Source organism: Protopterus annectens, chromosome 1.part0 (genome assembly GCF_019279795.1).
Source record: "Protopterus annectens isolate FY-2018-M chromosome 1.part0, PAN1.0, whole genome shotgun sequence".
Taxonomy (NCBI): domain Eukaryota; kingdom Metazoa; phylum Chordata; order Ceratodontiformes; family Protopteridae; genus Protopterus; species Protopterus annectens.
In genome coordinates, this window is record NC_056725.1 from 1,898,488,260 (window position 1) to 1,898,560,348 (window position 72,089).

Genomic DNA, 72,089 nt, shown 5'->3' on the forward strand with positions numbered 1-72,089 from the left:
AAACTCAAAATGAGGTCAGCACCAAAGAGTGAGATAGATACTGTATATTTAATGCAGAAAGGCAAAAACCATAAAATCAGACCGGTTTCGGCCCCAAGGCCTTCTTCATTGATACACTACTGACATTCAAAGAATACTTAAATAGTATTCTAAATGAATCGATTAAGCAGATCAGCCAGTATTTAAAGGCACAGTATAATAACAGGAGGTATAGTCAATCTATATACAATAAAAATCCCCCCAAATTCGAAGTTCAAAACTCAGCGAATCTGCTGTCCGATTTACTGAGTTTCAAAATGTAGAGATGTTTGTCAATCTGGATTCGGCTTTGTGGTTCATCCAACTGGCTGTTCATAAAGCTGATTTTCTCTGTTTCAAAGGTAAAGCCAATTTTGCACTTATTAGTGTTTAACTTTCCAGAAATTGGTTCTGATTAACAGAGCAAATTTTATTAATTGTTCATGTTAATTTACACTGTACAGCTTGTACGTGTTCAGTATACTATTACAAAACTCAAAATGAGGCCAGCACCAAAGAGTGAGCTAGATACTGTATATTTAATGCAGAAAGGCAAAACCCATAAAATCAGACCGGTTTCGGCCCCAAGGCCTTCTTCAGTAATTTGGGGGGATAGATCCAGGAAAATGGGATGACACAGTATATTAAATAATAAGGAGAGGGCTTGGATTATTAAATTAGGAGGTTTGTTTTCCCCTGGCTTAAATGACCATCTTTGAATTTTTTTTTGTATATAGATTGAGTATACCTCCTGTTATTATACTGTGCCTTTAAATACTGGTTGATCTGCTTAACTGATACATTTAGAATACTATTTAAGTATTCTTTGAATGTCAGTAGTGTATCACTGAAGAAGGCCTTGGGGCTGAAACCGGTCTGATTTTATGGTTTTTGCCTTTCTGCATTAAATATACAGTACCTATCTCACTCTTTGGTGCTGGCCTCATTTTGAGTTTTGTATTTGTTTTTTTGGCCTTTGCACCTGCCTTACATGTGAGTATGTTGTGTGGGGAATTCAAAACATTTAACCCTAGGTCCTTGATGTGTACCTGGACTAGTGGCTTCCCCTACTACTGGCAGATTCTGTTGGGCAGTCTGGGTTGCCACCATGGGTTCCTTTAGACCATGAGCAGTACTGGGGGGGTCCCGTTCCTGTGCAGGGATGCCCTGCATGCTAGGCATAGGTCTCCCTTCTTTCCCAACTCATCTGAAGTAGCACATTGTCTATCTGATAACCAGATCGTCATATCCTCAGGCAAAGTGCTAAGGGCTTATTCCCTCAACAAAAGGTCTGCCAGTCCTTCAAAAGTGGTTTCCTGACATCCACTCACCCCCCTATGAAAATAAGTGCTTGGTTCACAACATATTCACACACACCTTCATCTGCCTTGCGTCTGTGCTCACAAAACTTTTTCCTATAAGTGTCAGGTGTTAGTTTAAAAAATTCTAAAAGACAATTCTTAACAGCAATATAATCAAAAAATTCATGATCAGAAATTTTAGACAACACAGTTACAGTTTTACCATGGAGCAAGGGGGTCAGGAACTGCACCCAGAGTTTTTGGTCAACATCATACTGTTTACATACCCTTCAAACATATGAATGAAACTATCAAAATTATCCCCCTCTGTAAACTGCGGAAGAAATGTACTGACCTTTTGTGCTTCTGGGGTCTGGTTACTCCCTTTCCCATTACCTCCATGACTCTGGTGAAGAGTCAGCTTCTCATTTTTGTGCTGCCTCTGCTTTTCCTTCTCCTCGGCTTCCAGGCATAGCAGTTTCTCATTCTCTTCAGCCTGTAGATGTCTCAGTCACTCTGCTGCTTCTGTTATAAATGCCTGGCCTCCGACTCAAGTCTCTTTAGCTCCAGATGGATTTTCAAGTCCTCTGCAGAAAGGTTGAACTGTCCATTCTCTGAATGTTGTACATCTCCACGGCCATTCTGATCGCCCTCCTGATTGCTGTTTTCTGATGCAGCTGTGACCAAAGCTGCAATCATGTCTGCCTTAGTCAGGTTTCCATGCACCAGTCCCTTAGCCTGGCACATCTCAGCCAATTAGCTCCTTGTCAGCTTGTCATACTCCTCTGCTGACATGCTTGCCTGCCCTCCCTGACTACCAAAGGTAACAAAAGAAATAAAACAATTGTGCTCTGAACTCTGAATATTCACTGTGTGGCTGATTTAGAGTACAAAAACACTTTCAGTGATCACCATACACAAGCTACAGGAACTCACTATCCACACCACTACAAGTCAATTGACAACCAGTTAATATGCGGTGTGGAAATTTCACCACTACCAAACAATTAATATGTGACACCCATGCACTGGCCCTGTAATCAGGGAGCCTCAGTCCTTACCACTAACATCAGTGATGGTCATCCATGTTGAGAAGGATAACAAATACACACACAGTAAAGTACAATTTCCTTTAAGAGCACACAGAGATCACAGTCAGTCTGGGGCTGGTTACTCCCTTTCTCTCCAGATTCCCAATAAGACTCCCCACTGACACAGCTATAGGGTCTAGATCTCAGCCTAGTGGTCAAGCTAAAACTTCCAGCACCCTCTCTGTCCAACCAGTGTGTCCCTGCCCAAGTAGCTCACACACACACACACACACACACACACACACACACACACACACACACACACACACACACACACACACACACACACACACACTTTGAGATAAGAATTATATACAACCACACAGACACTCTTGGGGAAGGCTGGCACAGGTTCTCCAGCTATGCCCCTCCTGCCAGTCTATAAGGTAGCACCAGCTGCTACCAACCACTAATATCAGCTACTAAAAAGGCCCGTACCAAAGGGTGTCCAATTGTTACTCTGCAATATTATTATCCAAATAGTAAGTGTGACCCAGGGCTAAAGCTATTGGAGTGGCTTGGACAGTATCACTATATGCGTGCAATGTACTCTAAAGCTTCAATTACTTCTACACAAAACAGCCACAGTTGAAAGGTTTAAAAATATTTAATAATAAATAAAAAAAAAAAAACAAGACAATACTTCTTACGACACAGTGCTAGTCAAGAGTTCAAAGATCACAGGAAAAATGCTTAAAATAATACAGTAGAATAGTTCTGACATCAATACAAAAAACAGCTAGATTAAACTTACAATTTTCTATCTATATCTAAGAGCAATCACAGTTCTAAATAAACTTACACATAGAGCAAAGCAGAGTACTCGTGAGTTGTTGTCAGCTTCAGACAAAATCCAAAATGCTCTCTCTCTTTCTCTGAGAAAGTCCTTTAAATTGATAATAGATCCTGCTGACTCATTTTAGATTGCATCATTCTTGACACTTCTCTGGTTTTCCCAGGCTAACAGAAACACAGAGTTTAACATAGCTTTGATCTTGCACCTGGCCAGGAAATCACAGTAATTAAAGACATTATATATGTAAAATCTAGCAATTAACTCTGGTCTCAAAACAATAGTAAGAATCTGCTGGTTCGGACACCACGGCAAAGCTATGAAGCGCATTATCATGGACCTGCTTAACAAAGATATAGGCACTCTTTAAACTCTTGACCTCACACAGTTTGGCTTTGTCAAGGGAAGATCCTGCCTGCTGAACCTGGATGACTTCTTCAAGGCAGTCACCAAGGCTGTGGATGAGGGTAAGGCAGTGCATACAGCCTACCTCGACCTGGCCAAGCCCTTTGATACCATTCCCCACTCAGGTATCATTGATAAACTCACCAAACTAGGCATCAATTCTTACATCACTAGGTGGGTTGCAAATTGGCTCAAAGACAGGACACACAGAGTGAAAGTGGCAATTTCCAAGTCAGACTGTCGACCAATCATGATTGCAATCCCACAGGGCTTGGTCCTGGGCCCTCTCCTGTTTGGCATCTACTTCTCAGAGGTCCAGGCCAATACAGAAGCACTTTGGCTGACCAAGTTCGCTGATGACTGCAAGCTAGATGACTAACTTCTCGGCACCCATGCCAATGGAAAATAGCTGCATAACTGCTCAATCATACACCAGTGCACTCTACGAGCATGCACACAAATGCATGGACCCTGCCATACCAAATAGAACTAAGTCGCTCCCTTCAAAAGGAAGCCAATCTGTTGGTCCTCAGCCATCAATAAACTCGACAACAGAAGGAAGAAACTGTTGCAGAAAGAAATTAAGTCACAAGACTGGAACACCTCCCTTATCATTCTCAACAAAAAGTTGAGATCCCTTATCAAATCCTCTAAAGCCAGTTATGAAGGCAGAATTGCAGCTGATACCAAAAACAACCCCAAAATCTTCTATAGCTGTATCAAAAGCCTCAAAGGCAATACCCAGATTTGCTTTGAGTTATTAGAAAATGGCACCTCCTATCCTGAGTCAATAGATATAGCCAACATACTGGCCAACAGATTCAGTGCCCCCAAGGGCCCTATCACAATACCAGAAGAAAGCCTGGTACCCACCATTTCTGCAGCACAGGTAACAGCTGCATTGTCCAAAGCCAAGAACAGCATCCATGGGACCTGATAATATCCCTGGCTGCATCCTACATGAGCTACAAAATGAACTGGTACCACATCTGTGTGCCCTATTCAATCACAGCCTTACCTCAGGCTATGTCCCTAATGAATGGTGCACTGCTATAGTCATCCCGCTCCATAAATTGGGAGCAACTACAAACCCCTGGGAACTATCGCCCCATTAGCCTGATGAGTCTGGTATGCAAAGCTATGAAGCGCATTATCATGGACCTGCTTAACAAAGATATAGGCACTTTTTCATGAACTCTTCCACAACTTCTACTGGCACTTCATTGGATTCACCACACAAGACTTTCTGGGAGATTATGTGCCGCAGTTTAAATTTCTTGAGCCAATCACTTGATGCTCGGAAATCTGCCACCCTGAATTCCTGTGTGAAATTTTCAGCAACTTCTTGGATCGTCGGCCTGGAGATTCGGGCATTAACTGCCCTCCTGTGTTTGAACCAGCTTAATGTTGCTTCACTGATTTCGTCGAGGGACTTTTTCCTCCTTTTCCACTGTACGTCTTTGCTTTTCTTACCATATCTCTCCAAGTACTCATGTTTATGTTTTTGGATGTTGCTCACTGTGGTCTTGCTAACACCAAAATGTTCCGCCGTCTTTCTTTGGGTGCTGCTTTCCAGAAAATGTAGAAGATCAACCATTTCCTTCAATGTCAGCTCTTTCAGTTCTTTCCTTTGGGCCATCATGTCTCGATTAACTGTAAAATATTTCAGTAATTGTAGGATGTACCTACAATTCAGAACAGTCCTTCACATTGACAAAACCTTCAGCAACACATGGTAAACAGTAGGACATTAGGCCTAATCCAACATGTGGTAATAATAAAACATGAAAAGAGAACTTATTCTAAAGAAAAAATAATACAACTAAGGGGTAAAGCCCACACCTTCTACCCCTTGGTGTAGAGTGGACTAAACCTTTCAAGTTGTAGAGGGTAAATTAATATTGTGTGTCACAATCCAAGTGGTCAAGATACAACTTACAGAGGTGGTCAATATAGAGAGGTTGGTCTTCCATTGAATACACGTGGTGCATGTCTGGTCTATGAAAATTAGGTCAACTTAAGGAGGTGGTCAGTGTAGGGAGGTGATCAACTATGGAGGTTCTCTGTATTTGCTACATTTTTACAAACATTAAACTACTTTTGTTTCATTTAAACATCTCTATAATCCCTTTAGAATTTTTATTTGTGCATGTAAACATATATTTAGCAGTATTTACTTTTTATAAACAATACCCAAACTTTTGCTGGTTTCTTGTCAAGCATTGCTGTCACTTTAGCCTTACTTATTTAACTCAGGACTTATTCTAAGAAATTCTTTTAAGCCTGGAGGTATTCTTGCCACAAACTAATGCTGTCTGGACAATTTTGTACTTCCTTCCCTGTTCCCCAGGTGGGGCTTTTATTTCTATGTGTGTGCAATCTATGGCTCTCAACACTTCAAGGAAGTGTGCTGCTGCAAATAATTCCTACATGGTTCTTGTTCTCTCCTGTGGGATTTATGGGAAACAGATACGTTCCCTTGCATATAGTAGCATTGCATTTAAAAACTGATGTAATATTCTAGAAGCTGATGCCTGGGACACCCCTAATATATCTTCACTGTGTGCCTCTGGTAACAACCATTAGATAGAATATGTAATGCTAAAAATACCTATGTTTTCACTGGGATGGGTTCTCCACAATTTCCCTGTTCCTTGTTCATCCTGTATCCTTGTTCATCCTGTATCTCTCAACAAATTTTGTGTCATGCAGTCTATAAGTCAAATGGGATCTAATCACCCTTCTTCTTCTTGCTCGAGGCCTGGCATCAGCAGTAGCAGCACCCTGATTTAAAACCGGTTGCACATACAGCATAATAATAGCAGCAGCAAACCCTAATGTGCTTTTTGCCTAAATGTAATCATGAGGTACATCAACAGAAAAGGTTTCCACTCTATAAACTGTCAGATAGTCTGTAATGCCCAAGAGATCATCTACAATGTTTGCACAGGTAACACAGGTCGTTTGCACTACTCACACACATGGCACACTTGTGAGCTGTACACCAGGGTTGCTAGGGGTGACATTCCTCAAAGTCATCTAGTGGGGGATGCAATTTATGCACTGGAACCTTGCTCATGACACCCATGAGAAACCCACACAACCCCACTGAACAAGGATACAGTGATGCCCACATTCAAACTAGGAATATCATAGAAAGTGTATTTGGATTGCTGAAATCAAGTTTCCATTGTCTAGACACATCAGGAGGTGCACTGCAGTATGACCCAGACACCTCTGCTGAAATACTTACAGTATGAGCCATGTTAGACAAAATAATACTCCAGAAACAGGATAGGAAGGGTCTGGACCACAGTTTTAAGGACCACAGGCAGGGCCAGCAGCAGGTACAGATGAGGAGTCTGACAGAGAACAACCCCCTGCAACTGGTGCTACATACACACACACACACACACGCACACACACACACACACACACACACACACACACACACACACACACACACACACACACACACACACACACTCACCACCTAGCTCAAAGCCTAAGATCCCTCCCACATACAAATACTGAGGCCTTTCAAACAGCACAACCTTAACTTAACCTTGTGATGGCTGTGTTCTGATAGCATCACACAGGGACAACCCTCAAGGACACAATTTGTACCTGCACTAATGGCAAGGTAAGTGTGGATCCTGTAAAGAAAAAAAATATATGTAACTGATTACTCTCATACGGAAATATGTATAAGCCCCTAAGCAGAACATTTGTCGGAGGTGTACAGTTATGTCAGTAATATCTTCTCTGTCTGATTGTTGCTGTATTCACTTACAAATTGCAAACGGGTCTATACTATATAATAGAAACCTTAAATTATCAAACACCTAAAGGTCAATCATGAAATATCAAACCCTTAACAATGAAAATGGCCATTTCCACATAGGGAAACAATGCTGTTGGCCAAATTAAAAAAAGTTTTAAATAGAAATGAAGTGGGTGGCTATGCCCCCCATACCCCCCCTAACTAGATATGCCAACTCCGAGATCAGTCTACAGTGGAGAAAGAACAAAATCCGGGTAATGGCCAAATGACTCGTTTCCCTGTGTGGAAATGGCCAATCACAATTTTCAGACTTTGACATTTAGTGATCGACCTTCAGGTGTTCGATAACCTAAGGTTTCGATCACGTAATAGGGAACTATTACAAACAGTACTGTGCACCAAACATTTCAATTGACCATTATCTATAAAACATGGAACAGGTCAATTATACCCTCATGTGCACAACTATACCAAAAAGCAAGACTGAAGTAACTAAAACTTTCAGTGCTGTAATGATAATATTAATTGAAATACAATGACGCTCTACAATTATAGAAGCAGTCAGTCACAAATTTGTATGAACAAGAAATCAACAACTTTTCTTCTCCAATACATATTGATAAATGGAAACTATCCATTGTGTTCATCAGACATATATGCCCCCCTAAGTCACAAAGACATGTGCAAAGGGTAGGGCACAGCCATCACCATTTGCACAAGGTCAGGGGTAGGCGGTCAAGGCTGACACCAGAGAAGTGAGCATGTGGAAGCAAGAAACACCTGTATCTATCAGAGTATACAATGTTCAGGGCCAGTAACAAGAGAGGTACATCCCTCAACAGTACTGTTTAGATAGGTTGCATGTGTGTGAGGTGGTATGTGCAAGTACATTTTTTTTTACCTGTGTGTGTGTGTCTGCATGAACACAACCGAGCCATGCATGGTACAGTAATTGGTTCAGCATCATCATCCCAACCACAAAAAACAACTCTGACAGGAGTTGCACCACTACTTCCATGGCCCTAGCTAGAAGATGGGGTACCACCTGAATGTGAGTGATGTCTGCTGGAGGAGCTGTCCTCATGACAACAGCCAGGACCACACTTCCATGGCCTACCACATCTATGTGTGGACATCACAATCACTGATGGTGCAGCGGATGTAGTGTGATTATGGGAGCAGGATCTTGTTGACCATGTCTGCTATCACTAGAAGATGTAACGGCTCTCCAACCACATGGATGCCTAACCTCCCCAACAGACATTCTATTACAGATACTGCCCGATTCAGTGTGTCATTCATCCTATCCAAGGAGTTGCCCACATGCTTCAGGGAGTCACACACACATCAGAATACATGATGTTTAGTAGTCACACTGTCTCTTACAAGTCCCTGGTGTAACATGTCTATTCCTCCACTATCACCCTACACATACATTTAAAAAATGCAAAAGATACAATGTAAACTCAGAAATGAAACAAAAGTAGTTCATGCACTCCACTGGGAGCAAACTAGGTTAAGGAACAAACCCAGAAGGTTGAATTATCACATAAAATCCTTTATTTGCTAAAAATAAAAAATCAGGTTAGCACTTTCATTTAAACCATATGTTAAACTTCATCAGACAGTTAGCAATTTTGAAATCACTTCCTATATAAGTTTCCTGTAAATTGATTGGTGAGTCAACTCATTTAAGATTAATACATTTAAAGGGTATAACTACTCAGATGTGAATATTGACATGGAAATGGCAAACCTATTAGCTAGAGGCATGACTTTCGTGCCGAGTAGATCTTTTGATTTCACTACTACTGTCATAGATATGAAATTGTTTTTGAGAACATTGAATTTTTCTCTTTTATACCATGATAATTTGCATAGCAGTAGTGACAATCTATGGAATATAAACTCAGTCCATAACCCCCCTCCACCCCAAACTTGTCTTGTATGAGAAACTATGTGAATTAGACCTTAAGAGCTTGCAGAAACACAGAAATGTACCTCTCACGAATAATTTGAAACAAAGTGAGTTAGCCATTCTAGAATCACTGCAAAGAGAGAAAATAAGGGTCATGAAGCCTGACAAGGGGGGTGGGGTGGTAATTATGAATGTATACATGTACCAGAAAAAGATGCAGGAGATCTTGGATGCTGACACATACAAAAAAGTTTCATTAAATGAATTGAATGGTGCATATAGGAAGATTCACTCACAATTGAGTGACATTTTCATGGAAAGGAAAATTGACATTCACCTGTACAATTATTTAAATATCATTACACCTTGAGTACTTGTGTTCTTCGGCATCCCGAAAATCTAAAAGGGCCTCTCTAACCCTCCCATGAGATCTCTTGTTGATGGTAGAGATTCCATCACTTCATCTTGTGCACAATATTTAGATTACGAGCTAAAGAAAATTATAGAGAAGGAACAACAGATATGCAAGGATTCGTGGAGCTTTTTAGCACATGTTAATGGAATTCCCTATGATGTCAATGATACTCTAGTAATTATTGACATTAAAGATCTTTATAACGTCATCCCACAAGACATTGGCTTGGAGTGGGTGAATGAGATGCTGTTAGAGCACAAGGTAGCTCATGACAGTATCACTTTAATTTTAGAACTTTTAGAATTGGTTCTCGGTAACAACTTTATCTCTTTTGACAGCAACTACTACCTGCGGAGTAGAGGGGTGGCCATGAGGTCACCATGTGGTGGAGCTTTCACCAATATTGTTATGGCGTATTGGGAGAAAAAGTTTGTGTTCCAGTCTAGGTATTACCCAAACATCAGATTATATCTCCTGTTCCAAGATGATATATGTTTAATTTGAAAAGGTTCAAACAGTGAATTGGAGAATTTTTTGAAACTCATTAATGAAACCACTACCTTCCTTCAATTTCCATGGAAATATAGCACTCAATCTATTGATTATCTGGATGTTTATGTAAAGATCATGCTAACAACAGGTATGTGGCTAGAATTTTTAGGAGGGAAACCTATTCTAATTCCTTCCTTCATTTCAGTAGCTCACATCCTTTTCACCAAAAGAGGTTGGTTATCAAGGGGCGACTGGTTTGAGCAGCCCAGATAACCACCACTTTTGAAGATTTTTTAGATGAGTGCGATTTCTTAAGTTCCATGTTTCTTAGGAGGGCATACCCAGGCCAACTTGTTGATGAATTAGTAGAAGAAGTTAAAACAAAGAGTGAATGGCCATTTCAAACCAATACTGGACAAGCAGCAAACAACTTTATAACTGATTGTTTCCCACAGAGAGGTAGGTGTTGGTGAGGTTAACTCCCAGAATATTTGTCCGAGTGGAACAAAAGAGGTTTCATCGGACTTCTCTAAGGCACTTGTTATTACTTATAGCAAGGAAGCTCATGCCTTAAGATCCATCTTTGAGAAAAATTGGCCTATATTGTTCGAAGATTCTTACATGAGACAATATGTGGGAGATAAACCCATGATTATATATAGGAAAGGACTTAACCTTAAAGATTTACTTAAAATGAAACAAATAACCGAAATACAAAATAGACAGGGAATGACTAAGTGTGGGGCATGTTCATGGTGTCATAAAGTCCAAGTAGCCAACAGATTTACAGTGAGAAATACCACATATTACGTGAACAGTAAATATTCTTGTTCTTCTTAAGCAGTGGTTTACATGGCATTTTGTACTAACTGCCCATGCTTCTACGTTGGTAAAGCGGAGAGAACATTCTGGCAGAGGATTTATGAACACGACTATGCTGTAAAGAAACAAAACTTAAATAATGCTTTGGCTAGGCACATTAATTGCAATGCTGATCACGAATTCAGTTTTATGGCCATAGATTCAGTGTGCATACAAGACAACAAGTCACGGGGGCTCCTTTTAGAAATAAAAGAACTAAAGTGGCAAATCTGTCTACAGGTAGATAGTTGGCCAGGATTGAATGAGTGGAGCTCCATTGCCCCAGTGTTGAAGTTGAAAGCTCTTGAAAGGAAAAAAGTTAAGATAGCAACATCTAAATAAATGAAATTTATTGCCTTTCATTCACATTTTGATATATTTATACATATATATTTTTTAACAAACACATTTTTAACCTACATATTTTACATATACATGATATTTTTTACAGTCTTTACATACTTATTCAATATTTAACCTATTTAATATATATAGTTATATGCATTTATTTTTTACATAAAAAGAGTGCACGTTTGATATTGGTGTAGTGACCTAATTCATATGTTTTTAATCAGATATGAAGCCATTCAGAACTATGTATAGTTTGTTTTTATTGAGCATAGAACATACACTTTTTAGAAGTATGTTATTACATAAAAACGTTCTAGTAGTGGTCTCTCTCTCTCTCTCTATATATATATATATGTATATATATATATATATATATATATATATATATATATATATATATATATATATATATATATATATATATATATATATACATATATATATATTTATATATATATATATATATATATATATATATATATATACATATATATATATATATATATTTATAAGAAGTTAATATGAATTCTATTTACAGTTTACTATTAGCTTGCTAGCAATAGAGTGGCAGGCAGATGCTTTTTAGAATATGTGTTTTATATTCATGAGATGAAGTGTTTACATTTTATTAATATTCATGAGTTGATTCATCAATCAATGTTACAGGAAGCTTATATAGGAAGTGATTTCAAAATTACTAACTGTCTGATGAAGTTTAACATATGGTTTAAACGAAAGCGCAAACCTGATTTTATTATTTTTAGCAAATAAAGGATTTTATGTGACTACACATACATTTGGTGGCACCTAATGGCACACCAGCATTAGGAGGATAATGGACAGCAGGCCTCCTCCAAGCACCCCTAACAACCCTCCTGTGTTGAACCATGCCCTCATGATGACTACCTGGAGAAGTAAATAGCTCTGCAACGTGAGTAACCACACTACCCTGATCAATTGTGTCACCATCAACTTGTCCTATATCAGAGGCCTCAGTGTCATGGGTATGTATAGGCATAGTGATTGTGTCTGAAATATGGGGAGGGGATGAGGGACCCCAAACCTTTGTGTCACACTGACCTTCTGCACACCCAAAATGTGCCTCTTTATTACCACCATCATCATCAGAGGGTACCGATACACCATCATCAGGAGGTAGGAGTTCCTCAGTGCTACTTTCAGGATCACATATAACAAGCAATAAACACAGCAAAAAGAAAAAAAGAGAGAGAATAAACTTGATGACATGTTTTCCTTATACAAAAGGTATGTTAAACTCTAACATATGCTAAAGCAACACAAATTTTGCTGTAATAACCTTATATCTTATGTGCAGTAATAACAATAACCAAATGTGTGCTTACCATGTGTAGGTGGGCTGGCAGCCTGCAATCCAAAAATGTCTGTACGTGAGAACGGGAAAGGACAAAAGTCTGTTAAGCATCACAATGCAAATGAAACAAGAAAAGAGAACAATTCCCTTCACAAGTGCAGATTAAAAAGGTCCTCATACAAAAATGTAGTGAGCAGTTGGATTCCCCACAAAACACCCTCTAGTTTGTCTCTATGACTTTAGTCAGATGGGCAGTTATCATTGTCTCTCTCTCTCTCTCTCTCTATATATATATATATATATATATATATATATATATATAAATATAGATATAGATATATATATATATATATATACAATATCTATCAGACATCTAAGACATATGCATATAAAGATATAACAATGACACTTGCGTTTTGCATACATGGAAGGTCTGCTTGGGTCACTCTGGGTATGTCATCCTCATCTGCACAAACATTAAGGATTCTCTCGTAACTCTCTACCAAGTTATATAAATCAATAACAATGGGCCAGAACTCCTCTGTTTCAGTTAGCGGGTGGTTCTATAGCAGGACCAACCCATAACCACCTGTTCCCGGCAATTGTGGTGGTCCTGTGGCAGGCAGACGTTATCATCTCACTCACCCAGTGTCATATCTGGCAGTAAGTTCTTCCATGCCCTCTGACAGCATTAATGTCATTGTCCACCTGCTGCCATATCCTCTCTTGGGCAGACTGATCACCTCAACCTTTCCCTAAGAGAAAAGTTCCATGGTGATGTAAAGCCTGGACAATTACACTCATTTCTGCATCAGTGTATAGTGCCCTGTGGGGTACAGATTTCCTCTTGAGTGCCATATCCCTGTATGGGATGAAACAGAAAACAGACACACACAATTACATATACAATACACAGACAAGAAGCTGCCAATTTAATTATGTGTGACTGAATGCATCAAACGTGTACAACAATTTAAAAGTTAATGCCCCCTATGACTAGCTACATACAACGTAGGACAGCCCCCCCCCCCCAATTTTGTAAATCAGATATCAAAAATTATCTATAACAGTTCAATAATGTAACCCAGGTTTAACTGTGCAATGCATTGCAGCATTAATAATAAAAATTGAAAATGTAGCATTAGAAATATAAGAGAAAACTATTTTAAGTGTCATCTCTATTGCTATGCAATGCAGTCAGGCAAAAATCCAAAACAGCACATTTTTCTTTTTCTGCTAACACAGGTAAATATGCCAGACCTTCCTACAAAGTTATAACACACTCACATATTTATTTAATTTATTTATTTATTTGTTTGTTTACTGGGAAAGTCTGACTTGGAACAATCCAAATTTTCAACGGAGGCCTGGGGAGAAATGCTACAATACCCGTGAAAGCATCAAATGAAGTACAAACTAAAAAAAATAGGTCATACAGCATTCTGTAGCATACGTTTTATAATACAGACATGGCTATGCCAATGAAAAGGATAAAGAAAAAACAATTAAGATAAAAAATGCTTTTCAACTGTCAATGCAATTCACCTTTTAATGTTAAACTAAAAGCATTACATAAGAAATAGCAACATACTTTGAAAATACAGCAGTGTAGAAAGACAATTCTCCAAATGTTGTGAAAGCTATCCGGATCCAGTGTTAGAAACATGGATGCCAAGAAAAAGCTTCTCAAGGTGAATCTTAGCATCCATGTCAAGAAGACATGATAAATGGTTAGGATCAGTGAGACACGATCATAATTCTTTGTAGTGCATGGAGCTTTATGTGCTCCGTGTACTATTTACAAAAAAAAAAAAGTTGTGTTTTGTCATAAAACACTTTGTAGATGCTGTCAGAGAAGTAGTGTAACACAGTCCATCACATTTACACTTAACCTTTCATGCCTCTTAACTTCCAGATTTTTGCAGAACATCTTGATAATTGCTTTATTTGTTTAGTCAGTACCTCATAAAATTTGTGGTTTTCAGATAAACAACCGAGGACTGAAGTCATTAAATAATGACATACATTTAAGTTTCGGATACTGTACCTTTTGGAAAATACAGACAAGCACACATCCTTTCATTCTAAATACCTTTTATGTTTTTAAGAGGAGGTTTGGAACATTGTATTGGCATAGACAGCAGGCAGAAATAAATCTTTTGTTCTGTTGCTACCTACTGGATAGTACTGGTAGATTCTACTATTGAAGGCTACACTCAAGCTTAACAACACAAGCAGAGGGTGCTTAACACTTAAGGTCGAGTCTCTGCAGTCTTTTTTTAATATTGTGTGAGTACATGGGTATCCTAACTATTTGCAATATCCCAATCATCCAGACATTTACTGTCAAATGAGAAAAGTAGCTTTCATAACTTACTTCTGTTGCACTTTCAATGTGATTTGATACAATGTCACATTGTCAGTGCATTTAAATATTTTTTCAAGTTGCAAATATATGTCTTTGTCTGTGGAAACTATAGGAAATACTCTTAAATGACTGTTCTCACTACCCTTGTTGGGGTGTCCCAATCCCTAGAGGTTCCTGTTGCAAGATAAAATTGTTTAAGCATGTGAAATGGACATTTAAAGTATCTGATCAATGATATATTTTTCACTTTTCTCATTTGCATGCTATTTGGCATTGCACTATGCTGATAGGCAGTGATGAATAGCAGTGAACAGCATTTCACTGCCTAAGGTAACAACTGGCATTTTTTATTTGGACTGACCTCAATAACAATGAAAACTGGCATGGTTATGCTTCTTTCAGCAATCTGGGCAGTAATGAGTGAAGAAATCCAAGTTGTCACACTCCTCTCTCTGTGGCATAATCTGTAAATGTATTGAGCTTAGAAAAACAGCACAGGTTGTGCAGGGTGCAGGGTTCAAACCTGTTTATAGATCTGAGGGAGATCGTACTAAACAGTGAAACTTACTTTGGTGAATGAATGTGCTGACACAGAAAACTAAAGTAAGGTCAGTATTAATTAAAAGTGACAGACAGATAAGTCCTTTGAAATTATCTCACTATTAAGTGTGTGTACTGTTGTGAACAATAAAGCATTTCTGCTGTTCCCCGTGCCCTACTCCAGTCCCATGGCATTGGCTAAAGTCCTGATATTGTCAGGCATACATAATAGTACCGATGCAGCAAGGAGATGTGAAATGGTAGAATGTATCTGTAGTACTGCTGATTGCTAGATATGCACTGTGATTCATTTTGATGTATCTTCAAGCTGTCATTCCCAAAAAGTTATTTGAATGCTTCTTGCCTTCTGCATTTACTCGCCACTTGGTAGTACGAAATTAACCTTCATGGCTTTAGGGAAAAAAGTGAAATATTTAGTTTAGGCTGCCTTGTGTAGCACAAGCCAGCCTGGTGGCATTGCATGGCATTCTAGATAGCACTCACTGAAGAAAATATGCATGACAGGTAGCTTTCACTGTGGTGCAAAGTGTAAGTGCAGTGAGCTTGGAGAGCAGACATAGCTGATGCATGGTTTGAATTCACTTAATTGATAATTTTACAGAGGGTGGTCTGAATACATAATCACATTTTGTAATCCACTATGTTGTTTAAAAAGCAATTGTTGTCACTGTTGTTAACAACATGTGAGCTTTTGTTTGCCTACTTTCACATCATTTGTCATTAACTCATCATTGAGCATTTCTCCCCGGGCCTCCGCTGAAAACAGGCTCTGTGGAACCTAGTCGGACATTCCCGGTCAACAAATGTTAAATAAATAAAATAAAAAAAAAATAAACTACAACTTCAATAATGTGTTCCACGAAGTACATTTCTGATGTTCAATAACAGGTGAGAAGGATGAATGTGTCAGCTTTTTTTCTATCATATATATTTTTTTGAATGCCTTTTCCATTTGCTCCCCACTCAACAGCACACAAACATGGTTCACTAACTATGGAAAAAGGTGAAAAACTTAGTTTAGGCTGCCTTACGTAGAGCAAATATACCTGGTGTTGTTGCATGGCCCTCCAACCCATGGACAGTACTTACTGCAGAGAATGCACCTGACAGATGTCCTATTCTGTGGCTCAAAGTATAACTGAAGTGAATTATACGAAAGAAGACACATGAAGCATTGTTTGAATCCTCTTTAAAGATTACAATTATTTATAACATGCAATTTTTTTTTTTTTTAGTAATTTTAATTTGTGTTTGCTGTCAACTTTATAGCGTGAAAACATGGTTCACTACCTAAGGAAAAAAGTGAAAAATTTACTTTAGGCCACCTTATAGAGCAAATATACCTGGTGTCATTACACACCCAGTCAAAAAGCAGGGTCTAATACCCCAGTGAATAAAGTCAAAAGTACAGCAGTACTAAATCAAAAATAAAAAAGTCTGACTTCGAAAACACCAAACACAGTTTTATTAAAACGCAAATCTTTCGGGTTAAGACCCTTCTTCAGTACATGTACAAAAAGTTAACAAACTCAAACATTTAAACAACAATTTAGACTTAAAACATGTGACATTAGAGATGGTAACAGTAACAGACAGTAATAGGAATGGGAATATGCAAACTATTTAAGATTCATGACTACCTATAATAGAAAGACTAGTGAGGTTAAGAAAATAATTATAAAAAATGGAGTATCTTAGAAGCAATGTCCGAGCTGAAATGTTTTCTAAGTGACTGACCAAGTTATTCCTATAGGAATTGTCAGAGGTTGAAGAATAGGCTTTACTGTAAAGACCTGAGTATGAATGCACCTGGGATGATGGCAAGTAAAAAGAAAGGCACCTACCCTTGTTACAGTTGTGTGTGTGTTGTAAATATATTTGTAGTGACAATATATTTAAATATCCAAGAATGAAAAAAGGATTTATTTTTAACTGTTTGACCACTAGTAATACTACAAGTATAGTAATTTAGCTATCTGTAAGAAATGCTCATCATTTTATGTGGGTAAATGTATCTGGAAACTGAAAGATTGTTATTACTGAACATTGCTCTGATACATGTAGACATATTCCTACTAATGCTTTAGCAAGACATACTGCAGAGCATAATACAGACCACATTTTTAGGTTCAGAGTAATAGAAGTTGTCCACAGAAGCATTGCAGGAGGTGATTGAAATAATGCATTAGATATTAAAGAATATAATTGCATTATATGCCTGCAAGCAGACATTTTACCTTCTATCAACACATCAGTTAGCATTAAACCTATTTTAGTTAAAAAACAAGTACAATATAGATGAGTTTTTATCTTTTAGCTAAGGAATACATGTAGTATGAATTTATTTATGCTATATAATGTTAAACTGTATATGACATTAAAAGTTTTGGAAAGTTTCTTTAATTGTTTAATTGTAACTGAATTTGGATTGAGGGCTGTGACACATGTTTTAAGCCTAAATTGTTATTTAAATGTCCGAGTTTGTTCACTTTTTAAATATACAATGAAGAATAATCTTAACCTGAAAGCTTTGGGTTTTAATAAAACTGTTTGTTTTTTTCAAAGTCAGAGTTTTTTTATTTTTTTCATTACACAAACCTCAGCACCGTGGATATTACTTAATGCAGAGAAAGCATCTGACAGATGTCTAGTTCTATGAAATAAGGTGTAACTATAGTCAATTGAGTGAAAGAATGCACATTAAGGATTGTTTGAATCCTGTTTAGAGATCACATTACAATTATTTAAAATATGCAAGTTTTTAACATTTTTTAATAATTTTAATTTGCAATTTCTCTGCACATGGCAGCATGCAAATATGGTTCACTACCTAAGGAAAAAAGTGAAAAAATTAGTTTAGTCTGCCTTGTATGGCACAATCATGCTAGGCAATGGTGTGTTTTCCTCATCAGTCTGGACAGTACTGAGGGGAGAAATTCCACCTCTCAAATGCCCATTTCTGTGGCAAAAGATGCAAGTACAGTGAGCTTACATAAAGAACACAGCTGAATCCAGCTAAAAGATGCTTTTATAATGGGGTATAAAAATTCCATTTGTCACAACGTTTTGATTATGACTGCAACATTAAACAAAAATAATATTATTAAACATGTTTCTTGCAAGCAACGTCTCAGTAATGCTCGTATAAGTAAACTTTTCTATTTAACATATGTCATTAATGTTTCACATATAACCTCAGGCTAATGTGTGCCCAATTTCTCATACATGACAATGATGACATTTAATATAAAATTCACTTGCATATATATGCTGGGCATAATAATTTTGTTATAATTATCATGACTCATCACATATGCAAGCTATGTTTTAAGAACAGTTGTCTTGTGAAGTATGTATGTAACATATTGCAGCATTTATTAATCAACTAATTCAACGGCATCCATCTGAAATAAATTTGCAAATGTAAATATTGACTTTTATATAGGAATGCATTCCCGGGACTAATTAAAATCACACACATACATGCCTCTGTGAAGTGTATCTCAATTCATTCCTGTAGAATACTGTTTGTATGTTGTATCTTTAAGAAGCATTTCAAGGACAGAACATGCATATAAATAGCAGCCACATGCTAGCTCCAGTGCCATTTTGAGAGTTCAGCCAGAGAGTGAGCATGCATGAGTGTAATAGCTAGTTTGTTTATAAGTTTACCTAAGTTAAAGTTATTAAGCCTCAATCCTGATGTGTTTGTACATAATAAAGCTGCTTGAACAGAACCCACAAATGCTCATCTGTTTCATCCTGACTGGATGAGCAATAATTCCCAAATTACTATAATTCTAATTTATATTCCAAAAAGGTAGTTTCCCTGTGACAATTCACAACCCAAGGACGAAACGCCAACCAGAGCAGTTAATAAATTCTTTATTGGAAAGCCACCACACTTAAAAACAAGCGCTTTCGCTCGGTACAATACAGAGCTTTTTCAAGTTCATTAAAAGTGCAAAATATTCAAGTGTTATATACCAAACCTGTGTCACATAATATGCATAATTAATTAATTAAGTCATTAAATCATTAAGATGTTAAAGGAATATTCATGAATTAAACACCAAAGCATGAAGTTTGAATACTGATTCCTATATAACATAAAGAATAAAATGCAGTGAATATAAAACCTAAAAAACATTAAATAAATACATAAATATGTGTGAACCATAAGTTGTAAAACACTTCTTTGATTAAAAAATGTGTGTTCAACCACAATAACTATTTGAGAAGAAAGACAGTTTGATTTTCACAACAAACAGATGTAAATTAGGCACCTTCAAATGTGGTGCCTGTAAACAAAGTGATGCTATAGTTAATGATTGTAAGTTATACATTCCATCTAGGAAATTTCTTTTTAAATCTAGTTGTTATTCCAACTGTGCATCAAAAGGGGTAGTCTATTTAGGGGTATGCACAGTATGTACAAGTTTCTATGTTGGAAAGACAGAAAGACCCCTTAGAAGGCGCATTTATGAACATCTATACGACATCTCTAAACAAAAAGAAACTAATGCCTTTTTCAAACACACAATTTCCTGTCCCAATATGAGCATTACATTTATGGTGCTAGAACAAGTTTTGCCTGAGGCTAGAGGTGGTGACTGGGAGACTACACTTGAGTACCAAGAACTTTTGTGGCAATTAAGACTGGATGCAGGTAAACCACCAGGGCTCAATGATAGCATAAACATCAGTAGTGTCCTGAAGCTAAGGACTGCCCGACTATAGCCTTTAAGTCAACCTGGTCTATTTTAGTTTCGTTTAATTGCATTTTACATGATGAGACCAATGTACATCTTTGTGCAACATATTACTACATGCACTAGTTATCAAATATATTTTAATTCATCTATTTACATATATATTTATTTATATTTTTTTCACACACATACATCTTTTGTTTAAGCTTTGGCACAAGCCACAATTTAACATTTTACTCTAATATTTATTATTCTCAATATTTATTATTTTTAATAACAACTTAAACTACAAACGTAATTGTGTAATATTTAGTTTTTGAACAGTAAGAGATTGTTTAAGTTGGTTGATGAATTTTTCACCACATTTTAATTGTGGTTGAACACACATTTTTTAATCAAAGAAGTGTTTTATAACTTACGGTTCACACATATTTATGTATTTATTTAATGTTTTTTAGGTTTTATATTCACTGCATTTTATTCTTTATGTTATATAGGAATCAATATTCAAACTTCAAGCTTTGGTGTTTAATTCATGAATATTCCTTTAACATCTTAATGATTTAATGACTTGATTAATTAATTATGCATATTATGTGACACAGGTTTGATATATAACACTTGAATATTTTGCACTTTTAATGAACTTGAAAGAGCTCGGTATTGTACCGAGCGAAAGCGCTTGTTTTTAAGTGTGGTGGCTTTCCAATAAAGGATATATTAACTGCTCTGGTTGGTGTTTCGTCCTTGGGTCGTGAAGTGTTCTTTTTTGGTCTTGATCACATTTTGCTTCTTTGGTTTCCCTGTGACAATATCAATTAATAAGTTAAATTTCAGTTTTTGCATGCTTTATCCCATGAGTTTGATTCTGACCTGGTACAACAATGTTTTAACGCTGTGTAAGCTCCAACATCAAAATATGTCACAATTAATCCTCTTTTCCTTCCAAACTGCAAGAAGTAAACTCCATGCCATTAAGCATTCCACTGTTGAACATTGGAACCTTTGTCAGTAGACTGAACATCACCCATGGCAAAGTTTAGTGTCATGTTTCACACCTTTAGCACTGTGCGATGTAAGAAGTGCCAATGTGTCTGTCAAGGAGTCTGCTTTTAGTTGTGCAAATGCAGTTCACAAGGATATGCAACTTTAAATTTAGAGCACAAAGATGGGGTATCAAGGAGTCCAGGATATTTGTGGCACACCTTGTGAAGCACTACAGCCATAAGCTGCTGGAGAGGGACTGGAGGGGGAATTATACCAGGTCTCAATGTAAGGCAGAGGCTAGGAGGAGCTCAGCCAAGGCTGTCTCCAATGTAACAGGCATTCCACACAGTGGGGAACAATGTCATCATCACTATAGTGACCTTAAGAAGTGCTAGCAGGACCTCCTTGATGTTGAATTTTGGACTTCAAACACCCCCAGTTGTGTAAGTATACTGACCCATAACCTGTCTGTGCTATAGCATTAATGATCTAGCCAGCAATTGCAGGTACTCATTATGCTTTCAGATATGTTTCTTTTCTTTTTGTACTGCACAGCTGCAGAGGAGATAGCTGCAAAGTATGAGGTACACAAGGAGACCTTAACTTCCCTTAGAGAGACATGGGGTAAGTAAGACTCAGGTCCAAATTCAAACCAGAAATTTCTATTCATTCAATCAAGCACAAGCATCTTTAGCAGGAATACCTCAATCTTCATCTCAAGCATGCATGCTTCCCCAGTAACCTGTACTGCTTGCATTAGGCAATGCAAACAGCAGCTTAATTGTGTGTGGGTTCATTATCCAGGAGAAGCAATTGCTTTTTATTACTGCATAAGTATTTATAAAATATAAACAGCAATAATATGCCAAGAAGAATTAAGTTATGGTAATTGTAATTATTAAATTTGAATGCATATTTCCTATTCATGGTAGGAAAATAAAGTCTGTTCTTTGTTATATCATAGCAGTGAGATTTGTTTATTTTATGTTGCATAAATATCTTTCCATCATATATGGATGTGTCAAAGTTGTGCAATAGTAAACTATTATAATTATTTATGTATTGCCAAACAAAGTTTATTAAAAAAATACAGTACTGTGACATGCCATGTATTTGTTTCGCTCACTCTATCTCTTTCTTAATTTTTTTGTTTGGGGGAATTATAACTTATTAACAATCCACTGTTTACATAACTTGCTGTTGAAGAATGAATGATCAACAGCACAAAGAGGTACCTGACCACTGTGGCTCACCTGCCATACCTCTACAGGCGGCAGAACAGACATTCACAACCTGTCAGTGTCACCTGTACAACCCCTGCCCTACCTACCCCACCTGTGTAAATTTGCTCTGCCTCATCTGCTGGTACAGTGGAACCCTCCAGGAGCAGTTGTAGTGGAGGTGGTGATTTTGTCACCCGGCAGGAGTTGACAGACCTGGTGGAGGATATAATGGAGGTAGGTCCTGGTGCATGTTTTGAAAGGGCTGAAAAGGTCCTGAGATAGACTGCAAAGACAATGTCACATCTAGCACTGACCCAGGGAGCTGCAGCGGGAAATAGTGATGACAGTTCTGAGGGTGAGGGCTGGATTCTCACTGCTCTCATGCCCGATATGGGTGTGCCTCAATGTCCCTTACCGATCCCCAATCATGGTGTCCCCCAACCTTTTTTCTCCATTACCATCCCTTTCTGTCTTGCATGACCTGTATGTCTGTGCATGCTTCTTAACCTACCTACTTATCTGACCCTGTCATTCCTTAGCACTTTTCCCAACATTTCTATTTCTCCTCAAAATAAATAAATAAATCAATAATGGCCATTGGTTCCACAAAAAAATTACACACCATATATAGCTGTCCTCTTCACCCGTGTGTCATCCTGACACAATTTATTTGGTCCAGTTGGTCATACAGCTTTATTCTGTTGTTCTCACCCATCAGTGGTGTGGTGACTCTGCAAAGTCATAAAATTGTGTGTACAATTGTACATTTATGTTATGAAGAAGTAGATAGCTATGGTACTATCCCATTATCCTCCTGAAAATTCCTCTATTTTTTCCCCTGTGTCTTACACTCTGCTTACCAACTCCATTTTCCACCCCTTTTCACACATTTAATTTGGTCAAAAAAAAGATTCGCACACAACACACATGGCCAGAAATGGCCCATGAAATGCCTTCACTTTTTATCTTCAGCATTTGTGTGGAGCTTGGCATAGCGCAACAATGTTAAGTGACAGTAAACACTGTTTAACAAATTATTTGAAAAGCTGAAGATTTCAATGAAATCTGCAATGATCCAATTACTGTCATGCAAATATGTTTAAATCCACTGTGCTGAGAGAATACAGAGTAAACACCGACTAAAGACAGTACCATGAAACAGTTAATGTACAAATTCTTAATTTATTTTAGTTTTATTTGTTTTACATTTGTTGACCGGGAAAGTCCAACTGGACACATGTCCATTTTCAGCGGAGGCCCAGGGAGAAAAGCTCCATTTCCATACATGAACAAGTTATTAAGGACATTGGCGTTAAGTTACAAAAACATGAACAAGTTACTAAGGACATTGGCGTTAAGTTACAAAAACATGAACAAGTTATTAAGGACATTGGCATTAAGCTATAAAAACAGGTATCCTAACATTAGTAAATTTAGGCCAGTAAGCACAGGTTCATATATCTTGTTGTTCCCCGCTCCGTTCGCTACGCTCACTCCGCTCCCCTCCCTACCCCCAATTCCCACACACCCCCAGGGGTCCTACCTTTATACTTCCCTAGACACACCCCCTAGTACCCACCAACCTATAACATCTCTCCAATACATCCTCCATTTTATTCCTCACTTCCTTAACCACACCCTCTCTTGAAACCTTCCCTCCTATTTCCCTACTAACCTATTACCTCTAACCTCCTACTCTATATAACTATGCCCTCAACCTTAAAACTCTCTCTCCTCTTCTTCTCCTAAACATTCTACTTTACTACTACACCCTTACCTCCTATGAAAATCTCATGCTACTTCAAACTCCATCTTCAACCAAACATACTACAACTACACTTCCCCTACCCAAACTATCACACATTAACATACTAGCAACCTGTCCCTATCTCCCCCCTCTCTACCATAAAGCCCACCACTACCAACTCACTACCTCCAAGAGACTCATTCTAATACCATTCAAATATACAAAACCCCTACAACCACCCCAAACTCCTTTACTTATATATGGAGATATCCACCCCAACCCTGGCCCCAATACCCCCCAAAAGCTAAGCCCTCTAAAACAAGGTACCACCTACTCTAACCCACACTTTTCCTCAGACTCCCTCTCAATTGCTCATCTTAATATCCGTAGCATTAACAACAAAATCACTCAACTCCATGCCTTAATTGATTTCTATGCCTTTGATATCCTATGTCTCACAGAAACCTGGCTTAAACCTAGTACAAAAGACAATGAATTCACCCCCCCAGGATATAGTACCTTAAGACTAGACCACCCCAATAAAAAAGGTGGAGGAGTGGCCCTCCTGTTTAAATCCCAACTTCAGCTAACTTTAATTAACTCCTTCCCCCCCACACCAGGAAATGCTGAAATGCTATCCACCAAACTCCAAATTAACACAACCAAATCTATAAACATAATATGTTCCTACATCCCCCCAGGCAAGAACATCCACACCCTAGAAAATATCCTTTGCTGGATTTCTAGCACCTTCCCCCAGGAAACCATAATCCTAGGTGATTTTAATATTGACTGGAACTCCTGCATATCCCCCAAACCCACCACACACCTTAACCTCTTTAACTTTCACCAAACCATTAACTCCCCTACTAGAATAAATAAATCCACCCACAAACAAACAATCCTAGATTGGATACTAACCAACAACAATCCCCTCTGCTACAAAACAGGTATACTCCCTGACAATATTAGTGACCACCTCCTTACCTTTATCGCTAAACAAAAATGCAACATCCCTAAACAACCTACTTATCGAACTAAATATAATAAAACAGCATTTAATCTCACATCCTTTCAAACTGAACTCAAAGAATATAACTGGTCTACCCTAAAATACCTCCCAATAGATGAAGCAGTAACGCATTTCAACAATACCTTCTTACAAATTCTAAACCAACATGCACCATCCCGATTAGTTAAAATCAGATCCAAAGCAGCTCCTTGGCTCTCTGCTATTACTAAACAAACTATGAGAGCGAGAAATAAATCATGGTCAAAATGGAGATCCACTAAAAACCCCACTGACCATCAAACCTTCAAACATCTAAGAAACAAAACAAAGAAACTTGTCATCCTAGATAAAAAAACTATAACTTTCAACACCAACAAAACCATAACCAAAACCCGAAAAAATTCTGGTCAGGAATTAATAAACTTCTCCACCCAGGCAATACCAAAACACCTACCCCAGCTAGCTTAGCACAAAAACAACCTAGCATCATAGCCAACACCTTTAACAATTTCTTCTCTCAAACTGTTAACTCACTTGCAAGCACTATGACTCCACCCCCCTCCTCCAAACTACCCCATCCCCAGCAATACCTATACACTAAAACTTGAAACCGTCTCAACTACCTATATACAGAAACTACTGTCTAAACTAAAACCCTGTACACCTCGGCTGACAAACTTCCAGCTGAATACCTTCAATTAGCTGCAAAGAAATAGCATACCCAGTATCCATCTTAATAAACAGAACCATAACAGAATCCAAAATTCCATCCTGCTGGAAAATCTCCCACATTATTCCACTCCACAAAGGTGGAAACTCTAATGAACTATCCAATTTTAGACCTATTGCCCTTCTATCGCCTCTATCAAAAATAATGGAACGCTGTATTCACCATCAACTCCTAAACTATCTCTTAAATAACAACCTGCTTGTAGACTCTCAACATGGCTTCAGACCCTACCACAGCACTACTACTGCCCTTCTTTCCTTCTCTGATACCATAAATAAAAATCGAAATAAAACCTATTCTCTTCCGCACTGTTTCTAGACCTCTCAAAAGCATTTGATATGGTCAACCATCAACTTCTCCTTGATACCTTAAAATCTCTATCACTGGACTCTCTAGCCTTACAGTGGTTCAATTCCTATTTAACTAATAGGAAACAAGCTGTACTGTGGGACAGCCATCTATCCACTCTACTCCCTGTCACTATTGGTGTCCCACAAGGATCTATCCTAGGCCCCTACTTTTCTCCATCTTCATCAACAATCTGCCCAATTCCCTACCAACATCCACATGCATACAATATGCAGATGATTCCACTCTCATCTGCTCCGCCCCACCCCAGCAGAACTCCACTCCACTACCCAAGCAGTCTTTACTGCAGCAGAAAATTGGTTTCAACATATCTGTCTCCTCCTGAATCCCAAAAACCAAACTATTACTATTTACCCTACCTCTAAATCCACCCCTATCTCTTTCTCTATAACATCCTGTAATGGCACTATCATCGAACCTGACAACTGCACTAAACTCCTAGGCGTCACCATAGATAACCAGCTTAACTTCGACTGTCATATTGATTTAACTATCAAAACTGTTAATAAAAAGATTGGTGCCCTATACAGACTAAAGCCCTATCTCACTGCTTCTTCCCGAGTAGCCCTAGCCCAAACTCACCTTATCTCTACACTAACCTCGCCTCCCCCTCCTTTGTCAACTTATCTAAGGGTAATCTTCAGAAACTGAATACTGCCTACCACAGTATAGCCAGATTTGCCACTGGCTCACCTTTCCAAACTCACCACTGTCTTAACTTAAAGAAACTCAACTGGCTTGAACTCCCAAACCTTATACTCCTACAACAAGTAATCATCACCTTCAAAATTCTTCATTACCCTTCCAACATTCCAATACTAAATAATGTCATCACACCTTATAAGAATCTCAAGACACTCAGATCAGCCAACAAGCTATTAGTTACTACCTTGAAATCTCATAATAAATCAGGTGATTCCCTATTTGCAAACACTATCGGTTCATACTGGAATAAACTTCCCACTGAACTGACCTCCCTAACATCATGTCACCTTTTCAAAAAACAGATAAAAAACCACCTACTAATCCACTGGCTTTGCCCCTGCTCTAATCCTGACTGAGCATACTACTGGTCATTACTCTGAACAGTCTGCTACTTTCATTCTTTACTCTCCCATTCTTACCTAGACTAACATTTTAGCCCCTTCTCTGGTCCTTCACCCTTTTCCCTTATCTCATTGCCTATATACCTCACTCTCCTTTTTAACTTTACTTTCTTAACATTTAACTTGATAAAATACCATTACCCTATCTAAACATCCTCTACCCACACTTTTCTTTTCCTCCTATCCCTTTTTCCCTTAACTTTACTACCAATATACCTCCTTACCTTCTAACTTGCTTTTTTAACACTTCTAACTACTAGCTTTCTTTCACTCTGTTAATTACCAATTCTGTCCTCTACCTTCTGACCAATGATTAATTTTATGTACCTACACTTCAGATATCCTTAACTCAACTGTATATTTTGGTGCCTGAGCTTATCTCCTCAGCCACATGATGTGAACTTTGATTATAATCTTACTGTAACCTAGTTAAGTTAGTCAAGACAAACTGTATTTTGTCCTTGTACATTTTTGTTTTGTTTTGTTTTTGTTCTTTTGTTAAAAAAGATTGATCTATTTAGTAAAGTATTCCTCATGTATTGTCTTAGTCTAATAGTGGAGCTTTTCTCCTCGGGCCTCTGCTGAAAATGGACATGTATCCAGCCAGACTAGCCCGGTTAACAAATGTAAAATAAATAAATAAATATATAAGATATACAATCAGAGGTATCGCACTTCATTATGTATACAGTATATTACAGACTCATACACATCTAATACATGCAGTATTTTACAGGCTTATACACATAAAGTATATACAGTTCTTAGCAGGGTCATAGATACATTGTGATGCAGTTAGTGATTATCAGTGCAGACAGCTACATACATGTGATAAAGTCACTATTGGACCAGAAACAGTGAGAGACTAGACTTGACATTTGCCAGTTATAGAGATATAGGGCAGGATTCACAAAGCCTCCGTGTAAGAGTTACAAGGCTTACACGGAGGCTGCAGTTAAACAGTGTGACGTCAGCATGCCATGCATATGCATGAGGGCATGCTGAATCACACCTAAGGTTAACACGGTCCGTGTAAGGCAGTAGGGGGCATGTCCGTAGGGTGAGCCCAGCAAACGGACACATCCCGAGAAGAGTAAAAGTCCAGAAAGTAAACCCCCATGACAGAGTCCGTGTAAATGTGAATAAACACAACACAACACATGCCCCCACAGACTATGAACATAAAATGTAAAAATGAAGATGTTATAGTTTTTATTATAAGTTTTAAAGATGTTTGCCCGTGAGTGCGTTCGTTTGCGCAGGCGTGCCCGTCGCTTAGCCACAGTTAGCAGTCAGTGGAAAAGCATATAAGAACTAAATATGCAAAGTAAGCCAAGAAGCAATAGCGTAGCAGTAGAGATGTCGGCGGAAGAGGAGGCAGTCATGGTTCGAGCCCCCACAACATCAATTTTTATTTTTAGTGAAATAAGCATGAAACAATTCCCTGACATATATGTACATGTATAAAATTTTTTTTATGTAAAATGTAATGAAATGGACCATGTATTGTGAAGAAATGTGTGAAATAAAAAAAGAAGAAATGTCAGATATGCCCATAGCTGAGCTACACTCTAACAAGCTGAGTATATCTGCCCGTAGGTGAGCAGTGTTTTAACAGGTGTAAAATGAGTGCCCATAGGTGAGTAGTGGTTTAACAGGTGTAAAATGAGTGCCCGTAGGGGAGTAGTGGTTTAACAGGTGTAGAAGGAGTGGCCGGGGTTGAGCAGAGTTCCAACATGCTGAAACTGTGTGCCCATAGCTGAGCTGGCGTAATATGCATGCTGACAGCCAAACGGCGTGTAAGCCAGCGTGCCCCATTTGCGCAGAGTTGCGCACCGTGCCAACAAGCTAACCAACGAGCAACATTGAGCAAGCTGTATCAAAATTGCCTTTTCACAGACACACCTCCTGGCCTGTGTAGACAGTCATAAAATATAAAAAGCAATGGCCAGGCTAGCACTCAGGATACCATGCACCATAGTCAAAGTACTGAACCACTAAACCATGACAGTTGCTCTTAGAAATGCAGTAATAGCATATATATATATATATATATATATATATATATATATATATATATATATATATATATATATATATCTAGGAATGAATGGAAAGAGGAGCATGACAAAGCAGGTTTTGTGAAGCTGATACAATTCCAAAATGGCCAATCACAGATAAGTGCGGGAAAAACGGCATATATAAGCCCCATAGGCGGGAATACACAGCATAACCGATTGTGGAACTGAGTTGCAGTCAGGATGGCAGGTGTAGGAGAGGGTAGTTGCTTTCGAGCACAGAGGTGGGGCATTGAGGAGTCCAAATACATGGTTTGGCTCCTCGTCCATGATAATGAGGCCCAACTCATGCAAGGCCAGGTCCTGTGGGGAGCATATAGGCTGAGGCGTGGGACTGGTTGGCACATGATCTCACCAGTGCCACAGGAATACCAAGGACTGCTGAACAGGTCCGTCACCACCATGCGGACCTGAAGAGATGGAAGCAGGACCAACTGAACCGTTGGATCCAGGAGGCCCGACAAATGCCCAACGCCCCACTACTGAGTAAGTTACATGTAATTATTTATGTAAGAAATTAACCTAGGTGATATTATGGAGATGTGTATTCCAATATTACTTAATTTATATTATAGCTGTAGGTGTCTGTTCCATGAACCGTCAAGCCTATGCTGATAGGCTGGTGCGGTTGCACCACCAGGCAGGTCAGTAATTCTCTCCCTGTAACTGTAAAAAAATATAAGTATGACAGCTTGCAAAAGAGTGCAGTGTAGTCACTTATTAATAAAAAGTGCAAGTAACAGTGTAAGAGAGATTTTGCTAGTATTGTTTGATTACATAAGTGTGATGCAGCCTGTAATCTAAAATAATAATGAAACAAGTCTGAAATAAACATGTTCCACCTGTAATATAATAGTACATAACCTGCAGCAGGCTGAAAAGTACAGCTACAGAAGCTGAGTAAAACACATGTGTGAAATATATCCCTGTTTAAATTCTGAAACATGACACAAGTGAGACTGTTGGAAAGGATTGTTATAACTAAGTAAAACATGTCAATAAAGCCTAGAATTAAGTACCATCCTGAATTGTAAAAATAAAACAAGTGAGAGAGTGTGAGAAAGAGGTATGAATCCACCAATAAAGTAGGAATAACTCCTGAATAAAGTTTACTGCAGTCAGTACAGAATGCAATGAATGTGACAGGCACAACCAAATAGCAGTATGTGTTGAAAAAAGTACTGAAGCTGGAATGTGTGTCCCAAAATCTGGATATGTTGCTCTCAGTTTGCAATATGCAGATAGTATGGTTGTATGAAATACCAAACATCCACAGTTGTCTAGAGCCATATAAAGCAAATGTAGCAGGATGATGTAGCTGAACAGAGCCAGATATGAATGTGTATGAATACAAATGAAATGTATACTGATGTAGCAGTAACATTCCTATCACCAACATGCATAAGTTGTCACATAGGAAACTGTAGTCAGACCTGCAGTGTGTATATATCTGCAGCTAGTAGAAATGTACAGCATATGTATAGGTATTTGAAGTTGTTAATGAAGCATTTCTTCACCCTACCCTATAACCACAAATAATCCATTCCACGTGAAATGGGTATGTGTATTCACAATTAACACCCCTGGACAATTGTTCTGTTGGTTCATACATATTTGCATGTATGTTGATGCATGTGCCCTGTTCATACATCCAAACCTGATGGCCTGTTGCCATCACTCAACCCTGCATGTTATTGGAAATTTGTACTGTTGTTCAAATTATGCATGTGTTATGCTTGCTGTTCAACGGCTTGAATTTATGGGTGTTTGGTTAATGGGAATACTAATGCATGCTGTTACAACTAATTGTGAATGGTATTGCACGTTACTAACCCAAACTGTCACTACATAATGCAAAACATAGGACGACAGGGAAGGTGGGTTCCAGTGGACCCACCTCTCCCACCTCAGCTGGCGAGTGCACCTGGCAGTAGTGCCCAGGCCAGACCCTCCTCCAGTGGCCCTGTGCCACCTGCGGGTGGAAGCATTGCAGGGGATGGGGCTCGTCCCCCCTCTGCAAGCGTGGCTGGAGGAGAACATCCACTCACCCTCCGTAGTGTCCGGACTGTGGTGTGTAGGGAGATCCGGCACGCTGTGCTTGGGCCCCTACACCAGCTTGAGGCACGGGTGGCACAACACATGGGCATGCCTGCTGCCCATCCTACACAGCCCCCAGCACAGCCCCATCCTGGGCAGTGAAAGCACAGTGGCAACTGCCCATGGGTGGGGATCTCAGTTCCACTGTTGCCATCTGTGGGCTCATGGGCTCGAGATATCCAAACATTCATCCCCGTCAATTGTGTAACCCCCGCACATGTGTCATACACCACTCCTGTATGCGTCTTGTTTGTCTTGTCTGTTAACCTCCCCTACCTACCTCCCCAGCTATATGACTTCCCGTACCTGACATACCACTCTCACCTGAAAAAAAAAAAAAAAAAAAAGGGCACTCTGTACCCACAAAAAAATTATGCCCCATACATAGCTGCCCACTTTGCACACGTCTGCTGGACATGTAAACTGGCAATTACAATTGGCTGTAAAACAAATATTATTGTTGTCCTCACACCTCTCTCAGGGGTGGAAGGTTTCAAATTTCACACCAAATTACAAACATATGCACAGCTGTTGCTGACAAAGAAATGGGCAGCTATGGGCCTTTCCTACATCCCTCCTGCAAAACCCGAGCTTATTTTCCTACTGTCCTACCCTCTTTGTGCCCCCTTTTTCACCACTTTCCTATCTCCCCATTTTCTTTTCTTTAAAAGAAAACAGCGTGGGTGTGCGCGACAGTAAGCACTTTTAAACAGTAGTAAGCGGGTGTGTGCTTCTGTGTGCTTAGCTAAGTGTGTGTGCGCGAAGCTAAGAGGCAGTGCGCATGCGTGACCTCCACGCAAACCAGCGCTAACCCGCTTACAACTGCTTAAAAGTGCCTTAGTCACTCTGAATGACAAGGCCTGTAGTTTTCTCAGCAGCAAAATAAAATACCTCCCTCAGTCTCGAACCCAGGACCTTGGAAACACTAGTTTGCATGACTTACCACTAAGCCATGACTACTATACAAGAACATTGTGCTGAAAGAAATATATCATAAAATAGTAGGAATTAATGTAAAGGGAATATAGCAAGTCTAGTACACAAAGCATGTCATGTATATTTACTGTCATATCTAGTGGATTCGTAAAATAGTACCGTGTGCTGAGAAACAGTCATGCTAGTTGGTAGCTACTAGGTAATAATGTCACAGTAGCATCTGGCAAGCCACACACATACTCAGAGCAGGATAAACACTGCCATAGTTGAATAGTTAAGAGATCAGACATAGCAACTGTGACTGAGTTACAGGGATGTCCCTGATGTGAAAACAAATGTCAACTGTGCCCCACTGACACCCTGTCAAATGTACTAACAGTAGGCAGAAAGGTGTAACTACACATGCAATGGTAACTATGACTGACTGAAGGTATGCACCACCTGCACGTCACAAATGGTGTACTAATACATATGCTTGAAATAACTCACAGTCACAACTGCAGAATATCAGAATATGTCATTGGAGTATCCCACTGCTATGTACCATTCCATGAGGCTGATAAAAGATGCACCTGAGAGTATTTGAGGCCTGCTCAGCAGCATGATCAAATACCCTTGTAAGTGTCAAGGCCTACACCATGGCCGGACCACACTGCATGCAGTAACACCCTACCACAACAAACACATAGGGAATTGCTGCCCAAACAGATTTAGCAAGCATTACAAGCTGTGAATGTAAATGGAAAATAGGAAAGCCATAGCAACACATTACAGGAAAGACACCTAGCAGGCATACAAGGAGTGACTGTAAAGGCCAAATATTGAAGCCATAGCAACAGATTGCAAGAGCCACTGCTATATACCAGTTACACCACAATCCCCACAGGAAAGCACACACACCCATATACACAGTATTACTAGTCGTAGGTGTCAGTTTACATACACATGGAGAAGAGGACACTGGAGGAAGGAATACTCAGCTTACAGAACAACATGCATTGCAGTGTCTACAACACAGCCTGAAATATGAGAGACATACCAACCCTTACACTCACAGAACAGTGTCCACAGCAAACCAGCATGGTCCCCACCCTGATAATCTGAAAGGGCTACGCCTACCTAACAGACCTTTTATAGCACAGTCCTGTAATCACAGTGAGAACTGCAATCACTACACAACAGGCTGCATGCAATTAGTAAATGTTGGCTAACAATTGGTGCAGAGGCCATCACATGGACATGTGCAGATACCTACAAAAGCATCCTGTACTCCCAGTCCACACATGCAATACTTTCATTGCACCCGCTGGAGGTAGAGAGAGAGAGAGAGAGAAAGAAAGAAAGAAAGAAAGAAAGAAAGAAAGAAAGAAAGAAAGAAAGAAAGAGAAAGAAAATAAAAAAAAAACCTGTAACAACAAAACAAAGAGGCTGACAGCAGGCCAAGTAACTGCAAGCCTACGCAAACAGCTGCAACAAACACAGGTAATGTAAAGTACTACTATAATAGTCTACATACTGTGAACCCTCCAGATGTTTTATTGGTCTGTATCTATGTAAATGAAGATGTGTATAGGGCCAGGGACATACTGCAACTGTCACTGAAGGCTCTACATACATATGTATGTGAAGGTAGCTATGTGCACATAGCAATGTAGGTTGTAGTGCAATGTACAAGTAGGTTGTACAGTAATGGATGTTCAGCAATACGTTACTATGTGTATACATATGTGGAACTAAAAAGGAGTATATATATATATATATATATATATATATATATATATATATATATACATACATATTTCGATATACATACGTATACACATGTTAGAGATATATATATATATATATATATATATGTATATATATATATAATATGCATATGTGTATACATAGATAGAGAGGGATGTAGAAATACATAGACATTTATAGTTTCACAGTGTCATAGTTTAGTACTAGGCTATCTGCAGACAGTGTATAGAATAGATTTATAAAATTGCGCCTCTGTATAGTAGTGACACAGTGAAGACCCCCGTACATAATAGCATTAGTTTACTGTGCCTCTGTCTAGTAGTGACACAGAGATGACCCCTGGTGTAAACTTATGATCACCCACCCACTCGTCAAGAATTCACATGAAGAGTTTCAGTGAGGGTCTCTGCCTAACAAGAACTGGGATCCTGTTCCACAGTATGGGAAGCCTCTTAGTGATGGATCTGTCCCTACAGTATGTCCTATTCATATGTGTGCCGAGGTTTAAATCTGTAGCTGTTGTGGTTCTGATGGATTTGGATTGTATGAGGTGGAACATGTCCATCAATACCTGATTGGACATGGCCTTGTACATCAGGCACAGATCACCCCTGAGTAGGCAGTATGCTATGGAATAGAGCATGAGTTACTTTAGTCTGGCAGCATATGAAAGTTGTTGGAGACCCTTGATCCTCCTGGTGATGTACTTATGGGGTCCCCTAGCTGTTGCAAGTGCCAGGTGAGGTACATACCAAATGGGGCATAGTACACAGTCATGGGCCTGATAAGGGAGGAGTATAGGGGTACAATGACCCCTTTTGATCTGGATGTGAATCCCTTCATGATAAGGTGGGCAAGGTAGGAAGTCTATCCAACCACTTTGGCAACGTGGGTGTCAAATGAGAGGTCAGTATCGATCAGTGTCACCAGGTCTCCGATTACTTTGTCTGTACTCAGTGGGTTACTGTCTATGTGATAATATGTGGGTACCTTGTCCGTCCAAAAGGGTATGACTACACATTACGTGGCATGCAATTTAAGGCCATGACTCTGGCACCAGTTGTCGGTGTCCGTGAGGCCTTTCAGTAGGATGTATGTGTCAGCTGGTGTACCGACTATGGCACCTATTATGCAGTTATCTTTGAACATTGTCAGCCACTACCCTCCCATGTCTGCTTCCACATCTGAGAAATATATGCCGAACTTGAGCGGTCCCAGGACAGAGCCCTGTGGGACACCACTTGTAACTGGCTCTGAGTCTGACATGGCACCAGTGAGTTTGACTATAGGGTTTCTATCCGTTAGCCGGTTTGCAACCCATCTTGTGACATATGGATTTACATTTCAGCTGTTGATCATGTCTATGATGCCAGAGTGTGGTATTGTGTCGAAAGCCATAGGCAAGTCCAGGTAGGCTGTATGGACCGCTGCGCCCTAGTCAATGGCTCTAGTGAATGATTTGAAAAGGTCAACCAGGTTCATAAGGCAGGATCTGCCCTCTACAAAGCCAAACCGGGTGGGATCAAGTGTCTAAGTCCCCAATGTCTCTGTGTATGAGTTCCATAATGATCCTTTCCATAGCGTTGCAGACCAGGCTGGTTAAGCTTATGGGGTGGTAGTTACCAGGGTCTGTAGAGGTGCCTCCTTTGTGGAGTGGGACTACTGTTGCTGTATGCCAGTGTCCAGGTACATATGCTGTAGTAAGGCTACGGTTGAATAGCATTTAATGTGCGTGTGTAGCTCCTCTTGGAGTTCACGTAGCATGCAACCTGCAATACTGTCGGGTCCCATTGATGCTGTGTTTACGGCTTTGCTGAGGGTGGTTCCCAGCTGGACATCTGAGATGACAGGGAGGTTACAGTCAGCTGGGATAAGTAATTCCTCATGTGTGGGTGAGGGAGGGGGAGAAATCTGCACTGAACCTGTCTGCCAGAATGTTGGCATTATCTATGTGTTCAGTGTAGCTTTTGTCACTGTGAACTAACTTTGAACATATCTGAGGGTTTCCACCCAGGTGTGTAACATAGCAGAAGAAGGCCTTGTGGTTATCTGTAGTGTCCATAGCGATGTCCCTCTCATTGTTGGCCTTGCATGTTTGTACGACAAAACATATCTTTCTACTAGTGCTCATCAAAAATGCCTTAGCTCTATGGAATTCTGCTCTGCCGTGCAGTAGCTACTTTCTGTTGCTATACAATTTGTTCAGTGCTGGGGTCCACCAGACAAGACGCCTGCCCTTGGTGGAGAGGGTCTTGGTTTTATTTGGGATTGCATGATCCATGCATTCTTGGAGATGTCCGTAGAAAGCATATGTGAAGGTGTCTGCATTGTGGGATGTGGTTTCCAGTGGGCATAAAGGATACCAACTCAGTTATAAGAAGTGTAAAGTCGGCATGTGAGAGGTTTCCCACTGTAGTCTTTTGTGTTGTGGGGGAGGTGGGATATGTATATCCAGGGGGATTAGTCTGTGGTCAGATGTGACTAGTGAGGGGTATACGTCCGGTGTGCAGCACATTGTCCCCATGTTTGTGATGATCAGGTCTAGTATATTATCTCCCCTTGTGGGAGAGGAGACTAGCTGTTCCATTGCATTTGACTTAGTGAATTTCGAGAACCTTTGGGCTAGAGTGTTTGGGGTAGAATAATGCACCCAGTGTATGTTAAGGTAGTTGAAGTCTCCCAATATGATGGTGTGTGGTGGGACATTCGTATCCTCCAATGCCTTCAGGAAGGCTGACTGTGGTTCCTGAGATTGGGAGGGTGGTCTGTAACATGCTACCAGTTGTATAGCAGGTTTGCCTACGGTTATCTGCACCTGGATGGTCTCTGATGCTTCATGTGTTGCCACTAACCTGGAGGTGTGGGTGTCCTTCATGAATATGGATACACCCCTCCCTTTTTGTTTTGTCCCGAGTCCTGGGGCCAAAAAGCATGATACGGGGTATAGCCTGGTAACGCTGATGTGCTCTCAGGAGCCTTGAACCAGGTTCTCACTTACTGCATAGACATTGAGATTGGTAGAATATGTACGTACAGATATATGTAATACACACATACATATATAGATATATGTAGATACATATACATATACAGATAGATCTGACTGAAACAAGATATGTCTGTATATGACTATCTCTCTCTCTCTGTCCCACCCCCTCTCATTCTCACTCTCCCTCTGTCTCTCTCTCACTCTCTCCCCACATCTATATGTATATATCTACATCTATATATACATATTATATACATATATACAAATATATATATATATATATATATGTATATATATACACAGATATAAATATATCAATATATATATATATATATATATATATATATATATATATATATATATATATATATATATATATACTGTGTGAGGCATATGTGTGCAGATGTCTTGCAACAGGTGCCTGGTGTCAAAGGCATGGAGTGAGCACCAGTGTGGATACTGGAGTACCATACCCCATTCAAAAACACTGACACCAGTAACCACCACATATGTGCATGCCTGCCCACCACTGCATGTGTCAGGCAGGAACAGGGGCAACAAGTGTACAATAGGCTCCCCATTGATATACACAGTGGCACACTAGTCCTGCAATACCTGTACATGGAATGTGTCAACGGACATGGTGTGTCAGCTATGGACATGTAGGTCACTGTACCCCTCCACACCCCACAATGTCCTACACAGTATGTACCTCCCATGACAGCTACAGATATGGAGAAGGACACAGACATATGCAAGTAACTGTGTCAATGCACTCAAACACAATACCTATGCAGAGTGACTGACAAGACCACAGAGCACACACAGACTACCTACATGGAGGTTACCACTGCTGGATATACATAGTTTGGTCACACCCATGACAGTTGTCTAACAACCATGGTAACACCTCCAACATCCACAACACAAATTACCTATGTCTGTCGTCCTTGTCACTGCAGTATAGAGCACATGGTGGAGGTACAGGACCCTACCCACAGATATGACATACCCTGTAGTAGACCACACAGAATTAAGAAGCAAGGCTCCCCATGAGTAGATGTCAGACATACCCCTGCTGAATGTTATGCAGATAGGTAATATGCCATATGAGTCACCCTGTGTAACTGTTTGTAAGGAGCAGGTACGATCATAACACATGTGTCACAAGGGCCTACAGCAGCATAACAGTATGCTGCTGTAGGCCCAGGGCCAAAAGCACACTACCTACCTAAGACACAATGCACACCCATGAACACATTGCAAATGAAATATGTGAGGTGGAATGAGTGTGCCAGTGACTGGGTGCATGCTGTGTACTGGTGTGATTGCTCACCATGACTGTCTGACTGTCATGGTAGTGTGTGTCCTTGGTGTGAGGCCAGAGACAGGTGTGTGAGGTATTGCGATCAACACATACTACATTGCCATATGTTGTGCTGTGTTACCCTGTATGTCACTGTGGTGTAGGTAGGGTTATGGCAAGTAAGAGTAGTGTGCATTACCAGTGAAATATGTAACATGCATTGTGTGCAGTGCATGGGCTGATAATGTTCCCCATAGAGTACCTTGATACAAACCCCCAGTGTGAGGTTGTGTATTGTACCTGAAACAGTGTGTTGACTGCTGCAGTATACTAGTCTGTCGTATGGAGTGTGCCAGGTACTGTTGCACAGTTGTCGGATGAGCACTGATATCTGGTCATTTACGTGTGTATCCCCCAATAGACAGACAGATGCTATATATGGTGCTTAAGTTATATCATTGCAGTCGAGTATTATGTGTATTATGTGTGCTATAGTTTGCTGACAGATATTGCTGACATATTTTCCTTCTCCTTTTCAGGGCCATGGTTCACCAGCGGAACCCTGTCTACTCCGCTGCAGAGGAGGAGGAGATACACCAGAGCCTGGTGCGGGAATTTGCTGTACTCTTTTCCCGCACCAGCCAGAACCAGCAGGAGAGGGCTGCACTGTGGCAAGACCTGGTCTGTTCGGTAAATGACATAGGCACACATAACCGGACATATGAGCAGGTACGCCATCACTGCAGTGATTTAATTAGAAATGTCCATCAGCGTGCGTCAGATATCCACAGGCAGCAGCTTGCCACAGGTGGTGGGGTGTCTAGACATCCCCCCTCACCAGACTGGAGGGACTACTCCTAAGTGTTGTGGCTCCAGACCAACAGCAACAGCAGCAGCATACATGTGTAATGATGGAGGCTGGAGCCACACAGCAGCAGGACACGGAGCGTGCAGGTAACATGCCATGTGTATAGTTGACCGTTCTGTACACTGTTAGGTTATGCATGTGTGAGGTGTGTCCTCGTTTTGTAGCTGTAATCCTGGTAATTATTGTGCAAGAGTGATATCCTCAATATCAGCAGTACACCTGTGGAAGCTAACTGTTGCACTACTGAATTGTATCATGCCCACAGCATCAATGGCACAGTTGTGCCCACTGACACTAAATGTCTCTTTTCTGCAGGTCCCTCTGGTGTAACAGCAAGGCAGCCTATCCATGCTGGTGAGTGTGTAATACCATTACCTTCAATACTCTTGATACTAACAGTAATAATAGGCTGAAGCAGTAGTGCTATGTGTTTGATTGCAGGTGTGTTTGTGTCTGTGGGTTGATATCTCATATACTGAGATGTGTGCATGTGTGCATGTGCCCATGTGTGCATGTGTACATGTGCGCATGTGCGCATGTGCACATGTGTGCATGTGTGCATGTGTGTATCAGTGGTGACCTTGTGTACACATCGTAAACTGTGTTTCCTGTCTTACTCCCACAGGTTCTGGTGCTGCTCTGGTGTTGTGCAGCAGGGAACCTGAATCAGCTGCTGTGGATAGTGATAATGATGATACCTGTGTAATGGCACAGGTAGGTGTGCCAGGGTCCGTCATTGGTCAGCCAATTGACACTACACAGCTGTCGACCCCATCAATGCGCACAGTCATCCTGCCAGTACATCCTTTGTCACCAATGTCCCTAGGTGATGGACAGTGGGCATTGACCAGGGTAATGTGGTATCGGTGGCACATGCATCCCCACACAGCAGCCATGGCCAGGGTCCTGACATGGTACTACACAGGCAGACGTCCAGGGGTTCTCATGGGAGCATCCATGGGCGTACCGCCCCTGTCAGACGTGCCCACAGAGGTCTTTCAACCTCAGCTATGTTTCAGGCTGTAATGCAGGCACAGTCACGTATGGAACAGTACACCAGACATGGCCTGAGGGAGCTGAGAGCATGTCGCACAGCCATGAGTGACAGTATGTGTGATGTTGCGGCTGCCATCCATAACTTCACCGAGGTCATTGACAGATGTTGGGGGGACACATTAGATCTGTTCCACATCTACATGTCCATGAGCCAGGGCAATGGTGGACGGTTGAGGCATCAACGTGGCCGTATGCCAGCAACAGCAGCAGCTGTCAGCCGTTGCGGATGACAACAGGCCCGCGGCCGCTCACAAAGTGCCAGCAGCAGCCCCAGCAATGCTGGGTCTGTGCTGTCATCAGACCGCCCCAGGAGACCATGTGCACGTGGCGCTGGACAGTCCCAACAGGGACCTGTCTCCAGTCACCAACCACCTGCTTCTGATGACAGTACCCAGTCTGGCTTAGTACCTGATACGGTCCGTAGCACCCCTGCCAGGCACAGGTACCATGTCTGTGGCCACAGACAGTGATCTGTATGACCTGGCAGGTACAGTCTGTGGCTGTCCACAAACACCTGTATATGGCAGCCATGAGGTCGGACTGTGTGCATTCATACACACATGCAAAGTGATAACACCTAGGGCTAATGCATAGGCGCACACACTGCATCAACATTGCTCCATCTTGTACTGCTGTCCCTCATCAACACACACACACAGACATGTCAATTGGTTGTATCAGTGGCAGACTCAGGCATACCAGGTACACACCCTGTGCATATGATGAAACTGTGCCACCTCCTGCAATCTGTAAAATCGGTGCAGGAACAGGTTAACATGGTGCTGATGCACAGGGTGACTACATAGATGTGTTGTAATAGTATGATGTTGACAACAGTACAGTGTAATGATATCATTGTGGGTATATACCAGCATGCCTGATGCAGTTACAGTATGAATGTCATTGTATTGTTTTGTACACCCATAGTAATTAACACAGTGTTCTGTCTGCACATCTTTGCATACTGGTGGTGAGGCTGTCAAGGGATGGCCACCTACATAGATAGCACAGGGGATACAACAATGTACATATTGATACTCAATGATGGTCATGTCAACTGCGAGTTGCATGCTGTCCACACACGACTCTGCAATGCGGATGTTTCAGGATGTTGATATCTGTGCAGTATTACACAACAGGTTCAAGGCTCACAAGAGCACACTAGCACTACAAGGTCACACCTCATACCATGCATGACAGCACCAAAACACAGAACTAACTATGACAGGAGGGAGAGTGTCCATATATGCCAAGGATACTGTGGTGCCAGGACAGATAGCATACATCATACTAAGTCTGGAACTGCTGAGTGAGGGCTCAGTGTCTGTTATTTGACATGTGTATTACTACAGGTATGAGCACTTGGGTATCAGGCCAGTTATTCAACATTACGAAGGTATGTGGTCTATACACTTGTGTGGGGTGCGGCTGGACCCAGCCCGTCTGACCTGTGAATGTCTGGGTACTGGCTTATAGTGCCTGCATATATGCACTGTTACCTACTGGAAGTCGTACACCTTGTTTGTTGTAGCATAGTCTACATACAGGCCTGCTGACTGTAGCTTTGTTTGTATGCATGTTTGCCTGTTATGTTCCTGAAACACTGATTCCACCCGCAGTGCAGATTTACAGTGCCTCTGTGGATCCCTAGTGACATCTGTATTGCTTACTGTACTGATGTCCATGTCTCACTTGACAGAACATCACTGTTTGTCCTGTTTGCATGTAGCTTGCCTGTAACACATTGCATATGACTTACTTCGCATTTGTTCAAGACAGCATTCATATATGCCAGCACTAACAAATCAGGAGCACTACACCCTCACATAGTCACCTTGAGTACCTTATTCCCCATTGGCCCTATGTGTCATTACTTAGTATGGGAGTCACAATGCTATGGTAGCATGTGCAAAGGTCACCTGTTGATCTACTCTCTGGTCCAGTTGGTGAATCTGTGAGTCATGTGGCAATGTTGCAGCTGCCTCATGTACACAGACAACCCTCTCCCCTTCCCATAATCGTACAACACATGTGAGAGATGCAACCACATAGCCAAACTGGGGGCTAAGCTCTGTTAATTCAGCATTGGCATTACCTGTCAGGTGGAGTGGTATACTACAGTGAATACAGTACCAGTCTCCCATAGACCTGCCATGACTGCAATCCAAACACAGAAACACACATGTACATTTTTGGACTCTCAGAATAGCATCCTGCCTGAGCAGCTGACACCTGCAAAGCAGACACACAAGCAAACGTTAAGCCAGAGAAGAGCACATGCAACACATATCTCACAAAGCCTGTGTGCCAAACAGTCAAAGGCCATACGGCTTGACAACACACCTGCTACAGTTGTATAAGGTACCTCTATCGTCGGGTACACTGAGGTCCTGCTCACCAGGCTGAACAAGGTGACATTCATGCTGAGCTGCCCGTCGGGCACTATGATTCACTACATAACACAAGCATACTGGTCACTCCAAGGCATGTAGAAGTATGACTCAGTCATTGTCTATGCCAGTGTGTATGACCTCTGACGCACCTCCCTGGACTACATGTTAGGGGACATAGAGGGGTTCTCTGAGCTTGTGGCACAGGCTGCTATGACCCTGGCCTTGAGTAGCATCTCACCCTCACCAAGAATGCTGCCACAATATGTAGACAGGATCATGAGTTTCTGCAATTAAAGTATGTTTCAGTGACATTCAAAGGGGATCCAATGCCTGTCAGGGTGGGATTACATGCTGGACAAGCCACATTGCTTTGCTTGGGACAGCTTGCACCTGTCACCCATGGGCCGTTGTATATTGGCAGAGGCTGTTGCTACACATATAGTGCCTTTGTATGCAAGGCTGACATTACATAGCCACCTACACAGGTATCACATGGGATAGGACACTAATAGAAATGCTACTCAACAGCAGCAGTGTAAACCTCAAGATGCATGCAGTGGAAACTGTCCTTAGCATGGGGTACAGCAATATCCATGCAGTAACAGACTCCTGGCACAAGGCTCCCAGGTGCACACCATCAGTGCCAGGTCATTCCTTATACCATGCTTGTCGTCCTCTACACATGCACCAAACCAGAACAGGGGGGATGTATCCAAAGGCACCTCAGATACACACACCCCCAGGTTGGTGGCACTGCACAAAGCATCAGAGCCTATCTATGTGCATCTAACAGTGGGTTAGACTGCCTTCAGGTTCATAGCCTGGAACACACCACACTCCCATACCCAGGAAACCCACTTGGCCTTCCTGACAACACTGGGAATATGACGGTCTCTACACACACCATTATATGGTTGTACTGCGACTACCCAAACATAGAGTGTGAGCATTACTCTAGCTCCAAGACCCTATCTGAAGGGTTCTTATCATTCATTCCCTGCATTGCTATGGAACAACTTGTTACCACACCCACAAGAGGTGACAACATGCTGCACCTGTTCATCAACAACATGTGGACTATATGCTCCAGACCAGTCATGCATCCCTCGCTGGTGGGATGACACCATCTACAACCCACACTGTCTAGTCACATACCACATGCAGCCCCTGCACAGAACACCACAGTCATACAGTTGTCTGATGCATATTCCATATATTCACATGAGGCAGGCTTCGGACATGGGAACTATTGCAGTTCACAGGTACATATGTGTAGGTGGCACACACATACATCATGTGTGCATTGACATTACTGATATAATGTATGTCGTGCAATATTGGGAACAACACCCCACACACATGGACAAACTGTGTGACAAAACTGCACATGGTGTTTGTAGGATACAAACCCCTACCTAACTATATTAGATCATTTGTGAGAGACACAGTAGCAGAGCACACTATTTGCATTACTGGGAGGATTGCTTTCTCCTGCTGTACTTATAGGGTGCTGATATCATCAGTGTTTAGACAATGGAATATGCAGCATGTGTTGTGTAGTAATAGTTGCCAAAAGGGACATTTCTCTTACACATGGAATTGCACACACTACTCCTCCACACACACACTGTGCACTTGCAGGATTCAAACCCCTACCTAACTATGTTATGACACTTGTGAGAAATGCAGTAGCAGAGTGCGCTATTTGTATTACTGTGGGGATTGTTTTCTCCAGCTGTACTTATAGGGTGCTGATATCATCAATGTTTAGACAGTGGAATATGCAGCATGTGTTGTGTAGTAATAGTTGCCAAAAGGGACATTTCTCTTGCACATGGAATTGCACACACTACTTCCCCACACACACTGTACACTATGCAGGATTCAAACCCCTACCTAACTATGTTATGACACTTGTGAGAGACACAGTAGCAGAGTGCACTATTTGCATTACTGGGGGGATTGCTTTCTCCTGCTGTACATATAGGGTGCTGACATCATCAGTGTTTAGATAGTGGAATATGCAGTATGTGTTGTGTAGTAATAGTTGCCAAGAGGGACATTTCTCTTACACGTGGAATTGCACACACTACTCCCCCACACACATTCACACACACACTGCGCATTTGCAGGATTCAAACCCCTACCTAACTATGTTATGACACTTGTGAGAGACGCAGTAGCAGAGCACGCTATTGGCATTACTGGGGGGATTGCTTTCTCCTGCTGTACTTATAGGGTGCTGACATCATCAGTGTTTAGACAGTGGAATATGCAGCATGTGTTGGAATATGCAGCATGTATTGTGTAGTAATAGTTGCCAAAAGGGACATTTCTCTTACACACAGAATTGCACACACTACTCTCCCACACACATTCACACACACACACTGTGCACGATTCAAACCCCTACCTAACTATGTTATGACACTTGTGAGAGATGCAGTAGCAGAGCGTGCTATTTGTATTACTGGGAGGATTGTTTTCTCCTGCTGTACTTATAGGGTGCTGACATCATCAGTGTTTAGACAGTGAAATATGCAGCATGTGTTGTGTAGTAATAGTTGCCAAAAGGGACATTTCTCTTACACATGGAATTGCACACACTACTCTCCCACACACCACACTGAGCACTTGCAGGATTCAAACCCCTACTTAACTATGTTATGACACTCATTTGAGATGCAGTAGCGGAGCACGCTATTCACATTACGGGGTATACTTTCTGCTCCTGACATATGTATAGTGTGCTGACATCATTATGGATGAAGAGGTATGTACATCTGTTACTATCCATCAGTACAGGGGAGAGCATATCTATGCATTAACTTTGCACAGGCACACTGGCCTACTGTACTGTGGAGGCAGATGCCAAATACACTGTGGATAGCCTTCTGTATTCCCTAGGGACAACAGTCTAGTATTGCACTCTATGGCCATATGTTTACCTGTCAGATACAAGTATATGTTTCTCATATACTGTTTGTGGGTCTTTATTGCCATAGCCTTCCCTATCTCTATAAACAACGTGTGTACTGTGGGAGATGTTTGCATATGAGTGGTATCCAGTACTTTACTTATGTCTCTGTTGTAACTTCACTGTGTGCACTGGGAAGATGTCTGTATTGTGGGAGGTTCCTGTGTTAGCACATAGAAATACCAGATATGTATGTGTAACTGCTGAACAGTGACATGGCCTAAGTGTGTGAGCATGTCCAGTTCGCAGTTTGTATGGCTTCTTGACTGACACATCTCATTTATCTAAGTGTGCGAGCATGCCCAGATTGACCTTTCCTTATGTTGGGATCTGTGGACCACCACATTTCTGTTTGTGTGTGGACACCATCTATATATCACATGTACAGTTGAGTGTTGGACATCAAGTTGTGTTCTTACTGCCCAACTGCTTTGTGTCTGAACCTAACAGGCATTATGCTGTGCCTGCAGGGTCGCCATGGGATAGTTTGCATACAGTTGTCATCATCCTTTCCTGTTGACCAAACAGTTATATTGTCATATAGTGTACTGGTGCAGAACTTTCACTGTGGTGGACAGTATAATTGGTTTCAGTCCTATCACTGCTTGTAATATTTATAGTGAGCACACCAGACTGGTTGCGGGCCAGTTGTGCAGATATGACCATGTTGCATTTTGTTCAGATATGGACATCATAGTACATGATTGTCTGACATTGTTAATGTATTCCACAACTTGTGTGGACAGTGACAAACAATGGCCATGTGCCCTAGTCCATTTGTAATGCTAGTCAGAGAGTGTTTGTCCTTTAACACACATTTACTGGTGTTTGCCATGACATATGTCATGGTTAGTGTGCTGTGCCTCTGTTTACCCATGACATACAGGTGATATCCAGGGTACACCTACCATCTCCCATCCAGTCATCATGATTCCTCTGGATGACAGTCACTAAGGGACTCCCTGGATATCCTGTAGTGGGAGTTTAGTCGTGAGTGGAGTGAGCTTCTGGGTTATGGACCAATCGGTACAGCATGTCCTGTTTATGTCTGTGCTGGGGTTCAGGCCTGTCAGCTGCATAGGTCACCAGCATTCAGATTTTACATGGTGCCAAATGTCCATTGATACCAGCTTGGTCATGGCTTTATACATCAGGCACAGTTCACCTCCAGCCAGGCGGTATGGCACTGTGTGGAGCTGCAGTTTGTTTAATCAGGCAACACATGGCATCTGTTACAGCTCTGCAATCCTCGTGGTGGGGTATTTGTGAGGTCTTTCCTGTTGATGCAGGTGTCTGCTACAGTACATCCCTGAAGGGCCATTGTACACAATTGTGAGGCTGCTGATGGATGACTGGAGAGGCACATTGACCTACCCTAACCAAGCTGTGCTTACCTTCATGATTAGGTGGGTATATGGTATGTTTCTGTAACCACTACAGACACATGGTTGTCACATGCAGGATATCTATCACCTTGTATCCCCAGGTCTCTTATTGCTCCTGATGTACTTACTGGGTTAACACCTATGTGGTAATTTCTGGCCATGTACTGTGTTTCCACAGGGGTTGACTATACACTATTCTGCATTTAGCTTGTTGACATGGCTGTGGCACCACTTGTCTGTTTCTACGTGTGCCTTTTGTAGGGTGCTTGTGTCAGCTGGAGGGTTCAATATGGTGGGCAGTTTGTAGTCCTCTGCGAACCTGTTCAGAGTCTGTCCATGTTGGCCTGTACCTATGTGACATATATAGCATACAAGAGAGGTCCCAGGATCATGCCTTGTGGGATGCCAGTTGTACCTGGTTTGCAGTCTGCCATGGCTGCAGCATGTCTGACCAGGTCAGTTCTGTCCTTGAGCTGGTTTGCAACCCATCTACTTGCATAGGGGTTTATAGTTAGGCTGGTGAGCTTATCTGTACCGCCAACTAGGGTATTGTATGGAAGGGTTTAGCAAGGTCCAGATAGGCTGTGTGATCCACATTCCCCACACCAATGGCCTTGGTGCATGTTTCATGAGTCAGACATGTGTAAGGGGCAGGATCTGCCCTATGACAGCCACACTGGGTAGGGTCCAATGTCTGTAGGTACCCAATCTCGTTATTCATGGGATCCATGATCATCCTCTCCATTACTTTGCCAACCTAGATAGTTGGGGTTGAGGGGTGATAGTTTGCAGTATCCATTCAGGCACCCCCTTTGTGGTGTGGGACCACTGTTGCTGTACACTGCTCTTTGGGTACATATCCTGTGGTAGGACTGATAGTGCGCAGTACTGCTATTTGCTATTCCATTCTTCTTACAGTACTTGTTGGACACAACCCAGGACACCATCTGGTACCATTGATGCTGTGTGCTGTGCTTTGTGGATGCTGGCTGTTACCTCAGCATCTGCAATGTCAGGGGGCCAGCACTCTCCTGGGATAGATATTTGGCAGTTAGGTGCTGGTGGGGAGTTTGGAAGGAATCTGTTTGGTAGGCTGTTGGCAATGTGTGTGGGTTTGGTGTATTGTTTGTGATATTAGAGTGCTGCAGAGCATATCTGTGGATTATCACCATGGTTCCTACCATCAGGTAGGACAGCTGTGTGATAATCCTTTGTGTCCTGCACAATTTGTATCATCATAGGTTCATATGTTCATACTAGGCTATCTGCCCTGGCCTTGTTTGAGCACGGACAGACTGTGTGTGGGTCTCGATACCCCTTGCAATGTGCATATTATGCCCACGTAGTGTTTACTTTACTGGATGTGACACAGGGATGGCCCCCAGTGTACACCTACTATCTCCCATGTACTTCACTAGATTTCTCTTGTTGAGTTTGAGTGTGGATCTCAGCCTATCATGGACTGGGATTCTGTTCCAGAGTGTCAGGAGCCTCTGGTTTATGGATCTGTCCCTCTAGCACATCCTATTAATCTATGTGTGGAGGTTCAGATATCTCACTGTGGTGTGTCTGCTGGATTTGGGGTTTCTGCAGTGGAGCATGTCCATTCATTCTGGATTGGACATGGCCTTGTACATCAGGCATACATCACCTCTGACTGGGCAGTATGCTTCTGAATTGGGCTGTGGTTTCTTCAGCCAGGCTGCAGATATCCAATGTTTGGACCCTTTATCCTGTCGGTGGGGTACATTTGGGGTATTTCTAACTGCTGCAGGTGTAAGGTAAGGTACATCTGAACTGGGGCATTGTTGTCACGTATGGGCCTGATAAGGGAAGAGTATGGGGGCACAGTGATCTCTCTAGCTCTACATGTGCATCCTTTCATATTAAGGTGGGCAATATAGCAGGTCTTCCTGGCCACCTTGGCAATGTGAGTGTCACATGACAGGTTACCGTCCACTTGTGTCCCTAGGTCCCTGATTACTTCTTCCATACATAATGGATTGCCACCTATGTCATACTTTGTGTGTGCCTTGTTTGGTATTTGTTGAGACATTCATACTCTGCAGTATCTTCAGGAAGGCTGGCTGGGGTACCTATGTTTGTGTGTGTGGTCTGTAGCAGGCTTCAAACAGGTACACAGTTTGAGCCAGTGTTACTTGCCCGTGGATAGTCCATGCTGATTCTTGCTGTGGTACCAACCTGGGGGTGTGGTTATCCTTGATAATTACTGGTAGCCACACTCCTATTGTCGTGTGTTCCATGTTTTGGAGCTGTAGAGCATGGTATGAGGCATAACCTGGTAGTATTAGGGTGCTCTTCTGGACCTTGACCCAGGTTTCTGTTACAGAACACATATTACCATTCTCCATGCTGTGGTGGGTTTGGTCTGCATGCACCTTGCAGGTTAGACTTCTGGCGTTGGGTAGCATTACGTCCAGGTTATTATCCCTTGTGCTACCTATGGTGGTGGGTTTGTGTTTCCAGACTTACCTATTCCAGGCACGTGGGGGTGACAACAGCCTTTGCCAGTATCCACACAGCCAGGTGTGCTGAGTGCGTGCCATCCCTAGCAGGTGGGGCATCATGTCCTGCTCAGCATGTCAGCCCAGGCTGTCAGCCATGTGTTCCCCCTTGCTAACAGCAATAACTCAGCCAATTATTGTACTTGATCTTGTTGTCTTCATAGTGTGGCATCATGCTTGGTGAGGGTGAGATGTTAGGTAGGGTCTTCATGTTTGCATATACTAGATGGTGTTACATTGCTTAACACATGGCAATCATGCCTCAGGTGGTGCTGCAGGGCTGCCTCTGTTGGATGCACATACTACACTCCCTGTACATGTTTGAGAGCAGGTTGTGTCATGTTAGGCATCCCTGTTACTATATGAGTGAGTCAGAGAGGGGGTATCATTCCCAGGGTTCCTACTGATCCAGTGTATGTGCTATGCGTTGCCTCTTTGCCAAGGCCAGGGCATACTGGGCATGCCTCCTTCTGCCTACTGGGGCAGGCTCACGTTGTTCCTCCTCCGAGTCACGCTCTGCCTGTGATGGCCTTGGCAATGGTGGGGGGCTGTTTGTCCCGGCCCTATGCTGGTCCTGCTGCAGCTGTTTTCGCAGAATCATATTATGTAGCATAGCACATACCATGACAATTTGGGTACATGTAGTTGGTGAGTACTGCAAGGCTCCACCAGATGTGTCCAGGCACTGGAACCGTGACTTGAGCAGCCCAAACACACGCTCTATTACATTACGCGTTTGTGCGTGTGCCTCATTATGGCATTCCTGTTCGGGTGTGTGTGCATTTCTGATGGGTGTCATCAGCCACGGCTCCAGTGCATATCCTGCATCCCCCACTAGGTGACCATGTGGGATGTCCCCATTGGCAAATGTCTGGTACAGCTGCGTCAAATGCCAGATATGGGAATCATGGTAGCTCCCAGGGCAGCCAGCACACACATTCATTATTATGCCCTGGGCATCACACACGACTTGGCAGTTGATGGAGGGGAAGCCCTTGCGGTTAATGTAGGCCCTACCCTGCTCACTGGCTGGTGCTTTGATGCATATGTGCGTGCAGTCTATTGCACCCACTACCTCAGGGTATTCTGCTATTTGCTGGAAGAGACTCATATTGCTGGCCAATACCTCACAGGCATTGGGGAAATATACATGCTCACCGACATGTGCTGGCATGGCATCCAGGAACTGGTGCAGTACCCTGGAGGCTGATGCCTGTGATATCCCCATCATATCACCAGTTGGCCTCTGGAAGGTACCTGTTGCTAGTATTCTTAGGCCAACACATACCTTGGTTTCCACTGGGATGGGTTCCCCTCTGTTGGTTCTGTGTGTGAGGCGTGGCCTGCACAGCTCAACAATTTGCTGCAGGAGGTCTCTGTCCACTCTATAGCGCTCCACTATCTCCAGCTCATGTAACCCCTGGTAGGTGACCCTGGGCCTGTACACTCTTCTCTGTCTCCTCACTGTGGGTTGTCTGGCAGCATTTGCATTGTCACCACCCTCAGCAAGTCTCCAATGTCTCCTTATAACAGCTATGGCAGCCTCTAGCATGTTTGGTCTGAGTGCAGCTTTTTCAGTTTTCACTTCTACTAGCTTACTTCTGTCTTGCAGTGTCTCTTGAGAGAAACATACTGCAATGCTGTTTGCAGTGTTTTAAGTGCTGGGCTGGGCTTGTATTCTGCCTGTGTAATTGCCTGCTTCTAATTGTTTTCACCTGCTACCTCTACCAGTTTTCCCTGCTAGTTTCCTACTATTTCTTCTGCTTCCTTTTTCCTCTCTGCTTCCTCAGGGGGGAGCAGCGCGCATACCAGTGAAAACACGCTCACAGTGGCTACCACGCATGCACACATGCTTACACGGACTAGAATCTGCTTATTCGGATTAAAACGCGCACACACCAGCGCAAACAGGTTTACAGATCTTTAAACAGGCTCCTACATGCTTACTCTGCCTTACGCGTGCGCACTCTGTCTTACTTGCGGCTCCCAGCGTGCACACGGATGCATGCATGTACAGCAAGAAACTTTGGTGTTGGCCACAGTGTACACCTTCCATTTCTTGACTTTCCCATGCTTATATGTTGACACTCCTCTTTTTATGCTGTGTGATTGACATCTTTCACATACCACTTTGCTCCAATGAGCTTGATTTCTTCCTGACATTCCCCTCTGTTATGTCACCTATCTCCTACTCTGTTACTCCCCCCTTATCTAACTCTTACACTACACAGAATGTGCTCATTTGCTATGTGACAGTGTGATTCACTATCCTACCACTCATTTACATAGGATTGCCTACTAATGCTTAGTTACATGTCTTAAACTCAGCTTCCCCCCTTAGCAACCACTAGATGGTGGCCATGTTGTTTTTGGTCTGCTAGTCCATGCATTGCAAATCCATGCATTACATAAATCCCACATTTGTGGGTTTCAAATCTTTATTTTTCTGTTTTATATAGTGCAGCCTGTTTGCGTGGGGCTGCGCTGAGTTTAAACCTCGCCGATCGCTGAAAAAAAAAATATTTTATTTCATGTTTGCATCTGGTTACCATGCCAATGGCCACATATTTGGCCACTGGCATGCTGACTGCAACATTTGCACACTTTATTTGGAGCTGTCATGGCTCCATTCTGTTATTTGCAGTAACATACTCAGTTGTCACCTGAGTACATTTCTGCACCTAACACGGCTCTTACACGGGCTGGTTTCAGCTTCGTGGATCGCTAATCTAACTCATTTGCATGCCTTTTGGCTGCAAGTGTGGTGATTAGCATATCCACACCCTGCCCGTGTAAGAGTTGTTTTAGCTGGTCTCTTACACTGGATTTCGGGCTGTTCCTGGATCACGATGGCTGCATGGAGTCTTACACAACTCTTAGACTCTGTGCAAGCCATCGTGAATCCTGCCCATAGTTTGTATGTTTGTCTTTACCCAGGGGTGAGACAGGAGCATAGCCAATTGTTCTTAAGGTAGGCTTTTAGTAATGTTTTAAATTGTCCTGTGGAATTATTTGATGTTAGGTGGGCAGGTAGGGAGTTCCAGAGGTTGGAAATGTAGCAGCTAAAGAGAGATTTCCCTGCCTCATTGTTATGTTTGATAACTTCAAGAAGGTTAAGGGTACTTGATCTCAAGGTTCTAGCTGTGGTGTAAGGACATATAAAATTTTGGAGGGCTGGGATTTTGTCTGAGTGGTAGTATAATTTGTGTCCTAGTGATAATTGACTGAGTTGAAGGAGTTGAGGGAACACCAGCCAGTTTAGGTTTTTGAGAGATTCACAGTGATGTGTTCTAAGTGATGATTATGTTGCAAATTTAGCTATCTTATTGTAGCAGGATTCAAGTTTGTGTAGTTCGGATTTACGGAGGTTAGTTAACACTGGGCATGCATAGAGGAGGGTGGATAGTAGATGTGTTCTGGCTATTGTGGTTTTGGATAGTTTGGAAAGAAATTTCTTGTTGCGATAGAGCAGTCCCAGTTTTTTGTGAACTTTCTTTATAGTTTGGGCAATATGCAAGTCGAATCTTAGTTGATTGTCTATCTCCATGCCTAAAAGTTTGGTGTGGGTAGCTGGGGTAATAGCAGTTTTCTTATTAGAGGTGATAATAAAGTTAACTGTTTGGAGGAAGGTTCAATAAGGGGTGAACAGGAGTAATTTAGTTTTAGCTAGGTTAAAAATGAGCTGGTGGTTGGTGAACCAGGTCTCAGCTAGTGAGAAGCATTCTTGAGTTTGGGATTGGAGCTGTTCAAGTGTTGTGGTGGCACATATGATTGTGGTGTCATCTGCATATTGGATTATTGTGGCCTTTGCTGTGGAGAATGAGAACCGATTGGTGAATAGAGTGAAGAGTAATGGGCCTAGGATGGACCCTTGATGGGCTCCTACTGATACTGGTAGTAGAGAGCATATTTGGTTCTGTCATTTCACTGCTTGTGGCTGACCTGATAGGTAGCTCTTAAACCATGTGATGGAGGAGATACTGAGGTTTAGGGTGGATGGCGTATGGAGCAGTTTATTGTGGTTAACCATATCAAAGGCTTTAGATAAATCTAAGAATACGGCAGAGACTAGATTTGTCTATTGTTTCTATGTTGATTTATGGTATTGGTGAATGCTATAAGTGAGGTGGTGGTACTATGAAAGGGTCTAAAGCCATGCTTAAACAACAAATAAAAAAACAAAAAAGAAAAAAAAGAAAAAAGCACAGAGAAAGCGAAAAGCACCAACTGCAGAAGCATAAAATCCAAAATTGTTTAATACTCCAGTGCCTCGGCTAGCAAGCCTTTCACAGAGTTAACATCACAGTAGCACAAGCTACACTTAAATAACAGATATCACATCATTAATCAATTAACTAAAACAATTAAACACAAACTAACACTTAATGCAGAAAAGTCTTCCACTCAAGTTCTTTGTTTAAACCATGAGGCACCAAAGTGCTAAACTTTAAAATACAGACTGCTTCTTTGTATAACAGTTTGTTTTTAATTGCAACATCATCCTTAATCAGAACTTGTTCTAAAATACATGCTTTTAAACTGGTATAAGACCCCAAGTGTGCTGCATGAAAATGTGATGCCACAGGGCTATCCAAATTTTGATTCTAAATGTCTCTAACATGCTCTTGTACTCTGATTTTAAACATTCTTTTGGTTTCTCCTATATAGAAGAAACCACAAGGGCATGAGAGACATTAAACCACTCCCTTAGACACACAGGAGGAAAATAGCCCTAGGCTGAAAAAAATGCCATTTATTTTATCAAAAGTCCTGACCACATGAATACAAATAGAGCATTTACCACAGGGAAACGTACCAGAAGTTTGTAGAGGAATAGATAAAATGTCAGTAGGCATAGAGAACAAATTATGAACAACCATGTCTTTTATAGTTCCGGCTCTCTTATAGGAAACAGTAAAGCAGTCAGGTAAATTCTTAATCCCAGACTTCCTCTTATGTAAGAATGGTCAGTAGTATCTTGAGATTTTTACTAACTCAACACTATAAATATTATAAGAAGTTACAAAATATATATTTTTATCACTAATATTCCCTGCGTGACTCCCATGTCTATTCTCAGACTTCATATCATCTGGAGCATTAACCACACTAGTGGTATCCCTTCTCAAGCACAATTTATTCAAAGAATTAATAATTAATTCATTGTTATATCCCCTTTGTTTAAAGGCTATACAAGAATGCAAAAATATCTTTCTTGAGAGACTGAAGTTTATTACACAGCCTATTTATTCTGAGTAACTCATTATAAGGCAAAGCCTTTAAAATATGGGGGGGGGGGTTGGCAGCTGTTACTATCTATCCTTTTAATGTACAAATTCTTAGTCTGTTTTATGTAGTAAAGTAGAAGATCCTAAATGGCGTGTTGAGATTATTACCCTACTTGTAGCCTGATGTTTTTGCATAGTGTCATGTATTCGATTACTGCTGGAAGTCTATTTATGAATTTTTGACACTTCATATTCCTATCACATATTTTAACTTCAAGTGTCTGTATTTATCTCCAAATAAAACATTTTCTTAAAGGGGCACTATAGGATTTATAATTTGAATCTGTTATTTCGGACAAAATTCAAAACCTTGCCATCCATTTTGCTAATGCCCTCCTACTTTGTGACATCACTTGTGACTGCCATGCAGTCCCGCCCACAGCATCACCTTTCTTTAAATGCCTGGTTAAACTCTTATCACAGTCCTGTTTTGGTTGCATTTGGACCTCAAGTATCTTCTGCTTATTGCTGCAAAAGATCTTGTCCTGCATGTTTTCACCACTATAATTTCACTTTCTCTTTGTTAGCAGGTATTTCCAGTTAATACTATTTTACTGTAAACAGGATGTGTAATGCTTTAATTCAATGCTTGCTGCAGTAAATGCCTGAATTGTCCACCTTAATAGGCTTCCTGCACCATAAGATGGATGTGAAGAACTGCAGGGAAAATTTTAATTGTAGTGCAAAACTTTGATATACAGAAGGTCCAATTATGTAGCACTACTGTTTTTGGTCCGTTTGTGTAATCCCATTGTTTAAGTCTTTCAGTCTGCATTTCTCTGCTCTGCCACTCTTTGTTAGCAAACCAGGTAGTACTCCTTAATTAGAAGCACTGAATCCCTGCCTACTGGGTTTTATATATACATATATATATATATATATATATATATATATATATATATATATATATACACACACACATATATATATATATACATACATATATATATATACATATCTATATATACATATATATATATACATATATATATATATATATATATATATACATATATATATATATATAAATATATATATATATATATATATATATATATATATATATATATATATATATATATATACTTCATTTTATGAATTCACTGGTATTAACTTAGGATAAATTACCTTGCATCTCAAGTGCCTGTTTTTACAACATGTCACTGTTAATGAACAATAGTCATTTAATAATATGTCTGCTCTTTTTTATTTTTTCGTTCTTGTTCTGCTGCCAAAATTGCTCAAGATTGTAAGTATTTAACAGTTAACAGTTAACGATCCTATTTATTATATTGCATGGAGTTCGACTGGTTACCAGTAAGTATATAAGCTCTGTGTCCTGAATCAACTCTTTGAGGGGAGACTAAGCACACACTTGAGTTTCAGATTTTATATTCCACGTAAAATACCAGCCGGTTCCATCATCTTTCACAGGTGATAAGTGCAAGATTTTTAAAATGTGTTCCTATTTTTGAGACTCTGCTCCTCTGTTATGTTTGGCTTTGCACAGATTTCATGTGCTGAGAGCTTCAGTAGTATAGCACTAAGTTATGAAAATAAAACAAACATAACTATGAACTAATCAGTTCAGGAAAAAATGTAACAGCTGTCAGTTTGATAAGTTAGCAATCCTATTATATTGTCTCAAGTGTGAATCATTGCACTCACTACAAGTCATTTAAAAAAACATTGTGCTTATGTGTGATCTTTATGCAGTGAGACAATATTAAGCAGATGTCTGTGTTTCAGAATTCGTATCCTCTGCATCTTGCCAGTGCAAACGTTGTTATTCCAGCTTTCTCAGTTGATATATCAAGAATTAAAAGCTGTCTATTTTTCTGCATTTTGTTTCTCTGCCTGGATTTCACTCGCTGAGGTGTTCAGTGGTCTAGCCATTGGTAGGAAAAATAAAACTAAAATAATAAACTACTTCAGGGAAAATAGTATCCATTTGGTCAGTTTGGGATCCTATTTATTTGTTATATTGCCTGCAGCTTGACTTGTTATGAGCCAGTAGAAAAGAAAATGATGTGTTCTTGAGTGATCTCTGTCTAGGGAGATTTATACTGAGCAGACATTTGAATTTCAGACTTTGTATCCTCCACAAAATGCATGCCAGTAGGAAAGCTGCAGCTTTCTCAGTTCATAGAGCAAGAATTAAAAGCTGTCCCCATTTTTGTGCCTTTGTGCCACTGTTTTGTTTGTTTCTGTCCAGATTTCATGGCCTGATAGTTTCAGCAGTATAGTCCTAGGTAGGCCAAATAAAACTAACATAATAATAAATAAACTACTTCAGGGGGAAAAAGTATCAGTTTGGTCAGTTTGTGATCCTATTTATTTATTACATCGCCTGCAGTCTGACTCGTTATGAATCAGTAAAAAAAAAGTGTGCTCGAGTGATCTCTGTCTAATGAGATTTGACTGAGCAGACATTTGAATTTCAGACTTCATATTTTCCATAAAATATATGCTGGTACAAATGCTTTTATTCCATCAGCTTTCTCGGTTTTTAAGAGCAATGTTTCAAATTTGTTCCCATTTTATACCATCGTACCATAGTTATGTTTGGCTTTCTTCAGAATTCATGCACAGAGACATTCAAAGGTATAGCACTACATAGAGAAAAAAAAACAGATATAATGATAAATAAACCAAGTTAGGAAAAATAATAAATAAACCAATCTAGTCACTATAAATAGGGGGAATTTGGTGTGTGGAGGGGGTGTAATGGTGATCATTATTGGATTGACATTGCAGAGTTTCAGCATTCTGGTAAATTCTTGGTGAAACTGCTTATTTTTCAAAGTATGGTCTGTAACGGCTTAAGTGTATTCTTTTAATAACCTGCTTTGCAAAGAGAATATTACTATAAAGTTCCAACCACATTTTTATGCAAGCATATATCTGCTGTGTTTCATTCACTTTTATAAATCATTTCCTACCACACTCAGATACTTTAACAGTCTCACATGATCCACAGGAGCGACTATTTTTCCCTCATCAAAATATTTTACCAATGATGCTTTTTCTTTATATGGTACTTGCTATAAAAAATAATACCCCCCCCTTTTTGTTTTTCTTTTCCCACACCTCTAATACTAAAGTGAAATAAAATGTATTGGTTTCACTGAAAACAAGCCTTGTAAAAATGAAAATAGCAGCATAGGGTAAAAAGGTCTTGCTACCAGGCAGAATTATTAAAATCAAACACTTTAATTGAAAAAAACTAAAATCCAAGCTTAAGGTTTAAGTCCCAAGGATAAGGTTTTTTTTTTTTTTTTTTTTGGATTTCCTGGATTTACTTGCAAGTTTTTACTTTGATATCCTTGGGACTTAAACTTTGAGCATGGATTTTAGTTTTTAATTAAAGTGCTGGATTTTAACAGATCTGCCTGCAACAAGACCTTTTTTCCCTACGGTGTACACCTCTAATACTGGTGTGTCCAATTGGGAGTATGGTAAGTGTACAACTCATGCCTTCTGACTGGTTGGAGTTATTCTCCTTACATTTTTAACAATATTTTATACATTGGATTCCCAATTTTGATGACTACATTTTTTTTCTACTAGGTCCACCACTATCATAGACTTATCTTCAACCTTTGATAGGGTCATATAAGAAACCCTAATCAATAAGTTAAAATAACTAAGTATTGATGTAATCTTGCTAAGATGGATAGCTGCATGGCTTACAAATAGGAACAGCAAGTATTATACAGCAATTGGACAGGTGAAATTCTATGTTACAATTAGGATGTACCACAAGACTCTGTCCTATGCCCATACTTGTTTATGTTGTATCATTCCGATGTGCCTTTTTCATCTGCAGTGTTCTATGGTCTGTATGCAGATGAATTGAAAATGGGTAACACGATTATAGTAGTTACAGACACCGCATGTCTGCAAAATAACTTGACTTTTGACCATTTGGACAGACAACAATAATATGCTGATAAATATGTCAAAACAAAGTACATGATTATTTGGGATATGTGTACTGAAGGCTGAATTTTTAATGCAGCACAGAGCGATTCAAACTGTAGATTCATTTAAGGACCTGGGTATATGGATATACACAGATTTAAGTTGTTTTGATCATATTAAACAACTGGTTAATGATATTTATAAAACTATAGGCTGTATAAGAATGCATAACGTTTAGGAAATTAGAAATTATGAAATAATTGTAAGTAACATCGGACCTGAAGTACAGTATTTAATAATAATATGGAAACATTATAAGAAAATTAGCATGGGTAAAAGAAAAGAGGAAATATACCAAGGGCATCCATAGATGTGAAAAACTGAGTTATCATGAAAAATTAAAATATATAACCTTGTACTGTGATTCATATAGATATTTATGGCACCTTATTCAGGTATATAGGGCATTTCAAAACAACTATCTCTGTGAATGTTAGGTGTTATCTAAGAGTAGCAGAGACTCATCAGGCATCCAGGAGATTATATAGGTTTATAAAGGATTATATAGATTCATGCGTGAAATTTTTGTATGTTTGTATTTCTATGTATGTATGTGTGTATATATCCTGATTCCCTATTATTGCATATTTTACCTTTCAACTCTCATTTTATTGTTGTTATTCCTTCCTAATTATATGAGCAATATGTGTTTGTCCTCCTTCATAGAGAGTGTTTATATAGCATCATTTGGCTACTTTGCTCCTCCCACCTAATAAATAGCTACAATATTTATGAAAACTATGACTGCATAAGTATCTGTGAGAGAATGTATGCATTTTTTTCTCTATTTGTGGTTTCCAAATAGCATGTGTTTGCACTCGATCACTTTTTCTAAATGTATAAATATCGATGTTATTTCTGTCAACACTCCTCATTTAGCAATGACCAGCAGAACGTGCATTTATTTAGAATGTTAGTGCAGTCAGTAGTTACCCTCCCCTCAACTGTACATCAGATAATGCCAAATTTCCGTCAGCAGTGGAAAAACGTCAATATTGTGTGAATAACAGCAGCAATACAATTCAGGGACAGCCATGCTTCCACTATGAGTAGACATAGTTCAGCCTGCCAAGGATCAGAATTCCCAAAATGCATTCCACCCAAAAAGGTAAAAAACTTTTTTAAGTGTTTTTTGCAGTGGCAAGCCCCCCTTCCATCCCCACACATCTGAACTTGTATATAACAACTGCATAGTCACATGAAGGGGGAAATCATCCACAAAAAAGGGCTTGACTGCCAGCACAACTTGCTAACAGTGATTACCTATGGAGAAATTCTGGTCCTTGGTATGTTGAACTTTGGTCAAATGATGCTTGAAAATTGAATCTTTGTCCACCAGTAGGATAACAGACAGCCACATTGTACACCATACCTGTCAAATGAAATTGTATTGCTTTAGTTACAAAACTGCCTTAGCAGGAGAGAAAACAATGCTGTTATGTTAGGACAGATAATTACCCCATCATAATCTATTTGGCAGCATTCTCTCTCCCTCTCTCTCTCTTTATATCTATATATATATATATATATATATATATATATATATATATATGTGTGTGTGTGTGTGTGTGTGCATGTATATATAAAAATACAAAAATGAAGAAGCACAGAAGTCTGTCTAGTTCCAATCTCACCACTACTAGTGTTGAAGAAAAGAATATAAAACAAAGAAATGAGTGGTTTTAAAACTTCGTTAATGAGCTCACTCACAATCATTTCCAAAAGTCATGAAACCCAGGTAGTGCTCCAAAGCAAAAAGCCTTCATTTGTCACTGATAAACAATCCTTGGTAACAAAAAATCAGAAATATTTTAACACTGTTAAACATATCAGCTTTTATATACTTAAAAGTAAGTGTGGAAAATGTACTTATTGTTTAATTTTAAACCAGCCTATTCAAGGCAAATAGTATAAACAGGACCGTAAAAGTGCATATTAGAACACGTACCATACCCAACACAATACTACTGATTAGATCAAACTAAATCCTAGTTAAGGAAAACACTACCTATCTATTTGCAAGCAACATTCCAAAATCAGTTAATAACAAAAGCATAAAATGTACATAAAAAGATTTGGTTAACTGTTTTTATCTTTACTATTTTTAATTTTATTGTCTCAGTTCAAGCATATTGCAGTCAGTTTTGAAACCAATTATGTAAAATGAGGACAAATAATATTATTTGCATTTATAATAACACACAAATGTATTGTCTGTACTCTGTTACATTACTATGTACAGCCCTGTGTATTCTTTAGTCTATTTATAATTTTTTCTTTGTGTCTTGCACCATGATGCCTGGGGCATGCCTGAAAAGGGCCTATCAGTCTGTACAATTACCCAGTTATATAACTGAAATAAAGTATGCTGGTTTGTGGTAGTGGATATTGCAGATGGAGGAGTGTAATCCTTGCTGCTGTACATCTTTGGAGTTATTATACTTCAGTATAACTGTAGGCCCAGTAAAAAACCTTGTTGGGAGAGATAGATTAACCCTACCTAGACTGATTGTTTTCTATTCTTAGTATTTTACTATGGAATTATATACTTTCTAAGTATATAAGAGCAATATTTAAAATCTGTACCTAATTTTGAGCTTTTTCCCCATTAATATTTGACCTTGTCCCTGATTTTTGAGCTAAGAGGTTGTGAGATATGGCGTCAAGTGCTACTGAAACGCAAATAAATTATATGAAAACAAATGTATTTTATTATATGCATATAAATATCCAGTAAGCAGTCATTTTTGCTAGTTAGAACTGGCCAGTACATTTATCATAAACAAATAAGCATGAGGACACAAAGGAGCCATGTGGAACGATAGTTTCATTTCTGTAAATAAAGCAGAATCACAAATTCCTTGTCATAATTTTACTTATTTTCCTGTTTCACCACTAATGACATGTGTAGCCAGGGGTAGCCATTTTTGATATAACATGAGAGTTTTACAATGAAATGCAGTAGAAATTACAGCTACTGTGATATTTGTTGCAGAGACAATTTGTTGAAATATCACAATATTACAAGACATCTATAATACAAACACACAGTCATATAGTTAAAAAAACAAAGTTTTAACAGCATTGCACATTTGATTTAAAACACATTACATGAAAACCACAAAATATCTAAAAACACATTTCACTTCTAATGTCACATACACTAAATATATCTCCCAAAGATTTTCTTACATCCCCCTAATTTAAATATATTAACTCCATAGTCGCATAACCACTGAGAAAAGAGAATGCTTCTCACACACACTGAATCCTACTGGTGCACATACTTAAATTTCTAGACATGGCGGAACAATAAACAGAGGGAGTTATCATGGTAAAATACTGTACTGATAAACACTAATTTGCATTGTAATTCTTATGTTCCAAAACCACACCAACAATCATTTTCTACAGGCTTACATAGTTTTCAATCAAATGTGATTGGGCATACCTCTCAACTTCTTAGAGCAAGAAATCTGAACAAAGCCACATATAAAAGTGGGACAAAGGCCCAAAAATCTGGACAATTTGCAAATATTGCTTGTACAAACTTAGAAAGTTGATAGAATAACAGCTTTTGCGTTACCATGAATTTTCTGAAGAGTATGAAGTCTGAAACTCAACTGTCTGTCATTATTTTACAAGTTTAGTCTTCAATGATTTGCCACTGATTTGCCAGAAAACCACATATTTATAAAAAAAGGACCAAAAATATGAGGCAAAAATCTCTACTTTCTGTGAAAATCTGTACAGTTAAGAGGTATGTGATTTGGTAATTTGTGGTTTAGATCAAAAGTGCCACTTTTTTTAATCAAAGTGGTTTAGATCAAATGAAACATAACCATGTGTGTACAAACAGATGTATACCTGGACACAGACACTCACACACACACACACACACACACACACACACACACACACACACACAGAATATGTGTGAGTTTGAGTGTGTGTGTGTGTGTGTGTGTGTGTGTGTGTGTGTGTGTGTGTGTGTGTGTAGCCAGGCTTCCAAAGACAGAAACTTGTGTTCAATAAACTAGTCTGTAGATACAGATAATGTCAGAAAAATATGTATTAATGTGTGTATGCTTAATGCTAATTAGAAGCTAAATGAGTTAACACATTTTTCATTCTATTTTGTATGCACTGTTTTATATATAAATTGAGTTTCATATGAGACTGAAAAGATGCTTTTTGAAACTGCAGTGTGCTTTCTGAAACTTGCAAGATGCCCTCTGACCTAGTAATTGCTAGCACAGCAATATTCATGTTTATGCCTTTTGGAAATGTACTTGAGAAGCAGGTGCTTATCTGCTAGGTCAGGAGAGAATGAATGAACAATGCTATATCCTGTAAATGTAATTATTCTAAACAATCAGCAATGTTCGAAGTATGAGAACATGTGCAGCTGCAGTAGCTTAGAGATAATGTAGACAAAGGATTATTAGAGAAATGAACTGCTAGCTTTGTGCTTGAATTAACCATAGTACCTTGAATGATAACATTGCATGTATCTAACCGGTGGTAACCAAGGCCACGTTGTTTTCCTTAGGAAGTTTCTCACAAAAATTGATAAATCAGCAGAAATTCATGAGACTAATTGTTAATAAGTGATGATGAAAAGACTTGTGATTTGTTACGTCAGCTTGGTAGGCAATGTCTTATTAGAAAGTGTATAAAAATGAAAGTATTTCCTGTTTCTAGTTAGACAAACTCTGTAATAGCACGTTTTTGTCTCCTTGCTGCAAGATTAAAGTGCCTTAACCTGAACCTACCATGTTTTTATAATTTTTAAAGTATATTTTTCCTTTGACAGTTTGGTCCTTCGGACCGGAAAGTACCTCTCACTCTAAGCCTAGGTCAGAATTGGGCCCGGTGGCATGTACCCGTACGGAGAAGCGGCCACATCGGCTCTTCTGTTTTGAAAGACCTCCGACTGAATTGTCGTTCGAAAGAGGCCAGCCACTGTTTCTGATCTGGGATTGGAGGACGAGTCAACGATCCGGTGGATCAACTCATGGAGGGTCAGGTAAGGAGGAATTTACCTTTTTTCTGTTTTAGATCAGGGACTAGTTACAGAACTGTTTTGTCAGGAAGATTTTCATGCGCAGATCAGGGACAAAAGATTACTGTCTTGTCATAGATCAAGGAAACAGAATAGGTAGACAGTTATTCTAGATAAACTGTGAAAAGGTGTAAAATCGTGGTACCACGTGATAAGAAGGGTTACGTAACAATTTACAACTTAGCTAAGGCAACATGGGAAATCAGTGCACGAAAAGTTCCCGAGACCCGCCCCTAACTGAAGATGCAAAATATATGCAATTACAGCGTGCCGATAATGTTAAGTACTATACGAAATGGGTTAATAAATACAAATTTTATGGTAATTTAGATAAATCTTCACTTATTAAACTTGTCAGACAACTTAAAACAGACGCGAAAGGTCAGCTAAAAAAGCAACGGCAATTAGGAGTCCCTCAGGCACACAGGTGGCTTGAGGAAGCAAATCGCAGGGAACAAAAGATTAAAAATTCAAAAGCAATGTTCTTAGACAAAGAAGATAATAACTTGGTAATAGCAACAGCACCTCCTCCGCCTCCTCCGCTTCCCTTACCAGAATATGAAGCGAGTGGACAAACTGATCCACCTCTGCTATACCCAGCTGTTCCTGCAAAATCGAAACCGTTTGTCAGGGATCCTATCGAGACTAGGTCTCAAACACGTAACTTGAAAGGGGATATTGAATTATATGAAATGAATAGAAATTCACAAACTATGAGTGAGGAAGAAATATGTCCACTCATAGAAGTACCAAATCCACAGGCAGGACAGGCAGGACAGGACCCGACTCTTCTAGTTTATAGACCGTGGACACCGGAAGATATCCAGTAAAGCCACAGAGGGAATTCCCCATCCAAAAGTTAATTTTAGAAAATTCTTAGAAGACTTACAGGGCATGAGGTTGTTACCATTTGAATGGAGAAGAAGTAGAAAAGGTAGTTAGACAAACTGTAGGTCCAGATTGGCACATGATCAGTGGCAACTGGAATCCCCATGATGCAGAGCTCAGACCACTCCCACATAGTAATGCAGAACTGGACAACAGAGTGAAAGGTCTGACAGACTGAATCTCTGAAAAATGGAAGCCTAGGGCTGATTGGACTTGCATTAATCAGTGCATACGACAAGAAGGTGAAACTGTTGATAGATACTATGCTATATTATTAGAATGTTTTAATAACCATTGTGGAACGCAGGTACCTGAAGATCAAACACATGATTCCCCATATGAGCAACAGCTAAAGAATGCGTTCTTAAAAGGCAGTATTACTCCCATTAGCAACTTTATTACAAAGCACATGGTAGATCATCGTACAAGTAGATTACAGTCATTACTTGAATATGCAAGACATGCCGAAAGGCATTTTAATAGCAAAAAGAAAAAGAAAGCTCAAGTATTTGCAGTAGAAGATGGGTCAGAAGTCTTTGTAGTACAAACCGGGAAGAAGGGTAAGAAAAATGCCCAGGGAAACAAACAATCTGATAAACGATCAGAAGATTTTGAAGAAAGAAAGAAAAGGGGTGAATGTTTTAAATGCGGGAAAAAGGGACATTTGGCAAGGGATTGCAGGCTAAATAAGAAGGTAACTACGGAAGATAAGGAGGGTGAGGAATGACTATATGATAGTCAGGAATCATTAGATGAGAAAAAACAGGAAAAGACAAATGCAAATGTGGTAGCAAGGGTAGAGAATGTGACAGAAGGGATAGAGGATGTACATGAATTCATAGATGATGAAGAAAATGAAATTTTGGACTTAGCATTATGGAGCCTAGCGCTCTACTTAGCAGACACAAAACCGGAAGTTACGCTTCTGGTAGAGGGAAGGGAAGTCAAATTTTTGTGTGACTCAGGGGCTTCACGGACCCTGATACATCCTTCCAAACTACCAGAAGATTCAGAATCACCAGATTATTTTTATTTTATTTTTTATTTATCATTTGTCGACCGGGAAAGTCTGACTAGGTTCCACAGAGCCTGTTTTCAGCGGAGGCCTGGGGAGAAATGCTCCAGAGTGATTATATACTAGTGAAAGCAGCTAATGGACAGCTGTATCGGGAGCCACTCTCCCATGACATAGCAATAACTGACCCCGTTTCAGGAATGACCCAGAGAAGCAAAATTGTTGTTTCTGAAAAATGCCCAGTAAATCTCTTGGGCAGAGACTTGATGCAGATATTTGGCATAGCCGTAGTTCCAACTATACAGGGTATGGAAGCACAGCAACAAATGGATACTTTTTTAGTGCGACTGGAGGGTGAAACATATTATTGGTATAGCCAGGACTTAGTTACGACTGGTCCAGGGGCAGTAACCGAAGAACTGATGAACGTAGCCATCAGTAAATCCTCCTCCCTTGACACTGACAAACAGCATTTGTTGCATTGTACTCTATATTACTGTAATAGACCAGGACCTGATAAAGAATATGAGCAACAGTTGTTTAAAAACCATGCTAATAGGCTAGTATTACGAAATTTGTACTGGGACACAGAAGGAAACAGTGTAATAAGCTGTTCATTGCCCCAGGAATTTTTAGCACTTTACAAATCTAATCGATTGCCACATGTAAGCTTAACTAAAAATAGAAATTTGAAGTGGGCAGACCTAGGAGAAAAAGTCACAAGGTGGGAGAAACAGACAGAGTTAGAACTCTCTGAACAAGGAGTACAGAAGCAGAAATTGAATTGGATAACACAGACACACCCAGCTGTGCACTCACAGGCAAGTGAGGATAGCTGAGTATTACTCTTACTGGAGGAAGAGGAAAAAGCCTTACGAGACATACCAGAGACTCTCTGGTCAACGGAAATCAGATGTAGGACTTATTCGTACAGCAGGACCAGTTACTATTACGCCAAAATCAGCATTTAGACCTCAGAAAAGACAGTATCCCTTGAGGAAAGGATGCAGAGATAGGGATCAAACCTATAATAGCAGCCTTACTTAAGGAAGGTGTTTTAATAGAATCTCCCGATTCACCATGTAATACACCCTTATTTCCTGTTAGGAAAGCAAACGGGGAGTGGCGTATGGTCGAAGATCTACAAGCTGTGAATGACGCAGTTATACCCAGGGCACCAACGGTGCCAGATCCGCACACCTTACTGAATGATTTAAAGCCTCAACAGAAGTATTTTTCTGTGGTAGATATTAGCAATGCATTTTTCTCAATACCGATACACCCAGACAGCCAGCACTGGTTTGCATTTACATTTCAGGGGAAACGGTATACATATACAAGATTACCACAGGGATATTGTGAAAGTCCAACGATATTTGCACAAGAAATGGCAAGTAACCTGGCGGGATTTATCCCACCGAAAGGTAGTCAGATTTTACTTTATGTAGACGACATTCTGCTGGCAGCCCCCACCCAGCAAGTATGCAGAGAAGATACCATAGCATTATTACAATTTTTAGCTACTCAAGGACACAAGGTAAACAAGAATGAACTGCAACTTTGGAGAAAACAGGTTAAATACCTGGGATATGTAATATCCAAAGAGGGCAGAATATTAGATGAAGACAGAAAAACGGCAATATTACAAGCACCTAGACCAACTACCAAGAAGGAAATGATGTCCTTCCTGGGAACTACTAACTTCTGTCGGAGTTGGATACCATATTATGCTTTGGAATCTGCTCCGTTGACTAATTTGATATTCAAAAAGCTGATGGCAGCACATGATTTATTACAGTGGACACCTGAAGCAGAATCAGCTTTCTGCAAACTGAAACAACTGATAGCATCTTCCTTAGTTTTAGGATTACCAAACTATCATAAGCAATTTTTTCAAACTGTAGACTGTAAGCAGGGATATATGACATCAGTGTTAACACAACAGCATGGGGACAAACAATGCCCCATAGCTTACTATTCATCACAGTTAGACCTAGTGGCGCGATCCTTGTCCCACTGTGTACAAGCAGTAGTCGCAGCTGCAATGGCAGTGCAGGCTTCAGCCTCAGTAGTATTGTTCCACCCTCTCATATTGAGAGTGCCTCATGCAGTTGCGATTATTTTACTGCAAGAAAAACTAGCATATCTTTCTCCTGCTAGACATTTTTCCTGTATGACTATACTGTTGAGCCACCCTCATATGACAATTGAACGATGTACAACTTTGAATCCGTCAACCTTGCTCCCAACCCCTGCAGATGGCAAACCACACTGCTGCCTGCAGGAGATTGAGCAAAAGACACTACCTAGAAAAGATCTTACAGATGTTCCCTTGGATGATGCCGAGGTGACATACTATGTGGACGGCTTGTGCAGGAGAGGTCCTACAGGACAGAACCTAGTGGGGTATGCAGTAGTTTCTGATACTGAGATTTTAGAAGCGAAGTCTTTACCACACAACTTATCTGCACAAGCAGCAGAGTTGATTGCCTTGATGAGGGCATGTGCCTTAGCAAAAGGCAAGAAAGTGAATATTTTTACTGATAGTCAGTATGCTTTTTCTACTGTACATGTTTTTGCGCAACAGTGGAAAAATAGAGGAATGATAACATCTACTGCTAAACCAATTAACCATGTGCAATTTATTTTAGATTTGTTAGACTCTATTCAGTTACCTCAGAAAGTAGCTATTTGCAAATGCGTAGCTCATACCAAGCAACAGGATAGAATTTCAAAAGGTAATGCGAGGGCTGATACAGATGCAAAACAGGCAGCTTCAGCTTCAGAAGTTTTTCTTTTGAGCGAAGAATTACAACCTTCTGAGATTTTAGATTTAGAAATGTTAAAAACAATGCAGACACTTACTACAAATGTAGAGAAACAAAAGTGGATAAAACGAGGAGCAACCCTTGAGAAGGGACTGTACATCTCCAAAGAGAAGAAACCAATCTTACCATCTAACTTGTTTAGATATGCAGCTTTGTTGAGCCATGGGCAGAGCCATGTCTCAACAGGGGGGACGGTACAGTTAGTGAATCGAGTGTTTACGACGTATGGATTTACTAATTACACAAAAAATGTTTGTGCAGCATGCCATGTTTGTAACAAGCATCATGCACAAGGGGCATTGAAACCTAAGCAAGGGAGTTTCCCTACACCACCGTATCCGTTTCATACTATTTATATGGATTTTATAGAACTAAACAAATGCGAAAATAAGAAGTACTGCCTTGTCATTATAGATATGTTTTCCAAATGGGTGGAAGCTTTTCCAACTAAAAATCCAGATGCAGCTACTGTTGCAAAGGTCCTTGTTAAAGAAATTATTCCTAGATTTGGCATACCGGAAAAGATTTATAATGACAATGGCACACATTTTGTAAACCAAACAATACAACAACTTAGTCGCTATTTCGGGATATCATTAAAAAAACACTGTGCATACCACCCCCAATCTGCAGGATTAGTAGAGAGGCATAATGGGGCATTGAAGAGTAAACTTAGGAAATTGATTAGTGAGACACAAAAGAACTGGGTGCACTGTTTACCTCTGGCACTGTTAAGCATGAGAACTGTTCCAAATGCAAAAGGATTGACTCCTTTTGAAGTTTTGTTTGGGAGGGCATATTATACACCTCAATGGAAACCTCTCATGTTTGCAGAGCAGGAGGCTGACAGTTCACTTGCAGGGTATATGAGGCGATTTTTGAATAACAAACTTTTGCAGTTAAATTCTGTTTCAGATAAAGAGCAAACGAAATCGGAAGCAGCAGTAGCCCCAGGCACCTGGGTCTGGGTGAAGATAGTGAAGAGAAAGAATTGGAGTTCTCCGAAGTGGGAAGGGCAGTACCAGGTACTACTGTCGACACCCACTGCAGTCAAGATCGCGGAGCAAGCATCCTGGATTCATTTGACACACTGTAAACTGGTTAAGAACTTTGAACTGGACAAAAACCTTGTTACTGTTGTACAATGAAAACAAAATGACCAGGTATACAGTGAACAGAGACACTGAACAACCTCAGAAGACTTGCATGATTATTTTGATAGCTATGCTAATAACATTGTTCTTTTTGTTGTGGCCTTTCCTTTTTCCTGCCACAAAAGTTGAACTGATTAAACGAGATGAACCAAACATAGACTGGTACCCAAACTTTAACACTTATCAGGCAATTACACGTGTGTATGCTGAGACTTTTAATGTTACAAACTGCTGGATCTGCACAGCCATACCAACAGCATACGGGGGGTTATTAATGACTGCTATCCCCCTAGGGGTCAATGATACCTGGGAAAATCTGGTTTTTGACACAGTATCTATTCATAGGTTCATAGGTTCATAGGTTGGTACTAGGCTATCAGCCCTAGGGCCTATACAAGCCTAGCCATAACAATTCCCTGGCTATTTCTTCCCACATTATTTACTTTCCTGGACCCCTGTCTAGCAGGGCAACTGACGTGATCCCTAGAGTGAATTTCCTTTCTCCCATCCAATCATCAAGGTTCCTCTTGAAGAGGTCCAAAGAGGCACTCTGCTTGACATGTATGGGCAATCTATTCCAGAGTCTGGGGAGTCTCTGGGTCAGGAACCTATCCCTCCAGCATGTTTTGTTTATTGTGATGACAAGGTTTAGATCCCTGGAGTGTGTAGGTCTGAGGGATTGGGATTTCTTTAAGTGTAGCATGTCCAACAGCTCTGGGTTTGACATGGCCTTGTTTGTTAAGCAGAGATCGCGTCTGAGTAGACGATATGTGGCAGAGTATAGCTGGAGTTTTTTAAGGTGATCAGTGTAGGGCATCTGCTTTAGGCCTGTGATTCTTTTAGTGAGGTATTTCTGAGGCCTTTCCAGTTGTTGCAGATGTCTTGAGAGGTACATACCAAATGGGGCATTGTATTCTATAATGGGTCTAATGAGGGATGAGTACAGTGGGACAATGACCTCCTTTTTTCTGGATGAAAAGCCCTTCGTAATGAGGTGTGCCACATAGAAGGATTTCCTGACTGTTGTGGTGATGTGGTTATCGAAGGTGAGACCACTGTCCACCTGTGTCCCTAAGTCTCTTATCACACTTTCTGTGTTTAGTGTACTGCCACCTATATGGTAATTCATGGATACATGTTTTTCCCAAAGGGATAACAATACATTTCTTGGCATTGAGCTTGAGCCCATGGCTCTGGCACCAAGCATCTGTTTCTGTAAGGCCTTTTGTAGAGTATCCACATCATTTGGGGATTCAATAATGGCTCCCAGTTTGCAGTCATCTGCAAACTTTGTTAGCCAGAGTCCCTTAGTGTTGACCTGTACTTCAGAGAAGTAGATGCCAAACAAGAGCGGCCCCAGGACTGAACCCTGAGGTACTCCACTTGTCACTTGTCTGGAGCTGGATTTGGAGTCGGCTACTTTTACAGTGTGGGTTCTATCAGTAAGCCATTTAGCAACCCATTGGGTGACATAGGGATTAATGCCCAACTTAGTAAGTTTATCTATGATTCCAGAGTGGGGAATGGTGTCAAAGGCCTTGGCAAGGTCTAGATAGGCTGTGTGGACCACCTTACCCTTATCCATGGCTCTGGAGACTGATTCAAAGAAGTCAATCAGGTTCAGGAGACAAGATCGGCCCTTCACAAACCCAAACTGGGTGGGGTCCAGTGTTTGAAGGTTGCCAATGTCTTTGTTTATAAGTTCCATGATAATACGCTCCATGGCCTTGCAGATAAGGCTTGTCCGACTGATGGGACGGTAGTTTCTGGGATCCAAGGTGGATCCCCCCTTGTGGATTGGGATAAATGTAGCTCTGCACCACTCAGTGGGCACGAAACCTGAGGTGAGGCTATGATTAAACATGACACTTAGGTGAGGTGCCAGCTCATATTGTAGTTCATGTAGTACACAACCTGGGATGTCATCTGGT